Below are 72089 nucleotides of genomic sequence, written 5' to 3' on the forward strand. Positions count from 1 at the left end.
GTAACCGATGTGCTCTCCAAACCACAACACTTGCTTTTCAGAACATGTCTTTCACACATGTCTACAAAATCACCTTCACCTTCAAATACAGTTTCCTTGCGACTGACAGAGACGTAGGCAAAGTTTAAAGTTGCTATTTCCATTAAATCTCGTTAATCAGAAAAACGGTAATTTACACCTGCAGCGGAACAAAATTCCGTTCCGCCCAGCGTCTGGCTCGAACCCACGACCCTGGGATTAAGAGTCTGACGCTCTACCGACTGAGATAGCCGGCTACCTCGGTGAATACTTGCCGGGTAGCACGTCACACAGTACTCGTTTGGGTTGGGTGGTCCCATACAGAATCTCTCCATGCTGCCTAATGTTTTCCTAACGTCACACTCGTCACGTACTTCACTTTTATGTCATAATCATTTCTGAGAGGCAAAGAAATTGCATGACAACAAGCAGAGCTAGTGGCGTCAAAATTAACACACATACTTTATGTGACTCAAAAGCCGAACGAGTTACTTTCCGACGTTGTTTTAGATGTGCAAGTGTCAGTCAAAACTCGCGGTGTCGGCACTCTGCCGACCATTTCGTTAGTTAACACCGGTCTTGCTGTGTGTGTTTCAAGCTCAAGAGCATCTCCAAGCAAAAAATGGTCAACAGCAACATTCAGACGGTTTCGTACTGCTCAATTGTTACATTAAAACGGTATGTTTCTTTTTCAGAACTGGAAAAACACAAGCGTGACAGCATTCGAACCTGTAATCTTCAGATACTAAGTCCGACGCCTTATCCATTAGACCACACGGTCACTGACGATCAACATTTACATGTATACGACTCATCTCGAAACGCTCACACCCCTGAGGATTTGTGTTTTCGTTCTACACAGCCGCTGCCCCTTGCTCTTTCCCACCCATTCGTTACATTCAACCTCTGACGAGACCGACCAAATATAGACTGAGAAACAAGACCACACAATTTGTGCATTCGGAATCGAAGGCAGGCCGTCCCTCGCCGCATTTGCTACGATGGCCATTTGCTACTTCTGCAGAAGCGGCGGCGGCGGCGACGACGACGACGAAGATCGCGAGAGACTCTGAGATATGTGAGAAATACATCTATAAAATGTAATTCAGACTGCCTCGTCCCACCTTATGCTGTACCGCTTTGGCAAATGCTTTATCTGCGCCATTCGCCTTAATCACATCTGAGAGTAAATCTTAAAAAAACGCCTGTCGCTAATTGTTCGTCATCACAGGTACTGTTTGCTATACGGCCACGACGCGCAACTGATTTCCAAAATTCATCTTTCTCCTGTGAGGATGGAACTTACAACCCCTGGTTTATTAGACCAGTGCTCTACCACTGAGCTAAAGAGGCGCGGCCTAGCGGTACTCTTGGGTACTTCGTCCTTACGGTCGTCTGCACCATCAGACTTTAGCTGACAACACTTCATATTACCGGCTAATATTTGCAGCTATGGCGACAAATTACTGCTTGGCTACACATCTGACACGTAACCGATGTGCTCTCCAAACCACAACACTTGCTTTTCAGAACATGTCTTTCACACATGTCTACAAAATCACCTTCACCTTCAAATACAGTTTCCTTGCGACTGACAGAGACGTAGGCAAAGTTTAAAGTTGCTATTTCCATTAAATCTCGTTAATCAGAAAAACGGTAATTTACACCTGCAGCGGAACAAAATTCCGTTCCGCCCAGCGTCTGGCTCGAACCCACGACCCTGGGATTAAGAGTCTGACGCTCTACCGACTGAGATAGCCGGCTACCTCGGTGAATACATGCCGGGTAGCACGTCACACAGTACTCGTTTGGGTTGGGTGGTCCCATACAGAATCTCTCCATGCTGCCTAATGTTTTCCTAACGTCACACTCGTCACGTACTTCACTTTTATGTCATAATCATTTCTGAGAGGCAAAGAAATTGCATGACAACAAGCAGAGCTAGTGGCGTCAAAATTAACACACATACTTTATGTGACTCAAAAGCCGAACGAGTTACTTTCGGACGTTGTTTTAGATGTGCAAGTGTCAGTCAAAACTCGCGGTGTCGGCACTCTGCCGACCATTTCGTTAGTTAACACCGGTCTTGCTGTGTGTGTTTCAAGCTCAAGAGCATCTCCAAGCAAAAAATGGTCAACAGCAACATTCAGACGGTTTCGTACTGCTCAATTGCTACATTAAAACGGTATGTTTCTTTTTCAGAACTGGAAAAACACAAGCGTGACAGCATTCGAACCTGTAATCTTCAGATACGAAGTCCGACGCCTTATCCATTAGACCACACGGTCACTGACGATCAACATTTACATGTATACGACTCATCTCGAAACGCTCACACCCCTGAGGATTTGTGTTTTCGTTCTACACAGCCGCTGCCCCTTGCTCTTTCCCACCCATTCGTTACATTCAACCTCTGACGAGACCGACCAAATATAGACTGAGAAACAAGACCACACAATTTGTGCATTCGGAATCGAAGGCAGGCCGTCCCTCGCCGCATTTGCTACGATGGCCATTTGCTACTTCTGCAGAAGCGGCGGCGGCGGCGACGACGACGACGACGACGACGACGACGACGAAGATCGCGAGAGACTCTGAGATATATGTGAGAAATACATCTATAAAATGTAATTCAGACTGCCTCGTCCCACCTTATGCTGTACCGCTTTGGCAAATGCTTTATCTGCGCCATTCGCCTTAATCACATCTGAGAGTAAATCTTAAAAAAACGCCTGTCGCTAATTGTTCGTCATCACAGGTACTGTTTGCTATACGGCCACGACGCGCAACTGATTTCCAAAATTCATCTTTCTCCTGTGAGGATGGAACTTACAACCCCTGGTTTATTAGACCAGTGCTCTACCACTGAGCTAAAGAGGCGCGGCCTAGCGGTACTCTTGGGTACTTCGTCCTTACGGTCGTCTGCACCATCAGACTTTAGCTGACAACACTTCATATTACCGGCTAATATTTGCAGCTATGGCGACAAATTACTGCTTGGCTACACATCTGACACGTAACCGATGTGCTCTCCAAACCACAACACTTGCTTTTCAGAACATGTCTTTCACACATGTCTACAAAATCACCTTCACCTTCAAATACAGTTTCCTTGCGACTGACAGAGACGTAGGCAAAGCTTAAAGTTGCTATTTCCATTAAATCTCGTTAATCAGAAAAACGGTAATTTACACCTGCAGCGGAACAAAATTCCGTTCCGCCCAGCGTCTGGCTCGAACCCACGACCCTGGGATTAAGAGTCTGACGCTCTACCGACTGAGATAGCCGGCTACCTCGGTGAATACTTCCCGGGTAGCACGTCACACAGTACTCGTTTGGGTTGGGTGGTCCCATACAGAATCTCTCCATGCTGCCTAATGTTTTCCTAACGTCACACTCGTCACGTACTTCACTTTTATGTCATAATCATTTCTGAGAGGCAAAGAAATTGCATGACAACAAGCAGAGCTAGTGGCGTCAAAATTAACACACATACTTTATGTGACTCAAAAGCCGAACGAGTTACTTTCCGACGTTGTTTTAGATGTGCAAGTGCCAGTCAAAACTCGCGGTGTCGGCACTCTGCCGACCATTTCGTTAGTTAACACCGGTCTTGCTGTGTGTGTTTCAAGCTCAAGAGCATCTCCAAGCAAAAAATGGTCAACAGCAACATTCAGACGGTTTCGTACTGCTCAATTGCTACATTAAAACGGTATGTTTCTTTTTCAGAACTGAAAAAACACAAGCGTGACAGCATTCGAACCTGTAATCTTCAGATACGAAGTCCGACGCCTTATCCATTAGACCACACGGTCACTGACGATCAACATTTACATGTATACGACTCATCTCGAAACGCTCACACCCCTGAGGATTTGTGTTTTCGTTCTACACAGCCGCTGCCCCTTGCTCTTTCCCACCCATTCGTTACATTCAACCTCTGACGAGACCGACCAAATATAGACTGAGAAACAAGACCACACAATTTGTGCATTCGGAATCGAAGGCAGGCCGTCCCTCGCCGCATTTGCTACGATGGCCATTTGCTACTTCTGCAGAAGCGGCGGCGGCGACGACGACGACGACGACGACGACGACGAAGATCGCGAGAGACTCTGAGATATATGTGAGAAATACATCTATAAAATGTAATTCAGACTGCCTCGTCCCACCTTATGCTGTACCGCTTTGGCAAATGCTTTATCTGCGCCATTCGCCTTAATCACATCTGAGAGTAAATCTTAAAAAAACGCCTGTCGCTAATTGTTCGTCATCACAGGTACTGTTTGCTATACGGCCACGACGCGCAACTGATTTCCAAAATTCATCTTTCTCCTGTGAGGATGGAACTTACAACCCCTGGTTTATTAGACCAGTGCTCTACCACTGAGCTAAAGAGGCGCGGCCTAGCGGTACTCTTGGGTACTTCGTCCTTACGGTCGTCTGCACCATCAGACTTTAGCTGACAACACTTCATATTACCGGCTAATATTTGCAGCTATGGCGACAAATTACTGCTTGGCTACACATCTGACACGTAACCGATGTGCTCTCCAAACCACAACACTTGCTTTTCAGAACATGTCTTTCACACATGTCTACAAAATCACCTTCACCTTCAAATACAGTTTCCTTGCGACTGACAGAGACGTAGGCAAAGTTTAAAGTTGCTATTTCCATTAAATCTCGTTAATCAGAAAAACGGTAATTTACACCTACAGCGGAACAAAATTCCGTTCCGCCCAGCGTCTGGCTCGAACCCACGACCCTGGGATTAAGAGTCTGACGCTCTACCGACTGAGATAGCCGGCTACCTCGGTGAATACTTGCCGGGTAGCACGTCACACAGTACTCGTTTGGGTTGGGTGGTCCCATACAGAATCTCTCCATGCTGCCTAATGTTTTCCTAACGTCACACTCGTCACGTACTTCACTTTTATGTCATAATCATTTCTGAGAGGCAAAGAAATTGCATGACAACAAGCAGAGCTAGTGGCGTCAAAATTAACACACATACTTTATGTGACTCAAAAGCCGAACGAGTTACTTTCCGACGTTGTTTTAGATGTGCAAGTGCCAGTCAAACTCGCGGTGTCGGCACTCTGCCGACCATTTCGTTAGTTAACACCGGTCTTGCTGTGTGTGTTTCAAGCTCAAGAGCATCTCCAAGCAAAAAATGGTCAACAGCAACATTCAGACGGTTTCGTACTGCTCAATTGCTACATTAAAACGGTATGTTTCTTTTTCAGAACTGAAAAAACACAAGCGTGACAGCATTCGAACCTGTAATCTTCAGATACGAAGTCCGACGCCTTATCCATTAGACCACACGGTCACTGACGATCAACATTTACATGTATACGACTCATCTCGAAACGCTCACACCCCTGAGGATTTGTGTTTTCGTTCTACACAGCCGCTGCCCCTTGCTCTTTCCCACCCATTCGTTACATTCAACCTCTGACGAGACCGACCAAATATAGACTGAGAAACAAGACCACACAATTTGTGCATTCGGAATCGAAGGCAGGCCGTCCCTCGCCGCATTTGCTACGATGGCCATTTGCTACTTCTGCAGAAGCGGCGGCGGCGACGACGACGACGACGACGACGACGACGAAGATCGCGAGAGACTCTGAGATATGTGAGAAATACATCTATAAAATGTAATTCAGACTGCCTCGTCCCACCTTATGCTGTACCGCTTTGGCAAATGCTTTATCTGCGCCATTCGCCTTAATCACATCTGAGAGTAAATCTTAAAAAAACGCCTGTCGCTAATTGTTCGTCATCACAGGTACTGTTTGCTATACGGCCACGACGCGCAACTGATTTCCAAAATTCATCTTTCTCCTGTGAGGATGGAACTTACAACCCCTGGTTTATTAGACCAGTGCTCTACCACTGAGCTAAAGAGGCGCGGCCTAGCGGTACTCTTGGGTACTTCGTCCTTACGGTCGTCTGCACCATCAGACTTTAGCTGACAACACTTCATATTACCGGCTAATATTTGCAGCTATGGCGACAAATTACTGCTTGGCTACACATCTGACACGTAACCGATGTGCTCTCCAAACCACAACACTTGCTTTTCAGAACATGTCTTTCACACATGTCTACAAAATCACCTTCACCTTCAAATACAATTTCCTTGCGACTGACAGAGACGTAGGCAAAGTTTAAAGTTGCTATTTCCATTAAATCTCGTTAATCAGGAAAACGGTAATTTACACCTGCAGCGGAACAAAATTCCGTTCCGCCCAGCGTCTGGCTCGAACCCACAACCCTGGGATTAAGAGTCTGACGCTCTACCGACTGAGATAGCCGGCTACCTCGGTGAATACATGCCGGGTAGCACATCACACAGTACTCGTTTGGGTTGGGTGGTCCCATACAGAATCTCTCCATGCTGCCTAATGTTTTCCTAACGTCACACTCGTCACGTACTTCACTTTTATGTCATAATCATTTCTGAGAGGCAAAGAAATTGCATGACAACAAGCAGAGCTAGTGGCGTCAAAATTAACACACATACTTTATGTGACTCAAAAGCCGAACGAGTTACTTTCCGACGTTGTTTTAGATGTGCAAGTGCCAGTCAAAACTCGCGGGGTCGGCACTCTGCCGACCATTTCGTTAGTTAACACCGGTCTTGCTGTGTGTGTTTCAAGCTCAAGAGCACCTCCAAGCAAAAAATGGTCAACAGCAACATTCAGACGGTTTCGTACTGCTCAATTGCTACATTAAAACGGTATGTTTCTTTTTCAGAACTGGAAAAACACAAGCGTGACAGCATTCGGACCTGTAATCTTCAGAGCCGAAGTCCGACACCTTATCCATTAGGCCACACGGTCACTGACGACCAACATTTACATGTATACGACTCATCTCGAAACACTCACACCCCTGAGGATTTGTGATTTCGTTCTACACAGCCGCTGCCCCTTGCTCTTTCCCACCCATTCGTTACATTCAACCTCTGACGTGACCGACCAAATATAGACTGAGAAACAAGACCACACACTTTGTGCATTCGGAATCGAAGGCAGGGCGTCCCTCGCCGCATTTGCTACGATGGCCATTTGCTACTTCTGCAGAAGCGGCGGCGGCGACGACGACGACGACGACGAAGAACGCGAGAGACTCTGAGATATGTGAGAAATACATCTATAAAATGTAATTCAGACTGCCTCGTCCCACCTTATGCTGTACCGCTTTGGCAAATGCTTTATCTGCGCCATTCGCCTTAATCACATCTGAGAGTAAATCTTAAAAAAACGCCTGTCGCTAATTGTTCGTCATCACAGGTACTGTTTGCTATACGGCCACGACGCGCAACTGATTTCCAAAATTCATCTTTCTCCTGTGAGGATGGAACTTACAACCCCTGGTTTATTAGACCAGTGCTCTACCACTGAGCTAAAGAGGCGCGGCCTAGCGGTACTCTTGGGTACTTCGTCCTTACGGTCGTCTGCACCATCAGACTTTAGCTGACAACACTTCATATTACCGGCTAATATTTGCAGCTATGGCGACAAATTACTGCTTGGCTACACATCTGACACGTAACCGATGTGCTCTCCAAACCACAACACTTGCTTTTCAGAACATGTCTTTCTCACATGTCTACAAAATCACCTTCACCTTCAAATACAGTTTCCTTGCGACTGACAGAGACGTAGGCAAAGTTTAAAGTTGCTATTTCCATTAAATCTCGTTAATCAGAAAAACGGTAATTTACACCTGCAGCGGAACAAAATTCCGTTCCGCCCAGCGTCTGGCTCGAACCCACGACCCTGGGATTAAGAGTCTGACGCTCTACCGACTGAGATAGCCGGCTACCTCGGTGAATACTTGCCGGGTAGCACGTCACACAGTACTCGTTTGGGTTGGGTGGTCCCATACAGAATCTCTCCATGCTGCCTAATGTTTTCCTAACGTCACACTCGTCACGTACTTCACTTTTATGTCATAATCATTTCTGAGAGGCAAAGAAATTGCATGACAACAAGCAGAGCTAGTGGCGTCAAAATTAACACACATACTTTATGTGACTCAAAAGCCGAACGAGTTACTTTCCGACGTTGTTTTAGATGTGCAAGTGCCAGTCAAAACTCGCGGTGTCGGCACTCTGCCGACCATTTCGTTAGTTAACACCGGTCTTGCTGTGTGTGTTTCAAGCTCAAGAGCATCTCCAAGCAAAAAATGGTCAACAGCAACATTCAGACGGTTTCGTACTGCTCAATTGCTACATTAAAACGGTATGTTTCTTTTTCAGAACTGAAAAAACACAAGCGTGACAGCATTCGAACCTGTAATCTTCAGATACGAAGTCCGACGCCTTATCCATTAGACCACACGGTCACTGACGATCAACATTTACATGTATACGACTCATCTCGAAACGCTCACACCCCTGAGGATTTGTGTTTTCGTTCTACACAGCCGCTGCCCCTTGCTCTTTCCCACCCATTCGTTACATTCAACCTCTGACGTGACCGACCAAATATAGACTGAGAAACAAGACCACACACTTTGTGCATTCGGAATCGAAGGCAGGGCGTCCCTCGCCGCATTTGCTACGATGGCCATTTGCTACTTCTGCAGAAGCGGCGGCGGCGACGACGACGACGACGACGAAGAACGCGAGAGACTCTGAGATATGTGAGAAATACATCTATAAAATGTAATTCAGACTGCCTCGTCCCACCTTATGCTGTACCGCTTTGGCAAATGCTTTATCTGCGCCATTCGCCTTAATCACATCTGAGAGTAAATCTTAAAAAAACGCCTGTCGCTAATTGTTCGTCATCACAGGTACTGTTTGCTATACGGCCACGACGCGCAACTGATTTCCAAAATTCATCTTTCTCCTGTGAGGATGGAACTTACAACCCCTGGTTTATTAGACCAGTGCTCTACCACTGAGCTAAAGAGGCGCGGCCTAGCGGTACTCTTGGGTACTTCGTCCTTACGGTCGTCTGCACCATCAGACTTTAGCTGACAACACTTCATATTACCGGCTAATATTTGCAGCTATGGCGACAAATTACTGCTTGGCTACACATCTGACACGTAACCGATGTGCTCTCCAAACCACAACACTTGCTTTTCAGAACATGTCTTTCTCACATGTCTACAAAATCACCTTCACCTTCAAATACAGTTTCCTTGCGACTGACAGAGACGTAGGCAAAGTTTAAAGTTGCTATTTCCATTAAATCTCGTTAATCAGAAAAACGGTAATTTACACCTGCAGCGGAACAAAATTCCGTTCCGCCCAGCGTCTGGCTCGAACCCACGACCCTGGGATTAAGAGTCTGACGCTCTACCGACTGAGATAGCCGGCTACCTCGGTGAATACTTGCCGGGTAGCACGTCACACAGTACTCGTTTGGGTTGGGTGGTCCCATACAGAATCTCTCCATGCTGCCTAATGTTTTCCTAACGTCACACTCGTCACGTACTTCACTTTTATGTCATAATCATTTCTGAGAGGCAAAGAAATTGCATGACAACAAGCAGAGCTAGTGGCGTCAAAATTAACACACATACTTTATGTGACTCAAAAGCCGAACGAGTTACTTTCCGACGTTGTTTTAGATGTGCAAGTGCCAGTCAAAACTCGCGGTGTCGGCACTCTGCCGACCATTTCGTTAGTTAACACCGGTCTTGCTGTGTGTGTTTCAAGCTCAAGAGCATCTCCAAGCAAAAAATGGTCAACAGCAACATTCAGACGGTTTCGTACTGCTCAATTGCTACATTAAAACGGTATGTTTCTTTTTCAGAACTGGAAAAACACAAGCGTGACAGCATTCGAACCTGTAATCTTCAGATACGAAGTCCGACGCCTTATCCATTAGACCACACGGTCACTGACGATCAACATTTACATGTATACGACTCATCTCGAAACGCTCACACCCCTGAGGATTTGTGTTTTCGTTCTACACAGCCGCTGCCCCTTGCTCTTTCCCACCCATTCGTTACATTCAACCTCTGACGAGACCGACCAAATATAGACTGAGAAACAAGACCACACAATTTGTGCATTCGGAATCGAAGGCAGGCCGTCCCTCGCCGCATTTGCTACGATGGCCATTTGCTACTTCTGCAGAAGCGGCGGCGGCGACGACGACGACGACGACGACGACGAAGATCGCGAGAGACTCTGAGATATGTGAGAAATACATCTATAAAATGTAATTCAGACTGCCTCGGCCCACCTTATGCTGTACCGCTTTGGCAAATGCTTTATCTGCGCCATTCGCCTTAATCACATCTGAGAGTAAATCTTAAAAAAACGCCTGTCGCTAATTGTTCGTCATCACAGGTACTGTTTGCTATACGGCCACGACGCGCAACTGATTTCCAAAATTCATCTTTCTCCTGTGAGGATGGAACTTACAACCCCTGGTTTATTAGACCAGTGCTCTACCACTGAGCTAAAGAGGCGCGGCCTAGCGGTACTCTTGGGTACTTCGTCCTTACGGTCGTCTGCACCATCAGACTTTAGCTGACAACACTTCATATTACCGGCTAATATTTGCAGCTATGGCGACAAATTACTGCTTGGCTACACATCTGACACGTAACCGATGTGCTCTCCAAACCACAACACTTGCTTTTCAGAACATGTCTTTCTCACATGTCTACAAAATCACCTTCACCTTCAAATACAGTTTCCTTGCGACTGACAGAGACGTAGGCAAAGTTTAAAGTTGCTATTTCCATTAAATCTCGTTAATCAGAAAAACGGTAATTTACACCTGCAGCGGAACAAAATTCCGTTCCGCCCAGCGTCTGGCTCGAACCCACAACCCTGGGATTAAGAGTCTGACGCTCTACCGACTGAGATAGCCGGCTACCTCGGTGAATACATGCCGGGTAGCACATCACACAGTACTCGTTTGGGTTGGGTGGTCCCATACAGAATCTCTCCATGCTGCCTAATGTTTTCCTAACGTCACACTCGTCACGTACTTCACTTTTATGTCATAATCATTTCTGAGAGGCAAAGAAATTGCACGACAACAAGCAGAGCTAGTGGCGTCAAAATTAACACACATACTTTATGTGACTCAAAAGCCGAACGAGTTACTTTCCGACGTTGTTTTAGATGTGCAAGTGCCAGTCAAAACTCGCGGGGTCGGCACTCTGCCGACCATTTCGTTAGTTAACACCGGTCTTGCTGTGTGTGTTTCAAGCTCAAGAGCACCTCCAAGCAAAAAATGGTCAACAGCAACATTCAGACGGTTTCGTACTGCTCAATTGCTACATTAAAACGGTATGTTTCTTTTTCAGAACTGGAAAAACACAAGCGTGACAGCATTCGGACCTGTAATCTTCAGAGCCGAAGTCCGACGCCTTATCCATTAGGCCACACGGTCACTGACGACCAACATTTACATGTATACGACTCATCTCGAAACACTCACACCCCTGAGGATTTGTGATTTCGTTCTACACAGCCGCTGCCCCTTGCTCTTTCCCACCCATTCGTTACATTCAACCTCTGACGTGACCGACCAAATATAGACTGAGAAACAAGACCACACACTTTGTGCATTCGGAATCGAAGGCAGGGCGTCCCTCGCCGCATTTGCTACGATGGCCATTTGCTACTTCTGCAGAAGCGGCGGCGGCGACGACGACGACGACGACGAAGAACGCGAGAGACTCTGAGATATGTGAGAAATACATCTATAAAATGTAATTCAGACTGCCTCGTCCCACCTTATGCTGTACCGCTTTGGCAAATGCTTTATCTGCGCCATTCGCCTTAATCACATCTGAGAGTAAATCTTAAAAAAACGCCTGTCGCTAATTGTTCGTCATCACAGGTACTGTTTGCTATACGGCCACGACGCGCAACTGATTTCCAAAATTCATCTTTCTCCTGTGAGGATGGAACTTACAACCCCTGGTTTATTAGACCAGTGCTCTACCACTGAGCTAAAGAGGCGCGGCCTAGCGGTACTCTTGGGTACTTCGTCCTTACGGTCGTCTGCACCATCAGACTTTAGCTGACAACACTTCATATTACCGGCTAATATTTGCAGCTATGGCGACAAATTACTGCTTGGCTACACATCTGACACGTAACCGATGTGCTCTCCAAACCACAACACTTGCTTTTCAGAACATGTCTTTCTCACATGTCTACAAAATCACCTTCACCTTCAAATACAGTTTCCTTGCGACTGACAGAGACGTAGGCAAAGTTTAAAGTTGCTATTTCCATTAAATCTCGTTAATCAGAAAAACGGTAATTTACACCTGCAGCGGAACAAAATTCCGTTCCGCCCAGCGTCTGGCTCGAACCCACGACCCTGGGATTAAGAGTCTGACGCTCTACCGACTGAGATAGCCGGCTACCTCGGTGAATACTTGCCGGGTAGCACGTCACACAGTACTCGTTTGGGTTGGGTGGTCCCATACAGAATCTCTCCATGCTGCCTAATGTTTTCCTAACGTCACACTCGTCACGTACTTCACTTTTATGTCATAATCATTTCTGAGAGGCAAAGAAATTGCATGACAACAAGCAGAGCTAGTGGCGTCAAAATTAACACACATACTTTATGTGACTCAAAAGCCGAACGAGTTACTTTCCGACGTTGTTTTAGATGTGCAAGTGCCAGTCAAAACTCGCGGTGTCGGCACTCTGCCGACCATTTCGTTAGTTAACACCGGTCTTGCTGTGTGTGTTTCAAGCTCAAGAGCATCTCCAAGCAAAAAATGGTCAACAGCAACATTCAGACGGTTTCGTACTGCTCAATTGCTACATTAAAACGGTATGTTTCTTTTTCAGAACTGAAAAAACACAAGCGTGACAGCATTCGAACCTGTAATCTTCAGATACGAAGTCCGACGCCTTATCCATTAGACCACACGGTCACTGACGATCAACATTTACATGTATACGACTCATCTCGAAACGCTCACACCCCTGAGGATTTGTGTTTTCGTTCTACACAGCCGCTGCCCCTTGCTCTTTCCCACCCATTCGTTACATTCAACCTCTGACGTGACCGACCAAATATAGACTGAGAAACAAGACCACACACTTTGTGCATTCGGAATCGAAGGCAGGGCGTCCCTCGCCGCATTTGCTACGATGGCCATTTGCTACTTCTGCAGAAGCGGCGGCGGCGACGACGACGACGACGACGAAGAACGCGAGAGACTCTGAGATATGTGAGAAATACATCTATAAAATGTAATTCAGACTGCCTCGTCCCACCTTATGCTGTACCGCTTTGGCAAATGCTTTATCTGCGCCATTCGCCTTAATCACATCTGAGAGTAAATCTTAAAAAAACGCCTGTCGCTAATTGTTCGTCATCACAGGTACTGTTTGCTATACGGCCACGACGCGCAACTGATTTCCAAAATTCATCTTTCTCCTGTGAGGATGGAACTTACAACCCCTGGTTTATTAGACCAGTGCTCTACCACTGAGCTAAAGAGGCGCGGCCTAGCGGTACTCTTGGGTACTTCGTCCTTACGGTCGTCTGCACCATCAGACTTTAGCTGACAACACTTCATATTACCGGCTAATATTTGCAGCTATGGCGACAAATTACTGCTTGGCTACACATCTGACACGTAACCGATGTGCTCTCCAAACCACAACACTTGCTTTTCAGAACATGTCTTTCTCACATGTCTACAAAATCACCTTCACCTTCAAATACAGTTTCCTTGCGACTGACAGAGACGTAGGCAAAGTTTAAAGTTGCTATTTCCATTAAATCTCGTTAATCAGAAAAACGGTAATTTACACCTGCAGCGGAACAAAATTCCGTTCCGCCCAGCGTCTGGCTCGAACCCACGACCCTGGGATTAAGAGTCTGACGCTCTACCGACTGAGATAGCCGGCTACCTCGGTGAATACTTGCCGGGTAGCACGTCACACAGTACTCGTTTGGGTTGGGTGGTCCCATACAGAATCTCTCCATGCTGCCTAATGTTTTCCTAACGTCACACTCGTCACGTACTTCACTTTTATGTCATAATCATTTCTGAGAGGCAAAGAAATTGCATGACAACAAGCAGAGCTAGTGGCGTCAAAATTAACACACATACTTTATGTGACTCAAAAGCCGAACGAGTTACTTTCCGACGTTGTTTTAGATGTGCAAGTGCCAGTCAAAACTCGCGGTGTCGGCACTCTGCCGACCATTTCGTTAGTTAACACCGGTCTTGCTGTGTGTGTTTCAAGCTCAAGAGCATCTCCAAGCAAAAAATGGTCAACAGCAACATTCAGACGGTTTCGTACTGCTCAATTGCTACATTAAAACGGTATGTTTCTTTTTCAGAACTGAAAAAACACAAGCGTGACAGCATTCGAACCTGTAATCTTCAGATACGAAGTCCGACGCCTTATCCATTAGACCACACGGTCACTGACGATCAAAATTTACATGTATACGACTCATCTCGAAACGCTCACACCCCTGAGGATTTGTGTTTTCGTTCTACACAGCCGCTGCCCCTTGCTCTTTCCCACCCATTCGTTACATTCAACCTCTGACGAGACCGACCAAATATAGACTGAGAAACAAGACCACACAATTTGTGCATTCGGAATCGAAGGCAGGCCGTCCCTCGCCGCATTTGCTACGATGGCCATTTGCTACTTCTGCAGAAGCGGCGGCGGCGACGACGACGACGACGACGACGAAGATCGCGAGAGACTCTGAGATATGTGAGAAATACATCTATAAAATGTAATTCAGACTGCCTCGTCCCACCTTATGCTGTACCGCTTTGGCAAATGCTTTATCTGCGCCATTCGCCTTAATCACATCTGAGAGTAAATCTTAAAAAAACGCCTGTCGCTAATTGTTCGTCATCACAGGTACTGTTTGCTATACGGCCACGACGCGCAACTGATTTCCAAAATTCATCTTTCTCCTGTGAGGATGGAACTTACAACCCCTGGTTTATTAGACCAGTGCTCTACCACTGAGCTAAAGAGGCGCGGCCTAGCGGTACTCTTGGGTACTTCGTCCTTACGGTCGTCTGCACCATCAGACTTTAGCTGACAACACTTCATATTACCGGCTAATATTTGCAGCTATGGCGACAAATTACTGCTTGGCTACACATCTGACACGTAACCGATGTGCTCTCCAAACCACAACACTTGCTTTTCAGAACATGTCTTTCACACATGTCTACAAAATCACCTTCACCTTCAAATACAGTTTCCTTGCGACTGACAGAGACGTAGGCAAAGTTTAAAGTTGCTATTTCCATTAAATCTCGTTAATCAGAAAAACGGTAATTTACACCAGCAGCGGAACAAAATTCCGTTCCGCCCAGCGTCTGGCTCGAACCCACAACCCTGGGATTAAGAGTCTGACGCTCTACCGACTGAGATAGCCGGCTACCTCGGTGAATACTTGCCGGGTAGCACGTCACACAGTACTCGTTTGGGTTGGGTGGTCCCATACAGAATCTCTCCATGCTGCCTAATGTTTTCCCAACGTCACACTCGTCACGTACTTCACTTTTATGTCATAATCATTTCTGAGAGGCAAAGAAATTGCATGACAACAAGCAGAGCTAGTGGCGTCAAAATTAACACACATACTTTATGTGACTCAAAAGCCGAACGAGTTACTTTCCGACGTTGTTTTAGATGTGCAAGTGCCAGTCAAAACTCGCGGTGTCGGCACTCTGCCGACCATTTCGTTAGTTAACACCGGTCTTGCTGTGTGTGTTTCAAGCTCAAGAGCATCTCCAAGCAAAAAATGGTCAACAGCAACATTCAGACGGTTTCGTACTGCTCAATTGCTACATTAAAACGGTATGTTTCTTTTTCAGAACTGGAAAAACACAAGCGTGACAGCATTCGAACCTGTAATCTTCAGATACGAAGTCCGACGCCTTATCCATTAGACCACACGGTCACTGACAATCAACATTTACATGTATACGACTCATCTCGAAACGCTCACACCCCTGAGGATTTGTGTTTTCGTTCTACACAGCCGCTGCCCCTTGCTCTTTCCCACCCATTCGTTACATTCAACCTCTGACGAGACCGACCAAATATAGACTGAGAAACAAGACCACACAATTTGTGCATTCGGAATCGAAGGCAGGCCGTCCCTCGCCGCATTTGCTACGATGGCCATTTGCTACTTCTGCAGAAGCGGCGGCGGCGACGACGACGACGACGACGACCGCGAGAGACTCTGAGATATGTGAGAAATACATCTATAAAATGTAATTCAGACTGCCTCGTCCCACCTTATGCTGTACCGCTTTGGCAAATGCTTTATCTGCGCCATTCGCCTCAATCACATCTGAGAGTAAATCTTAAAAAAACGCCTGTCGCTAATTGTTCGTCATCACAGGTACTGTTTGCTATACGGCCACGACGCGCAACTGATTTCCAAAATTCATCTTTCTCCTGTGAGGATGGAACTTACAACCCCTGGTTTATTAGACCAGTGCTCTACCACTAAGCTAAAGAGGCGCGGCCTAGCGGTACTCTTGGGTACTTCGTCCTTACGGTCGTCTGCACCATCAGACTTTAGCTGACAACACTTCATATTACCGGCTAATATTTGCAGCTATGGCGACAAATTACTGCTTGGCTACACATCTGACACGTAACCGATGTGCTCTCCAAACCACAACACTTGCTTTTCAGAACATGTCTTTCACACATGTCTACAAAATCACCTTCACCTTCAAATACAGTTTCCTTGCGACTGACAGAGACGTAGGCAAAGTTTAAAGTTGCTATTTCCATTAAATCTCGTTAATCAGAAAAACGGTAATTTACACCTGCAGCGGAACAAAATTCCGTTCCGCCCAGCGTCTGGCTCGACCCCACAACCCTGGGATTAAGAGTCTGACGCTCTACCGACTGAGATAGCCGGCTACCTCGGTGAATACTTGCCGGGTAGCACGTCACACAGTACTCGTTTGGGTTGGGTGGTCCCATACAGAATCTCTCCATGCTGCCTAATGTTTTCCTAACGTCACACTCGTCACGTACTTCACTTTTATGTCATAATCATTTCTGAGAGGCAAAGAAATTGCATGACAACAAGCAGAGCTAGTGGCGTCAAAATTAACACACATACTTTATGTGACTCAAAAGCCGAACGAGTTACTTTCCGACGTTGTTTTAGATGTGCAAGTGCCAGTCAAAACTCGCGGTGTCGGCACTCTGCCGACCATTTCGTTAGTTAACACCGGTCTTGCTGTGTGTGTTTCAAGCTCAAGAGCATCTCCAAGCAAAAAATGGTCAACAGCAACATTCAGACGGTTTCGTACTGCTCAATTGCTACATTAAAACGGTATGTTTCTTTTTCAGAACTGGAAAAACACAAGCGTGACAGCATTCGAACCTGTAATCTTCAGATACGAAGTCCGACGCCTTATCCATTAGACCACACGGTCACTGACGATCAACATTTACATGTATACGACTCATCTCGAAACGCTCACACCCCTGAGGATTTGTGTTTTCGTTCTACACAGCCGCTGCCCCTTGCTCTTTCCCACCCATTCGTTACATTCAACCTCTGACGAGACCGACCAAATATAGACTGAGAAACAAGACCACACAATTTGTGCATTCGGAATCGAAGGCAGGCCGTCCCTCGCCGCATTTGCTACGATGGCCATTTGCTACTTCTGCAGAAGCGGCGGCGGCGACGACGACGACGACGACGACGACGACGACGACGACGACGACGACCGCGAGAGACTCTGAGATATGTGAGAAATACATCTATAAAATGTAATTCAGACTGCCTCGTCCCACCTTATGCTGTACCGCTTTGGCAAATGCTTTATCTGCGCCATTCGCCTTAATCACATCTGAGAGTAAATCTTAAAAAAACGCCTGTCGCTAATTGTTCGTCATCACAGGTACTGTTTGCTATACGGCCACGACGCGCAACTGATTTCCAAAATTCATCTTTCTCCTGTGAGGATGGAACTTACAACCCCTGGTTTATTAGACCAGTGCTCTACCACTAAGCTAAAGAGGCGCGGCCTAGCGGTACTCTTGGGTACTTCGTCCTTACGGTCGTCTGCACCATCAGACTTTAGCTGACAACACTTCATATTACCGGCTAATATTTGCAGCTATGGCGACAAATTACTGCTTGGCTACACATCTGACACGTAACCGATGTGCTCTCCAAACCACAACACTTGCTTTTCAGAACATGTCTTTCACACATGTCTACAAAATCACCTTCACCTTCAAATACAGTTTCCTTGCGACTGACAGAGACGTAGGCAAAGTTTAAAGTTGCTATTTCCATTAAATCTCGTTAATCAGAAAAACGGTAATTTACACCTGCAGCGGAACAAAATTCCGTTCCGCCCAGCGTCTGGCTCGAACCCACAACCCTGGGATTAAGAGTCTGACGCTCTACCGACTGAGATAGCCGGCTACCTCGGTGAATACTTGCCGGGTAGCACGTCACACAGTACTCGTTTGGGTTGGGTGGTCCCATACAGAATCTCTCCATGCTGCCTAATGTTTTCCTAACGTCACACTCGTCACGTACTTCACTTTTATGTCATAATCATTTCTGAGAGGCAAAGAAATTGCATGACAACAAGCAGAGCTAGTGGCGTCAAAATTAACACACATACTTTATGTGACTCAAAAGCCGAACGAGTTACTTTCCGACGTTGTTTTAGATGTGCAAGTGCCAGTCAAAACTCGCGGTGTCGGCACTCTGCCGACCATTTCGTTAGTTAACACCGGTCTTGCTGTGTGTGTTTCAAGCTCAAGAGCATCTCCAAGCAAAAAATGGTCAACAGCAACATTCAGACGGTTTCGTACTGCTCAATTGCTACATTAAAACGGTATGTTCCTTTTTCAGAACTGGAAAAACACAAGCGTGACAGCATTCGAACCTGTAATCTTCAGAGCCGAAGTCCGACGCCTTATCCATTAGGCCACACGGTCACTGACGACCAACATTTACATGTATACGACTCATCTCGAAACGCTCACACCCCTGAGGATTTGTGTTTTCGTTCTACACAGCCGCTGCCCCTTGCTCTTTCCCACTTATTCGTTACATTCAACCTCTGACGAGACCGACCAAATATAGACTGAGAAACAAGACCACACACTTTGTGCATTCGGAATCGAAGGCAGGGCGTCCCTCGCCGCATTTGCTACGATGGCCATTTGCTACTTCTGCAGAAGCGGCGGCGGCGACGACGACGACGACGACGACGACGACGACCGCGAGAGACTCTGAGATATGTGAGAAATACATCTATAAAATGTAATTCAGACTGCCTCGTCCCACCTTATGCTGTACCGCTTTGGCAAATGCTTTATCTGCGCCATTCGCCTTAATCACATCTGAGAGTAAATCTTAAAAAAACGCCTGTCGCTAATTGTTCGTCATCACAGGTACTGTTTGCTATACGGCCACGACGCGCAACTGATTTCCAAAATTCATCTTTCTCCTGTGAGGATGGAACTTACAACCCCTGGTTTATTAGACCAGTGCTCTACCACTGAGCTAAAGAGGCGCGGCCTAGCGGTACTCTTGGGTACTTCGTCCTTACGGTCGTCTGCACCATCAGACTTTAGCTGACAACACTTCATATTACCGGCTAATATTTGCAGCTATGGCGACAAATTACTGCTTGGCTACACATCTGACACGTAACCGATGTGCTCTCCAAACCACAACACTTGCTTTTCAGAACATGTCTTTCACACATGTCTACAAAATCACCTTCACCTTCAAATACAGTTTCCTTGCGACTGACAGAGACGTAGGCAAAGTTTAAAGTTGCTATTTCCATTAAATCTCGTTAATCAGAAAAACGGTAATTTACACCTGCAGCGGAACAAAATTCCGTTCCGCCCAGCGTCTGGCTCGAACCCACAACCCTGGGATTAAGAGTCTGACGCTCTACCGACTGAGATAGCCGGCTACCTCGGTGAATACTTGCCGGGTAGCACGTCACACAGTACTCGTTTGGGTTGGGTGGTCCCATACAGAATCTCTCCATGCTGCCTAATGTTTTCCTAACGTCACACTCGTCATGTACTTCACTTTTATGTCATAATCATTTCTGAGAGGCAAAGAAATTGCATGACAACAAGCAGAGCTAGTGGCGTCAAAATTAACACACATACTTTATGTGACTCAAAAGCCGAACGAGTTACTTTCCGACGTTGTTTTAGATGTGCAAGTGCCAGTCAAAACTCGCGGTGTCGGCACTCTGCCGACCATTTCGTTAGTTAACACCGGTCTTGCTGTGTGTGTTTCAAGCTCAAGAGCATCTCCAAGCAAAAAATGGTCAACAGCAACATTCAGACGGTTTCGTACTGCTCAATTGCTACATTAAAACGGTATGTTTCTTTTTCAGAACTGGAAAAACACAAGCGTGACAGCATTCGGACCTGTAATCTTCAAAGCCGAAGTCCGACGCCTTATCCATTAGGCCACACGGTCACTGACGCCCAACATTTACATGTATACGACTCATCTCGAAACGCTCACACCCCTGAGGATTTGTGTTTTCGTTCTACACAGCCGCTGCCCCTTGCTCTTTCCCACCCATTCGTTACATTCAACCTCTGACGTGACCGACCAAATATAGACTGAGAAACAAGACCACACACTTTGTGCATTCGGAATCGAAGGCAGGGCGTCCCTCGCCGCATTTGCTACGATGGCCATTTGCTACTTCTGCAGAAGCGGCGGCGGCGACGACGACGACGACGACGACGAAGATCGCGAGAGACTCTGAGATATGTGAGAAATACATCTATAAAATGTAATTCAGACTGCCTCGTCCCACCTTATGCTGTACCGCTTTGGCAAATGCTTTATCTGCGCCATTCGCCTTAATCACATCTGAGAGTAAATCTTAAAAAAACGCCTGTCGCTAATTGTTCGTCATCACAGGTACTGTTTGCTATACGGCCACGACGCGCAACTGATTTCCAAAATTCATCTTTCTCCTGTGAGGATGGAACTTACAACCCCTGGTTTATTAGACCAGTGCTCTACCACTGAGCTAAAGAGGCGCGGCCTAGCGGTACTCTTGGGTACTTCGTCCTTACGGTCGTCTGCACCATCAGACTTTAGCTGACAACACTTCATATTACCGGCTAATATTTGCAGCTATGGCGACAAATTACTGCTTGGCTACACATCTGACACGTAACCGATGTGCTCTCCAAACCACAACACTTGCTTTTCAGAACATGTCTTTCACACATGTCTACAAAATCACCTTCACCTTCAAATACAGTTTCCTTGCGACTGACAGAGACGTAGGCAAAGTTTAAAGTTGCTATTTCCATTAAATCTCGTTAATCAGAAAAACGGTAATTTACACCTGCAGCGGAACAAAATTCCGTTCCGCCCAGCGTCTGGCTCGAACCCACGACCCTGGGATTAAGAGTCTGACGCTCTACCGACTGAGATAGCCGGCTACCTCGGTGAATACTTGCCGGGTAGCACGTCACACAGTACTCGTTTGGGTTGGGTGGTCCCATACAGAATCTCTCCATGCTGCCTAATGTTTTCCTAACGTCACACTCGTCACGTACTTCACTTTTATGTCATAATCATTTCTGAGAGGCAAAGAAATTGCATGACAACAAGCAGAGCTAGTGGCGTCAAAATTAACACACATACTTTATGTGACTCAAAAGCCGAACGAGTTACTTTCCGACGTTGTTTTAGATGTGCAAGTGCCAGTCAAAACTCGCGGTGTCGGCACTCTGCCGACCATTTCGTTAGTTAACACCGGTCTTGCTGTGTGTGTTTCAAGCTCAAGAGCATCTCCAAGCAAAAAATGGTCAACAGCAACATTCAGACGGTTTCGTACTGCTCAATTGCTACATTAAAACGGTATGTTTCTTTTTCAGAACTGGAAAAACACAAGCGTGACAGCATTCGAACCTGTAATCTTCAGAGCCGAAGTCCGACGCCTTATCCATTAGGCCACACGGTCACTGACGACCAACATTTACATGTATACGACTCATCTCGAAACGCTCACACCCCTGAGGATTTGTGTTTTCGTTCTACACAGCCGCTGCCCCTTGCTCTTTCCCACTTATTCGTTACATTCAACCTCTGACGAGACCGACCAAATATAGACTGAGAAACAAGACCACACACTTTGTGCATTCGGAATCGAAGGCAGGGCGTCCCTCGCCGCATTTGCTACGATGGCCATTTGCTACTTCTGCAGAAGCGGCGGCGGCGACGACGACGACGACGACGACGACGACCGCGAGAGACTCTGAGATATGTGAGAAATACATCTATAAAATGTAATTCAGACTGCCTCGTCCCACCTTATGCTGTACCGCTTTGGCAAATGCTTTATCTGCGCCATTCGCCTTAATCACATCTGAGAGTAAATCTTAAAAAAACGCCTGTCGCTAATTGTTCGTCATCACAGGTACTGTTTGCTATACGGCCACGACGCGCAACTGATTTCCAAAATTCATCTTTCTCCTGTGAGGATGGAACTTACAACCCCTGGTTTATTAGACCAGTGCTCTACCACTGAGCTAAAGAGGCGCGGCCTAGCGGTACTCTTGGGTACTTCGTCCTTACGGTCGTCTGCACCATCAGACTTTAGCTGACAACACTTCATATTACCGGCTAATATTTGCAGCTATGGCGACAAATTACTGCTTGGCTACACATCTGACACGTAACCGATGTGCTCTCCAAACCACAACACTTGCTTTTCAGAACATGTCTTTCACACATGTCTACAAAATCACCTTCACCTTCAAATACAGTTTCCTTGCGACTGACAGAGACGTAGGCAAAGTTTAAAGTTGCTATTTCCATTAAATCTCGTTAATCAGAAAAACGGTAATTTACACCTGCAGCGGAACAAAATTCCGTTCCGCCCAGCGTCTGGCTCGAACCCACAACCCTGGGATTAAGAGTCTGACGCTCTACCGACTGAGATAGCCGGCTACCTCGGTGAATACTTGCCGGGTAGCACGTCACACAGTACTCGTTTGGGTTGGGTGGTCCCATACAGAATCTCTCCATGCTGCCTAATGTTTTCCTAACGTCACACTCGTCATGTACTTCACTTTTATGTCATAATCATTTCTGAGAGGCAAAGAAATTGCATGACAACAAGCAGAGCTAGTGGCGTCAAAATTAACACACATACTTTATGTGACTCAAAAGCCGAACGAGTTACTTTCCGACGTTGTTTTAGATGTGCAAGTGCCAGTCAAAACTCGCGGTGTCGGCACTCTGCCGACCATTTCGTTAGTTAACACCGGTCTTGCTGTGTGTGTTTCAAGCTCAAGAGCATCTCCAAGCAAAAAATGGTCAACAGCAACATTCAGACGGTTTCGTACTGCTCAATTGCTACATTAAAACGGTATGTTTCTTTTTCAGAACTGGAAAAACACAAGCGTGACAGCATTCGGACCTGTAATCTTCAAAGCCGAAGTCCGACGCCTTATCCATTAGGCCACACGGTCACTGACGACCAACATTTACATGTATACGACTCATCTCGAAACGCTCACACCCCTGAGGATTTGTGTTTTCGTTCTACACAGCCGCTGCCCCTTGCTCTTTCCCACCCATTCGTTACATTCAACCTCTGACGTGACCGACCAAATATAGACTGAGAAACAAGACCACACACTTTGTGCATTCGGAATCGAAGGCAGGGCGTCCCTCGCCGCATTTGCTATGATGGCCATTTGCTACTTCTGCAGAAGCGGCGGCGGCGACGACGACGACGACGACGACGACGACGACGAAGATCGCGAGAGACTCTGAGATATGTGAGAAATACATCTATAAAATGTAATTCAGACTGCCTCGTCCCACCTTATGCTGTACCGCTTTGGCAAATGCTTTATCTGCGCCATTCGCCTTAATCACATCTGAGAGTAAATCTTAAAAAAACGCCTGTCGCTAATTGTTCGTCATCACAGGTACTGTTTGCTATACGGCCACGACGCGCAACTGATTTCCAAAATTCATCTTTCTCCTGTGAGGATGGAACTTACAACCCCTGGTTTATTAGACCAGTGCTCTACCACTGAGCTAAAGAGGCGCGGCCTAGCGGTACTCTTGGGTACTTCGTCCTTACGGTCGTCTGCACCATCAGACTTTAGCTGACAACACTTCATATTACCGGCTAATATTTGCAGCTATGGCGACAAATTACTGCTTGGCTACACATCTGACACGTAACCGATGTGCTCTCCAAACCACAACACTTGCTTTTCAGAACATGTCTTTCACACATGTCTACAAAATCACCTTCACCTTCAAATACAGTTTCCTTGCGACTGACAGAGACGTAGGCAAAGTTTAAAGTTGCTATTTCCATTAAATCTCGTTAATCAGAAAAACGGTAATTTACACCTGCAGCGGAACAAAATTCCGTTCCGCCCAGCGTCTGGCTCGAACCCACAACCCTGGGATTAAGAGTCTGACACTCTACCGACTGAGATAGCCGGCTACCTCGGTGAATACTTGCCGGGTAGCACGTCACACAGTACTCGTTTGGGTTGGGTGGTCCCATACAGAATCTCTCCATGCTGCCTAATGTTTTCCTAACGTCACACTCGTCACGTACTTCACTTTTATGTCATAATCATTTCTGAGAGGCAAAGAAATTGCATGACAACAAGCAGAGCTAGTGGCGTCAAAATTAACACACATACTTTATGTGACTCAAAAGCCGAACGAGTTACTTTCCGACGTTGTTTTAGATGTGCAAGTGCCAGTCAAAACTCGCGGTGTCGGCACTCTGCCGACCATTTCGTTAGTTAACACCGGTCTTGCTGTGTGTGTTTCAAGCTCAAGAGCATCTCCAAGCAAAAAATGGTCAACAGCAACATTCAGACGGTTTCGTACTGCTCAATTGCTACATTAAAACGGTATGTTTCTTTTTCAGAACTGGAAAAACACAAGCGTGACAGCATTCGGACCTGTAATCTTCAGATACGAAGTCCGACGCCTTATCCATTAGGCCACACGGTCACTGACGCCCAACATTTACATGTATACGACTCATCTCGAAACGCTCACACCCCTGAGGATTTGTGTTTTCGTTCTACACAGCCGCTGCCCCTTGCTCTTTCCCACCCATTCGTTACATTCAACCTCTGACGTGACCGACCAAATATAGACTGAGAAACAAGACCACACACTTTGTGCATTCGGAATCGAAGGCAGGGCGTCCCTCGCCGCATTTGCTACGATGGCCATTTGCTACTTCTGCAGAAGCGGCGGCGGCGACGACGACGACGACGACGACGACGACGACGAAGATCGCGAGAGACTCTGAGATATGTGAGAAATACATCTATAAAATGTAATTCAGACTGCCTCGTCCCACCTTATGCTGTACCGCTTTGGCAAATGCTTTATCTGCGCCATTCGCCTTAATCACATCTGAGAGTAAATCTTAAAAAAACGCCTGTCGCTAATTGTTCGTCATCACAGGTACTGTTTGCTATACGGCCACGACGCGCAACTGATTTCCAAAATTCATCTTTCTCCTGTGAGGATGGAACTTACAACCCCTGGTTTATTAGACCAGTGCTCTACCACTGAGCTAAAGAGGCGCGGCCTAGCGGTACTCTTGGGTACTTCGTCCTTACGGTCGTCTGCACCATCAGACTTTAGCTGACAACACTTCATATTACCGGCTAATATTTGCAGCTATGGCGACAAATTACTGCTTGGCTACACATCTGACACGTAACCGATGTGCTCTCCAAACCACAACACTTGCTTTTCAGAACATGTCTTTCACACATGTCTACAAAATCACCTTCACCTTCAAATACAGTTTCCTTGCGACTGACAGAGACGTAGGCAAAGTTTAAAGTTGCTATTTCCATTAAATCTCGTTAATCAGAAAAACGGTAATTTACACCTGCAGCGGAACAAAATTCCGTTCCGCCCAGCGTCTGGCTCGAACCCACAACCCTGGGATTAAGAGTCTGACACTCTACCGACTGAGATAGCCGGCTACCTCGGTGAATACTTGCCGGGTAGCACGTCACACAGTACTCGTTTGGGTTGGGTGGTCCCATACAGAATCTCTCCATGCTGCCTAATGTTTTCCTAACGTCACACTCGTCACGTACTTCACTTTTATGTCATAATCATTTCTGAGAGGCAAAGAAATTGCATGACAACAAGCAGAGCTAGTGGCGTCAAAATTAACACACATACTTTATGTGACTCAAAAGCCGAACGAGTTACTTTCCGACGTTGTTTTAGATGTGCAAGTGCCAGTCAAAACTCGCGGTGTCGGCACTCTGCCGACCATTTCGTTAGTTAACACCGGTCTTGCTGTGTGTGTTTCAAGCTCAAGAGCATCTCCAAGCAAAAAATGGTCAACAGCAACATTCAGACGGTTTCGTACTGCTCAATTGCTACATTAAAACGGTATGTTTCTTTTTCAGAACTGGAAAAACACAAGCGTGACAGCATTCGGACCTGTAATCTTCAGATACGAAGTCCGACGCCTTATCCATTAGGCCACACGGTCACTGACGCCCAACATTTACATGTATACGACTCATCTCGAAACGCTCACACCCCTGAGGATTTGTGTTTTCGTTCTACACAGCCGCTGCCCCTTGCTCTTTCCCACCCATTCGTTACATTCAACCTCTGACGTGACCGACCAAATATAGACTGAGAAACAAGACCACACACTTTGTGCATTCGGAATCGAAGGCAGGGCGTCCCTCGCCGCATTTGCTACGATGGCCATTTGCTACTTCTGCAGAAGCGGCGGCGGCGACGACGACGACGACGAAGATCGCGAGAGACTCTGAGATATGTGAGAAATACATCTATAAAATGTAATTCAGACTGCCTCGTCCCACCTTATGCTGTACCGCTTTGGCAAATGCTTTATCTGCGCCATTCGCCTTAATCACATCTGAGAGTAAATCTTAAAAAAACGCCTGTCGCTAATTGTTCGTCATCACAGGTACTGTTTGCTATACGGCCACGACGCGCAACTGATTTCCAAAATTCATCTTTCTCCTGTGAGGATGGAACTTACAACCCCTGGTTTATTAGACCAGTGCTCTACCACTGAGCTAAAGAGGCGCGGCCTAGCGGTACTCTTGGGTACTTCGTCCTTACGGTCGTCTGCACCATCAGACTTTAGCTGACAACACTTCATATTACCGGCTAATATTTGCAGCTATGGCGACAAATTACTGCTTGGCTACACATCTGACACGTAACCGATGTGCTCTCCAAACCACAACACTTGCTTTTCAGAACATGTCTTTCACACATGTCTACAAAATCACCTTCACCTTCAAATACAGTTTCCTTGCGACTGACAGAGACGTAGGCAAAGTTTAAAGTTGCTATTTCCATTAAATCTCGTTAATCAGAAAAACGGTAATTTACACCTGCAGCGGAACAAAATTCCGTTCCGCCCAGCGTCTGGCTCGAACCCACGACCCTGGGATTAAGAGTCTGACGCTCTACCGACTGAGATAGCCGGCTACCTCGGTGAATACTTGCCGGGTAGCACGTCACACAGTACTCGTTTGGGTTGGGTGGTCCCATACAGAATCTCTCCATGCTGCCTAATGTTTTCCTAATGTCACACTCGTCACGTACTTTACTTTTATGTCATAATCATTTCTGAGAGGCAAAGAAATTGCATGACAACAAGCAGAGCTAGTGGCGTCAAAATTAACACACATACTTTATGTGACTCAAAAGCCGAACGAGTTACTTTCCGACGTTGTTTTAGATGTGCAAGTGCCAGTCAAAACTCGCGGTGTCGGCACTCTGCCGACCATTTCGTTAGTTAACACCGGTCTTGCTGTGTGTGTTTCAAGCTCAAGAGCATCTCCAAGCAAAAAATGGTCAACAGCAACATTCAGACGGTTTCGTACTGCTCAATTGCTACATTAAAACGGTATGTTTCTTTTTCAGAACTGGAAAAACACAAGCGTGACAGCATTCGAACCTGTAATCTTCAGAGCCGAAGTCCGACGCCTTATCCATTAGGCCACACGGTCACTGACGACCAACATTTACATGTATACGACTCATCTCGAAACGCTCACACCCCTGAGGATTTGTGTTTTCGTTCTACACAGCCGCTGCCCCTTGCTCTTTCCCACTTATTCGTTACATTCAACCTCTGACGAGACCGACCAAATATAGACTGAGAAACAAGACCACACACTTTGTGCATTCGGAATCGAAGGCAGGGCGTCCCTCGCCGCATTTGCTACGATGGCCATTTGCTACTTCTGCAGAAGCGGCGGCGGCGACGACGACGACGACGACGACGACGACCGCGAGAGACTCTGAGATATGTGAGAAATACATCTATAAAATGTAATTCAGACTGCCTCGTCCCACCTTATGCTGTACCGCTTTGGCAAATGCTTTATCTGCGCCATTCGCCTTAATCACATCTGAGAGTAAATCTTAAAAAAACGCCTGTCGCTAATTGTTCGTCATCACAGGTACTGTTTGCTATACGGCCACGACGCGCAACTGATTTCCAAAATTCATCTTTCTCCTGTGAGGATGGAACTTACAACCCCTGGTTTATTAGACCAGTGCTCTACCACTGAGCTAAAGAGGCGCGGCCTAGCGGTACTCTTGGGTACTTCGTCCTTACGGTCGTCTGCACCATCAGACTTTAGCTGACAACACTTCATATTACCGGCTAATATTTGCAGCTATGGCGACAAATTACTGCTTGGCTACACATCTGACACGTAACCGATGTGCTCTCCAAACCACAACACTTGCTTTTCAGAACATGTCTTTCACACATGTCTACAAAATCACCTTCACCTTCAAATACAGTTTCCTTGCGACTGACAGAGACGTAGGCAAAGTTTAAAGTTGCTATTTCCATTAAATCTCGTTAATCAGAAAAACGGTAATTTACACCTGCAGCGGAACAAAATTCCGTTCCGCCCAGCGTCTGGCTCGAACCCACAACCCTGGGATTAAGAGTCTGACGCTCTACCGACTGAGATAGCCGGCTACCTCGGTGAGTACTTGCCGGGTAGCACGTCACACAGTACTCGTTTGGGTTGGGTGGTCCCATACAGAATCTCTCCATGCTGCCTAATGTTTTCCTAACGTCACACTCGTCATGTACTTCACTTTTATGTCATAATCATTTCTGAGAGGCAAAGAAATTGCATGACAACAAGCAGAGCTAGTGGCGTCAAAATTAACACACATACTTTATGTGACTCAAAAGCCGAACGAGTTACTTTCCGACGTTGTTTTAGATGTGCAAGTGCCAGTCAAAACTCGCGGTGTCGGCACTCTGCCGACCATTTCGTTAGTTAACACCGGTCTTGCTGTGTGTGTTTCAAGCTCAAGAGCATCTCCAAGCAAAAAATGGTCAACAGCAACATTCAGACGGTTTCGTACTGCTCAATTGCTACATTAAAACGGTATGTTTCTTTTTCAGAACTGGAAAAACACAAGCGTGACAGCATTCGGACCTGTAATCTTCAAAGCCGAAGTCCGACGCCTTATCCATTAGGCCACACGGTCACTGACGACCAACGTTTACATGTATACGACTCATCTCGAAACGCTCACACCCCTGAGGATTTGTGTTTTCGTTCTACACAGCCGCTGCCCCTTGCTCTTTCCCACCCATTCGTTACATTCAACCTCTGACGTGACCGACCAAATATAGACTGAGAAACAAGACCACACACTTTGTGCATTCGGAATCGAAGGCAGGGCGTCCCTCGCCGCATTTGCTATGATGGCCATTTGCTACTTCTGCAGAAGCGGCGGCGGCGACGACGACGACGACGACGACGACGACGACGACGACGACGACGACGACGACGACGACGACGACGACGAAGATCGCGAGAGACTCTGAGATATGTGAGAAATACATCTATAAAATGTAATTCAGACTGCCTCGTCCCACCTTATGCTGTACCGCTTTGGCAAATGCTTTATCTGCGCCATTCGCCTTAATCACATCTGAGAGTAAATCTTAAAAAAACGCCTGTCGCTAATTGTTCGTCATCACAGGTACTGTTTGCTATACGGCCACGACGCGCAACTGATTTCCAAAATTCATCTTTCTCCTGTGAGGATGGAACTTACAACCCCTGGTTTATTAGACCAGTGCTCTACCACTGAGCTAAAGAGGCGCGGCCTAGCGGTACTCTTGGGTACTTCGTCCTTACGGTCGTCTGCACCATCAGACTTTAGCTGACAACACTTCATATTACCGGCTAATATTTGCAGCTATGGCGACAAATTACTGCTTGGCTACACATCTGACACGTAACCGATGTGCTCTCCAAACCACAACACTTGCTTTTCAGAACATGTCTTTCACACATGTCTACAAAATCACCTTCACCTTCAAATACAGTTTCCTTGCGACTGACAGAGACGTAGGCAAAGTTTAAAGTTGCTATTTCCATTAAATCTCGTTAATCAGAAAAACGGTAATTTACACCTGCAGCGGAACAAAATTCCGTTCCGCCCAGCGTCTGGCTCGAACCCACGACCCTGGGATTAAGAGTCTGACGCTCTACCGACTGAGATAGCCGGCTACCTCGGTGAATACTTGCCGGGTAGCACGTCACACAGTACTCGTTTGGGTTGGGTGGTCCCATACAGAATCTCTCCATGCTGCCTAATGTTTTCCTAATGTCACACTCGTCACGTACTTTACTTTTATGTCATAATCATTTCTGAGAGGCAAAGAAATTGCATGACAACAAGCAGAGCTAGTGGCGTCAAAATTAACACACATACTTTATGTGACTCAAAAGCCGAACGAGTTACTTTCCGACGTTGTTTTAGATGTGCAAGTGCCAGTCAAAACTCGCGGTGTCGGCACTCTGCCGACCATTTCGTTAGTTAACACCGGTCTTGCTGTGTGTGTTTCAAGCTCAAGAGCATCTCCAAGCAAAAAATGGTCAACAGCAACATTCAGACGGTTTCGTACTGCTCAATTGCTACATTAAAACGGTATGTTTCTTTTTCAGAACTGGAAAAACACAAGCGTGACAGCATTCGGACCTGTAATCTTCAGATACGAAGTCCGACGCCTTATCCATTAGGCCACACGGTCACTGACGCCCAACATTTACATGTATACGACTCATCTCGAAACGCTCACACCCCTGAGGATTTGTGTTTTCGTTCTACACAGCCGCTGCCCCTTGCTCTTTCCCACCCATTCGTTACATTCAACCTCTGACGTGACCGACCAAATATAGACTGAGAAACAAGACCACACACTTTGTGCATTCGGAATCGAAGGCAGGGCGTCCCTCGCCGCATTTGCTACGATGGCCATTTGCTACTTCTGCAGAAGCGGCGGCGGCGACGACGACGACGACGACGACGACGACGACGAAGATCGCGAGAGACTCTGAGATATGTGAGAAATACATCTATAAAATGTAATTCAGACTGCCTCGTCCCACCTTATGCTGTACCGCTTTGGCAAATGCTTTATCTGCGCCATTCGCCTTAATCACATCTGAGAGTAAATCTTAAAAAAACGCCTGTCGCTAATTGTTCGTCATCACAGGTACTGTTTGCTATACGGCCACGACGCGCAACTGATTTCCAAAATTCATCTTTCTCCTGTGAGGATGGAACTTACAACCCCTGGTTTATTAGACCAGTGCTCTACCACTGAGCTAAAGAGGCGCGGCCTAGCGGTACTCTTGGGTACTTCGTCCTTACGGTCGTCTGCACCATCAGACTTTAGCTGACAACACTTCATATTACCGGCTAATATTTGCAGCTATGGCGACAAATTACTGCTTGGCTACACATCTGACACGTAACCGATGTGCTCTCCAAACCACAACACTTGCTTTTCAGAACATGTCTTTCACACATGTCTACAAAATCACCTTCACCTTCAAATACAGTTTCCTTGCGACTGACAGAGACGTAGGCAAAGTTTAAAGTTGCTATTTCCATTAAATCTCGTTAATCAGAAAAACGGTAATTTACACCTGCAGCGGAACAAAATTCCGTTCCGCCCAGCGTCTGGCTCGAACCCACAACCCTGGGATTAAGAGTCTGACACTCTACCGACTGAGATAGCCGGCTACCTCGGTGAATACTTGCCGGGTAGCACGTCACACAGTACTCGTTTGGGTTGGGTGGTCCCATACAGAATCTCTCCATGCTGCCTAATGTTTTCCTAACGTCACACTCGTCACGTACTTCACTTTTATGTCATAATCATTTCTGAGAGGCAAAGAAATTGCATGACAACAAGCAGAGCTAGTGGCGTCAAAATTAACACACATACTTTATGTGACTCAAAAGCCGAACGAGTTACTTTCCGACGTTGTTTTAGATGTGCAAGTGCCAGTCAAAACTCGCGGTGTCGGCACTCTGCCGACCATTTCGTTAGTTAACACCGGTCTTGCTGTGTGTGTTTCAAGCTCAAGAGCATCTCCAAGCAAAAAATGGTCAACAGCAACATTCAGACGGTTTCGTACTGCTCAATTGCTACATTAAAACGGTATGTTTCTTTTTCAGAACTGGAAAAACACAAGCGTGACAGCATTCGGACCTGTAATCTTCAGATACGAAGTCCGACGCCTTATCCATTAGGCCACACGGTCACTGACGCCCAACATTTACATGTATACGACTCATCTCGAAACGCTCACACCCCTGAGGATTTGTGTTTTCGTTCTACACAGCCGCTGCCCCTTGCTCTTTCCCACCCATTCGTTACATTCAACCTCTGACGTGACCGACCAAATATAGACTGAGAAACAAGACCACACACTTTGTGCATTCGGAATCGAAGGCAGGGCGTCCCTCGCCGCATTTGCTACGATGGCCATTTGCTACTTCTGCAGAAGCGGCGGCGGCGACGACGACGACGACGACGACGAAGATCGCGAGAGACTCTGAGATATGTGAGAAATACATCTATAAAATGTAATTCAGACTGCCTCGTCCCACCTTATGCTGTACCGCTTTGGCAAATGCTTTATCTGCGCCATTCGCCTTAATCACATCTGAGAGTAAATCTTAAAAAAACGCCTGTCGCTAATTGTTCGTCATCACAGGTACTGTTTGCTATACGGCCACGACGCGCAACTGATTTCCAAAATTCATCTTTCTCCTGTGAGGATGGAACTTACAACCCCTGGTTTATTAGACCAGTGCTCTACCACTGAGCTAAAGAGGCGCGGCCTAGCGGTACTCTTGGGTACTTCGTCCTTACGGTCGTCTGCACCATCAGACTTTAGCTGACAACACTTCATATTACCGGCTAATATTTGCAGCTATGGCGACAAATTACTGCTTGGCTACACATCTGACACGTAACCGATGTGCTCTCCAAACCACAACACTTGCTTTTCAGAACATGTCTTTCACACATGTCTACAAAATCACCTTCACCTTCAAATACAGTTTCCTTGCGACTGACAGAGACGTAGGCAAAGTTTAAAGTTGCTATTTCCATTAAATCTCGTTAATCAGAAAAACGGTAATTTACACCTGCAGCGGAACAAAATTCCGTTCCGCCCAGCGTCTGGCTCGAACCCACGACCCTGGGATTAAGAGTCTGACGCTCTACCGACTGAGATAGCCGGCTACCTCGGTGAATACTTGCCGGGTAGCACGTCACACAGTACTCGTTTGGGTTGGGTGGTCCCATACAGAATCTCTCCATGCTGCCTAATGTTTTCCTAATGTCACACTCGTCACGTACTTTACTTTTATGTCATAATCATTTCTGAGAGGCAAAGAAATTGCATGACAACAAGCAGAGCTAGTGGCGTCAAAATTAACACACATACTTTATGTGACTCAAAAGCCGAACGAGTTACTTTCCGACGTTGTTTTAGATGTGCAAGTGCCAGTCAAAACTCGCGGTGTCGGCACTCTGCCGACCATTTCGTTAGTTAACACCGGTCTTGCTGTGTGTGTTTCAAGCTCAAGAGCATCTCCAAGCAAAAAATGGTCAACAGCAACATTCAGACGGTTTCGTACTGCTCAATTGCTACATTAAAACGGTATGTTTCTTTTTCAGAACTGGAAAAACACAAGCGTGACAGCATTCGAACCTGTAATCTTCAGAGCCGAAGTCCGACGCCTTATCCATTAGGCCACACGGTCACTGACGACCAACATTTACATGTATACGACTCATCTCGAAACGCTCACACCCCTGAGGATTTGTGTTTTCGTTCTACACAGCCGCTGCCCCTTGCTCTTTCCCACTTATTCGTTACATTCAACCTCTGACGAGACCGACCAAATATAGACTGAGAAACAAGACCACACACTTTGTGCATTCGGAATCGAAGGCAGGGCGTCCCTCGCCGCATTTGCTACGATGGCCATTTGCTACTTCTGCAGAAGCGGCGGCGGCGACGACGACGACGACGACGACGACGACCGCGAGAGACTCTGAGATATGTGAGAAATACATCTATAAAATGTAATTCAGACTGCCTCGTCCCACCTTATGCTGTACCGCTTTGGCAAATGCTTTATCTGCGCCATTCGCCTTAATCACATCTGAGAGTAAATCTTAAAAAAACGCCTGTCGCTAATTGTTCGTCATCACAGGTACTGTTTGCTATACGGCCACGACGCGCAACTGATTTCCAAAATTCATCTTTCTCCTGTGAGGATGGAACTTACAACCCCTGGTTTATTAGACCAGTGCTCTACCACTGAGCTAAAGAGGCGCGGCCTAGCGGTACTCTTGGGTACTTCGTCCTTACGGTCGTCTGCACCATCAGACTTTAGCTGACAACACTTCATATTACCGGCTAATATTTGCAGCTATGGCGACAAATTACTGCTTGGCTACACATCTGACACGTAACCGATGTGCTCTCCAAACCACAACACTTGCTTTTCAGAACATGTCTTTCACACATGTCTACAAAATCACCTTCACCTTCAAATACAGTTTCCTTGCGACTGACAGAGACGTAGGCAAAGTTTAAAGTTGCTATTTCCATTAAATCTCGTTAATCAGAAAAACGGTAATTTACACCTGCAGCGGAACAAAATTCCGTTCCGCCCAGCGTCTGGCTCGAACCCACAACCCTGGGATTAAGAGTCTGACGCTCTACCGACTGAGATAGCCGGCTACCTCGGTGAGTACTTGCCGGGTAGCACGTCACACAGTACTCGTTTGGGTTGGGTGGTCCCATACAGAATCTCTCCATGCTGCCTAATGTTTTCCTAACGTCACACTCGTCATGTACTTCACTTTTATGTCATAATCATTTCTGAGAGGCAAAGAAATTGCATGACAACAAGCAGAGCTAGTGGCGTCAAAATTAACACACATACTTTATGTGACTCAAAAGCCGAACGAGTTACTTTCCGACGTTGTTTTAGATGTGCAAGTGCCAGTCAAAACTCGCGGTGTCGGCACTCTGCCGACCATTTCGTTAGTTAACACCGGTCTTGCTGTGTGTGTTTCAAGCTCAAGAGCATCTCCAAGCAAAAAATGGTCAACAGCAACATTCAGACGGTTTCGTACTGCTCAATTGCTACATTAAAACGGTATGTTTCTTTTTCAGAACTGGAAAAACACAAGCGTGACAGCATTCGGACCTGTAATCTTCAAAGCCGAAGTCCGACGCCTTATCCATTAGGCCACACGGTCACTGACGACCAACGTTTACATGTATACGACTCATCTCGAAACGCTCACACCCCTGAGGATTTGTGTTTTCGTTCTACACAGCCGCTGCCCCTTGCTCTTTCCCACCCATTCGTTACATTCAACCTCTGACGTGACCGACCAAATATAGACTGAGAAACAAGACCACACACTTTGTGCATTCGGAATCGAAGGCAGGGCGTCCCTCGCCGCATTTGCTATGATGGCCATTTGCTACTTCTGCAGAAGCGGCGGCGGCGACGACGACGACGACGACGACGACGACGACGACGACGACGACGAAGATCGCGAGAGACTCTGAGATATGTGAGAAATACATCTATAAAATGTAATTCAGACTGCCTCGTCCCACCTTATGCTGTACCGCTTTGGCAAATGCTTTATCTGCGCCATTCGCCTTAATCACATCTGAGAGTAAATCTTAAAAAAACGCCTGTCGCTAATTGTTCGTCATCACAGGTACTGTTTGCTATACGGCCACGACGCGCAACTGATTTCCAAAATTCATCTTTCTCCTGTGAGGATGGAACTTACAACCCCTGGTTTATTAGACCAGTGCTCTACCACTGAGCTAAAGAGGCGCGGCCTAGCGGTACTCTTGGGTACTTCGTCCTTACGGTCGTCTGCACCATCAGACTTTAGCTGACAACACTTCATATTACCGGCTAATATTTGCAGCTATGGCGACAAATTACTGCTTGGCTACACATCTGACACGTAACCGATGTGCTCTCCAAACCACAACACTTGCTTTTCAGAACATGTCTTTCACACATGTCTACAAAATCACCTTCACCTTCAAATACAGTTTCCTTGCGACTGACAGAGACGTAGGCAAAGTTTAAAGTTGCTATTTCCATTAAATCTCGTTAATCAGAAAAACGGTAATTTACACCTGCAGCGGAACAAAATTCCGTTCCGCCCAGCGTCTGGCTCGAACCCACGACCCTGGGATTAAGAGTCTGACGCTCTACCGACTGAGATAGCCGGCTACCTCGGTGAATACTTGCCGGGTAGCACGTCACACAGTACTCGTTTGGGTTGGGTGGTCCCATACAGAATCTCTCCATGCTGCCTAATGTTTTCCTAATGTCACACTCGTCACGTACTTTACTTTTATGTCATAATCATTTCTGAGAGGCAAAGAAATTGCATGACAACAAGCAGAGCTAGTGGCGTCAAAATTAACACACATACTTTATGTGACTCAAAAGCCGAACGAGTTACTTTCCGACGTTGTTTTAGATGTGCAAGTGCCAGTCAAAACTCGCGGTGTCGGCACTCTGCCGACCATTTCGTTAGTTAACACCGGTCTTGCTGTGTGTGTTTCAAGCTCAAGAGCATCTCCAAGCAAAAAATGGTCAACAGCAACATTCAGACGGTTTCGTACTGCTCAATTGCTACATTAAAACGGTATGTTTCTTTTTCAGAACTGGAAAAACACAAGCGTGACAGCATTCGAACCTGTAATCTTCAGAGCCGAAGTCCGACGCCTTATCCATTAGGCCACACGGTCACTGACGACCAACATTTACATGTATACGACTCATCTCGAAACGCTCACACCCCTGAGGATTTGTGTTTTCGTTCTACACAGCCGCTGCCCCTTGCTCTTTCCCACTTATTCGTTACATTCAACCTCTGACGAGACCGACCAAATATAGACTGAGAAACAAGACCACACACTTTGTGCATTCGGAATCGAAGGCAGGGCGTCCCTCGCCGCATTTGCTACGATGGCCATTTGCTACTTCTGCAGAAGCGGCGGCGGCGACGACGACGACGACGACGACGACGACCGCGAGAGACTCTGAGATATGTGAGAAATACATCTATAAAATGTAATTCAGACTGCCTCGTCCCACCTTATGCTGTACCGCTTTGGCAAATGCTTTATCTGCGCCATTCGCCTTAATCACATCTGAGAGTAAATCTTAAAAAAACGCCTGTCGCTAATTGTTCGTCATCACAGGTACTGTTTGCTATACGGCCACGACGCGCAACTGATTTCCAAAATTCATCTTTCTCCTGTGAGGATGGAACTTACAACCCCTGGTTTATTAGACCAGTGCTCTACCACTGAGCTAAAGAGGCGCGGCCTAGCGGTACTCTTGGGTACTTCGTCCTTACGGTCGTCTGCACCATCAGACTTTAGCTGACAACACTTCATATTACCGGCTAATATTTGCAGCTATGGCGACAAATTACTGCTTGGCTACACATCTGACACGTAACCGATGTGCTCTCCAAACCACAACACTTGCTTTTCAGAACATGTCTTTCACACATGTCTACAAAATCACCTTCACCTTCAAATACAGTTTCCTTGCGACTGACAGAGACGTAGGCAAAGTTTAAAGTTGCTATTTCCATTAAATCTCGTTAATCAGAAAAACGGTAATTTACACCTGCAGCGGAACAAAATTCCGTTCCGCCCAGCGTCTGGCTCGAACCCACAACCCTGGGATTAAGAGTCTGACGCTCTACCGACTGAGATAGCCGGCTACCTCGGTGAATACTTGCCGGGTAGCACGTCACACAGTACTCGTTTGGGTTGGGTGGTCCCATACAGAATCTCTCCATGCTGCCTAATGTTTTCCTAACGTCACACTCGTCATGTACTTCACTTTTATGTCATAATCATTTCTGAGAGGCAAAGAAATTGCATGACAACAAGCAGAGCTAGTGGCGTCAAAATTAACACACATACTTTATGTGACTCAAAAGCCGAACGAGTTACTTTCCGACGTTGTTTTAGATGTGCAAGTGCCAGTCAAAACTCGCGGTGTCGGCACTCTGCCGACCATTTCGTTAGTTAACACCGGTCTTGCTGTGTGTGTTTCAAGCTCAAGAGCATCTCCAAGCAAAAAATGGTCAACAGCAACATTCAGACGGTTTCGTACTGCTCAATTGCTACATTAAAACGGTATGTTTCTTTTTCAGAACTGGAAAAACACAAGCGTGACAGCATTCGGACCTGTAATCTTCAAAGCCGAAGTCCGACGCCTTATCCATTAGGCCACACGGTCACTGACGACCAACATTTACATGTATACGACTCATCTCGAAACGCTCACACCCCTGAGGATTTGTGTTTTCGTTCTACACAGCCGCTGCCCCTTGCTCTTTCCCACCCATTCGTTACATTCAACCTCTGACGTGACCGACCAAATATAGACTGAGAAACAAGACCACACACTTTGTGCATTCGGAATCGAAGGCAGGGCGTCCCTCGCCGCATTTGCTATGATGGCCATTTGCTACTTCTGCAGAAGCGGCGGCGACGACGACGACGACGACGACGACGACGACGACGACGACGACGAAGATCGCGAGAGACTCTGAGATATGTGAGAAATACATCTATAAAATGTAATTCAGACTGCCTCGTCCCACCTTATGCTGTACCGCTTTGGCAAATGCTTTATCTGCGCCATTCGCCTTAATCACATCTGAGAGTAAATCTTAAAAAAACGCCTGTCGCTAATTGTTCGTCATCACAGGTACTGTTTGCTATACGGCCACGACGCGCAACTGATTTCCAAAATTCATCTTTCTCCTGTGAGGATGGAACTTACAACCCCTGGTTTATTAGACCAGTGCTCTACCACTTTTTTTTTTTTTTTTTTTTTTTTTTTTTTTAGGGCCTCCTTCCTCCCCTTCAGCCCCGCCTTGCGCTCGCCATAAATCGCCTTCGTCGGCGTCGGCTTCATCTGCCATGATTTCTGAAGTACTTATTCTTCTGAACTATTCCGATTTCCAAACCAAAGATACTTCTAAACCTATTGCATAGTCCCGCAATGGTGACAAAGTAGAATATATATATATATATATTTTTTTTTTTTTTAATAGAAAATGAAAAAGGAACTCTGGTCCGCTAGAAAAACAGAAGAAAATAAAATAGTCCTTGTCGTAACACTGTTCAGTATACGTCACTGTGACATTTGAAGAAGAAAAGAGAAAAAACAAAGCAATGTAGAATGAAGGAAAGAAAAAAATACTTCTTTCATCGAAGAACGACTTCTAAAAAATTCGCATATCGTTTCCTGTAATGTCTCGTCTGTGAAAGTATGTGAAACTGTAATGCCAGGTAAAGACAGAACGCCGCCTCACTCTTGGGTTCTTGCGTCTGTAAATAATGAACATAATGACCCTTCAACCAATTGACAGAGTTCCGTTTGGTGTTCGGGTACGGCACTGAATCCGGATACAGGAAATCTTCAGGTTTAATACAAAGCTGGGAAGTCCTCATAATCGTAGCCAGTTTTCGGCGAATGCATGGCCAAACTGCTTGGACAGTGGTGCACAGAAAACGATGTTCATCAGTATCAGGCAAGTTGCACGTTAGGCACAAAGGTGAGTCAGCCAAATGTAGAGCATGAAGTCGTGAATTGGTACTTATTTTACGGTTCACGACCCTGTACCAAGAGGCTTTCACTGACGTTGGTAAATCACGGCTATGTATGTTTTTCCATATCACTGGCCAGCGATGATTGGGGTATTTGTGTTCGATGTTGTTCCTGTTCTTGGTTGCCAGTAGTTTATTATAAACTAACTTCACCACGGAAAGCTCATTTTCTGGGAGAGTTGACCGTACGTAACTGAACTCAATGAAAAAGCTCTTAAAGTGAGTCAGCGCAGGCGGAATATGTTGAACAGAGACAGGAGGCTGCAGGCAGGCCGGCGCTATTTCGGTTAACAAGTGAGCCGTTAGACTGTTCGGTAACGACCTCCACCGTTTGTAGGTGGTGCATACGTACAAAGCTCGTGACTTGGAACGAACATCTGTTAAATTTAAGCCTCCATCGGTCGTGGAGAGAGTGAGCGTATCGTACTTGACTTTAAAAATGTGTCCACGTGTGACAAAATGGCCTAGAGCGGACATCATACGCTTCGCTGTCTCCTGTGGCATGGGCAGTACTTGTGCAACGTAGTTAATCTTTGAGGTGAGGTAGACATTAGCGAAGGTGACTTTCTGCAGTTCATCAAGGCTTCTTAGGTAGTGGGTCTGCATGCAAGCACGCATACTTGCCAGGAGATTCCTATAGTTCACCGCAATTGTGTGCTGTATGTTGCTCCTGTACTCAATACCAAGGCATTTCATTTTAGAAATTAGTTGCAACTGACCGTGATGGTGCAGCGAGATGCCGCGTCCTATGTTCATAATGCCAGATTTCCTGGCATTCAACTTCGCACCCGCAACAAGTTCGTAGTTTTTGACGATCTGAAGGGCTTCCTCGACTTCACCTTCGTCCATGACCAAAAATCCGACGTCATCCGCATATGCAGTACAAACAATCTTAATGCCGTGGATGGTTAATCCTTGTAGACGCTGTGTCAAGGTGACAAGCAAAGGCTCAATGGCAATGGCAAACAAGGCCATCGACATAGGGCATCCCTGTCGCACTGAATTAGTAATATTAATTGATGCGCTCAGCTGGCCATTCACCATGAGTCGAGTTACTCCTTTACGAAGGAGCTCATGTATAAGATTGATAAAACGTAGTGGAAATCCCATGGCATGCATCGTCCGGATGAGAAACTGATGGTTTACTCTGTCGAATGCCTTTGAAAAGTCAAGGGAAACTAGCGCACACCGTATCTCACACGCATCTGCAATGGCTATAACGTCCCTGTATTGAGACAAATTTTGGAAGATCGTCCTACCGACACCTACACTGGTCTGGTACTGACCAATGACAGTATTCATCAACATTTTCAATCTATTAGAAATAATACGTGCTAAAATTTTGTAGTCACTGTTCAGTAAAGTAAGCGGCCGAAAATCGTCAACAGAACTGCACATTGGGCGTTTAGGGATTAAAACCACGATGCCTTCCACGAGAGCCTGAGGAACATTAAAATCTGGCCGTAAAATTTCATTAAACATACTCAACAACTTGGGCTTTAATTTGTCGCAGAAAGTAAGATAAAATTCGGCAGTGAGACCGTCGGGTCCCGGCGATTTATTTTTCGGACTTCGTGATAGCGCAGAATCCAATTCGTCTTCATCAATTTCTCGCATGAGAGTTTCGACTTCAGCAGCACCCAAAGTCCTTTGCAAGTTATTGAGTAATTCATCGTGAGTTCCATCGTCGGTATGTGTCGTTGTCAGGAGACCTGCCAAGTGATTGTGAAGTGCGTTCCGTATGTCTTGTTGCCGCGTGAGCGCAACGCCTTCACTCAACTGAAGACGAGTTATTAATCTCCGCCGCCCCCTCTTATTTTCACGAATGACGTGAAACATGGATGTTATTTCGTCGTCTATCACATTCTGGGGCCTGGACCTTATTTGAAAGCCTTCTGCCTGCTGCCGCTGAAGTTTTAATAATTTTGCCTTAATTTTTTTAATCTGCATAAAATTTTCAGGTACAGTCACATCGGACTGGTAAAGCTCCCTGAGACAAGTAAAATAAAACTCAGACGTTTGCCGTTGCCACCAGGATTTGTCCCGAGCGTAGCGTTTAAACATTTTTGATAAAGTTGGTTTGGCATGTGTTATCCACCATTCAGTAACGGAGGCATACTGTGCAACCCGTCGTTCACATGCCTCCCATGTTTCGTTAAAGACACGGTGACAGTCAACATCGTTAAGGAGAGCATTGTTAAGTTTCCAGAAACCTCTGCCGCGAAATGTGCCTTGCTTGACCATGTTAACAGTACAAATATATGCGGCATGATCGGAAAAAATTGTGGGCCAAACTTCGGATTGGAGGACTTGAGTCTTCATACACGCCGATACATAGATTCTGTCTAGCCGGCTTGCAGAGTGGTTCGTGACATGAGTGAACCCATGTGCCGCTCCGTGCGTATGCTCCCATGTGTCAATGAGGTTCATTTCTTGGACGATACGTTCTAGTTCTCCAGATTTGTTAAAATTAGGCGTCTGGTCTTTTGGACTTAAGACACAATTGAAGTCACCCGCAAAAATTATACGATCGTAGGTTCCCCTAAAAAGTGGGACTATGGCGCTTGTGAAGAACTCAGCCCTAGCACGCCTATTGCTACTGCCGGACGGGGCGTAAACATTGATTATGCGTGTCCGATGGAAAGTGACAGCGATCCCTCTATGATCAGGCAGTTTTTCTACGTCGGTCGCTACAATCCCTTCTTTTAACAGAATCGCCGTCCCTAAATTCGCACCGCTCCCGGAATTGGAGAGAGTAGTATAACCAGTTATTCGGTCAAGTTCAATCGCAGCGACTTCTTGAAGTAACAGAATATCGATATCCGCTGCGTATACAAAATCTTGTAAATTACGGAGCCGCCAGTACGACTGTATCTTATTGATGTTTAACGTGGCAATTTTATAGGCTTGGGGCTCGTTCATGGGAGAAGGCACATACTATTAATTAAACAGTCTTAGAAGGATGGCTAACGAAATTGAGGCCAAGCGCGTCAGTCGGAGTTCCTGTAGTTCCCGGTACGGTTGGTGTATGCTGCTCTGTGGGGGGTGCCGAAGATTCCGTCTCAATGGTCCGCATGACAGCCGCATCATTGCTCGCATCCAATACTTCCATTTCCCGTGCCCAATTCCCAGTGAGAGTGGCCTCTGACAAAAGCGATCCTGCGTTTCCTTGAGCGTGGGTATCCGGCAAAACGACTCTACTCGAGGTATCACTATCTTCCACCCGTCGTGGATTCACAGGGGGAGACACTACATGATCAATGTCCATTCGACCAGACGCAGGGAGACCAACTTCAGAGGGTTCAGAAGTGTTCTGACACATTTGGCTGCTTATTCGTTTCGCTTTGTCGCGGAGCTGTGGGGCGAGCTGATTGGCTCCTTGATGTGCAAGTCTCCGCTTCTTTTTGGAAGGCTTCCTGTTAGGGTTCGCAGTATCATCAACATCCGAAGTGGACTGTTGACTCTGGGGTTGATCCGCCGGGAACACAGCGTCTGCTTCATCCTCAGTACCAGTGGCATCAACCACTGGGGAGTCATCCGTCGTTACCTCCATCTCTGAGTGTGGTAGCGGCGGTGCCGCGTCAGCACTCGGTTCTTTGACGTTATCGGCCAAAACATCGTTCAAACGAGGGGCATCTACAGGCGGGGTCGCGGGTGGAAGACCAGAAGCCGCGACAGCGTATGTCAGTGGCAGTGCCGTCGTCACAGGGGGGCTAGCGGCTTCACCGACAGGTATCTGCGTCACCCGTCTTTGTATACATTCAGAGCGCACGTGGCCGGGCGCACCACAGCCGGCACACGTTTTTGGCTGCCCATCATATATGACAATTCCGCGATGTCCACCTACGTAAATATATGAAGGTATGTGCTTCTGTATATCGATCTTAACCTGCCTGACGCCGTTAAGCACCGGAAATTTGTGGGCTTTAGACCAACGCTCCGCAAAATTGTTAATGACCCTCCCGTAAGGTGTCAATGCAGAATTTATTTGCGCGGCTGTTATTTCAAACGGGAGTTCGAAAATACGTGCCGTCCGGATGCCCAGTCCAGCATGCGTAATGCTGACGTCACTGACGGTACCATCGCTATGTTTAAACTTCAGTACACCTCCACTGGACTCTACAATTCTATCACACAGTTCAGAGGACGTTAATTTCACATAAACAACACTAGTCACGATAGAGAAATTTATCCCCACAATGTCATCAAAAGTAATCTTAGCTGTTTCCTCTAACCATGCTTCAACTTCAAACGAATTTGGTTTCGAAAAGTTCCTATCAAAGGTAAACTTCAAGGTATCTTTCCTGTTAGTCGGATTCATAATTCCATATCAGATCCTACAGAACGGAACGAATACTAATAAGCAGACGCTGTAAGCACGCGACTCACCGCCTGACGTAAACACTTCCTGCCGCAGCGCGCTGGCCCTGGAGGTCCGCTCACCACCGCTGCCGCAGGCAGACTTTACCACTGAGCTAAAGAGGCGCGGCCTAGCGGTACTCTTGGGTACTTCGTCCTTACGGTCGTCTGCACCATCAGACTTTAGCTGACAACACTTCATATTACCGGCTAATATTTGCAGCTATGGCGACAAATTACTGCTTGGCTACACATCTGACACGTAACCGATGTGCTCTCCAAACCACAACACTTGCTTTTCAGAACATGTCTTTCACACATGTCTACAAAATCACCTTCACCTTCAAATACAGTTTCCTTGCGACTGACAGAGACGTAGGCAAAGTTTAAAGTTGCTATTTCCATTAAATCTCGTTAATCAGAAAAACGGTAATTTACACCTGCAGCGGAACAAAATTCCGTTCCGCCCAGCGTCTGGCTCGAACCCACAACCCTGGGATTAAGAGTCTGACACTCTACCGACTGAGATAGCCGGCTACCTCGGTGAATACTTGCCGGGTAGCACGTCACACAGTACTCGTTTGGGTTGGGTGGTCCCATACAGAATCTCTCCATGCTGCCTAATGTTTTCCTAACGTCACACTCGTCACGTACTTCACTTTTATGTCATAATCATTTCTGAGAGGCAAAGAAATTGCATGACAACAAGCAGAGCTAGTGGCGTCAAAATTAACACACATACTTTATGTGACTCAAAAGCCGAACGAGTTACTTTCCGACGTTGTTTTAGATGTGCAAGTGCCAGTCAAAACTCGCGGTGTCGGCACTCTGCCGACCATTTCGTTAGTTAACACCGGTCTTGCTGTGTGTGTTTCAAGCTCAAGAGCATCTCCAAGCAAAAAATGGTCAACAGCAACATTCAGACGGTTTCGTACTGCTCAATTGCTACATTAAAACGGTATGTTTCTTTTTCAGAACTGGAAAAACACAAGCGTGACAGCATTCGGACCTGTAATCTTCAGATACGAAGTCCGACGCCTTATCCATTAGGCCACACGGTCACTGACGCCCAACATTTACATGTATACGACTCATCTCGAAACGCTCACACCCCTGAGGATTTGTGTTTTCGTTCTACACAGCCGCTGCCCCTTGCTCTTTCCCACCCATTCGTTACATTCAACCTCTGACGTGACCGACCAAATATAGACTGAGAAACAAGACCACACACTTTGTGCATTCGGAATCGAAGGCAGGGCGTCCCTCGCCGCATTTGCTATGATGGCCATTTGCTACTTCTGCAGAAGCGGCGGCGGCGACGACGACGACGACGACGACGACGACGACGACGAAGATCGCGAGAGACTCTGAGATATGTGAGAAATACATCTATAAAATGTAATTCAGACTGCCTCGTCCCACCTTATGCTGTACCGCTTTGGCAAATGCTTTATCTGCGCCATTCGCCTTAATCACATCTGAGAGTAAATCTTAAAAAAACGCCTGTCGCTAATTGTTCGTCATCACAGGTACTGTTTGCTATACGGCCACGACGCGCAACTGATTTCCAAAATTCATCTTTCTCCTGTGAGGATGGAACTTACAACCCCTGGTTTATTAGACCAGTGCTCTACCACTGAGCTAAAGAGGCGCGGCCTAGCGGTACTCTTGGGTACTTCGTCCTTACGGTCGTCTGCACCATCAGACTTTAGCTGACAAACACTTCATATTACCGGCTAATATTTGCAGCTATGGCGACAAATTACTGCTTGGCTACACATCTGACACGTAACCGATGTGCTCTCCAAACCACAACACTTGCTTTTCAGAACATGTCTTTCACACATGTCTACAAAATCACCTTCACCTTCAAATACAGTTTCCTTGCGACTGACAGAGACGTAGGCAAAGCTTAAAGTTGCTATTTCCATTAAATCTCGTTAATCAGAAAAACGGTAATTTACACCTGCAGCGGAACAAAATTCCGTTCCGCCCAGCGTCTGGCTCGAACCCACGACCCTGGGATTACGAGTCTGACGCTCTACCGACTGAGATAGCCGGCTACCTCGGTGAATACTTGCCGGGTAGCACGTCACACAGTACTCGTTTGGGTTGGGTGGTCCCATACAGAATCTCTCCATGCTGCCTAATGTTTTCCTAACGTCACACTCGTCACGTACTTCACTTTTATGTCATAATCATTTCTGAGAGGCAAAGAAATTGCATGACAACAAGCAGAGCTAGTGGCGTCAAAATTAACACACATACTTTATGTGACTCAAAAGCCGAACGAGTTACTTTCCGAAGTTGTTTTAGATGTGCAAGTGCCAGTCAAAACTCGCGGTGTCGGCACTCTGCCGACCATTTCGTTAGTTAACACCGGTCTTGCTGTGTGTGTTTCAAGCTCAAGAGCATCTCCAAGCAAAAAATGGTCAACAGCAACATTCAGACGGTTTCGTACTGCTCAATTGCTACATTAAAACGGTATGTTTCTTTTTCAGAACTGGAAAAACACAAGCGTGACAGCATTCGAACCTGTAATCTTCAGATACGAAGTCCGACGCCTTATCCATTAGACCACACGGTCACTGACGATCAACATTTACATGTATACGACTCATCTCGAAACGCTCACACCCCTGAGGATTTGTGTTTTCGTTCTACACAGCCGCTGCCCCTTGCTCTTTCCCACCCATTCGTTACATTCAACCTCTGACAAGACCGACCAAATATAGACTGAGAAACAAGACCACACAATTTGTGCATTCGGAATCGAAGGCAGGCCGTCCCTCGCCGCATTTGCTACGATGGCCATTTGCTACTTCTGCAGAAGCGGCGGCGGCGGCGACGACGAAGATCGCGAGAGACTCTGAGATATGTGAGAAATACATCTATAAAATGTAATTCAGACTGCCTCGTCCCACCTTATGCTGTACCGCTTTGGCAAATGCTTTATCTGCGCCATTCGCCTTAATCACATCTGAGAGTAAATCTTAAAAAAACGCCTGTCGCTAATTGTTCGTCATCACAGGTACTGTTTGCTATACGGCCACGACGCGCAACTGATTTCCAAAATTCATCTTTCTCCTGTGAGGATGGAACTTACAACCCCTGGTTTATTAGACCAGTGCTCTACCACTGAGCTAAAGAGGCGCGGCCTAGCGGTACTCTTGGGTACTTCGTCCTTACGGTCGTCTGCACCATCAGACTTTAGCTGACAACACTTCATATTACCGGCTAATATTTGCAGCTATGGCGACAAATTACTGCTTGGCTACACATCTGACACGTAACCGATGTGCTCTCCAAACCACAACACTTGCTTTTCAGAACATGTCTTTCACACATGTCTACAAAATCACCTTCACCTTCAAATACAGTTTCCTTGCGACTGACAGAGACGTAGGCAAAGTTTAAAGTTGCTATTTCCATTAAATCTCGTTAATCAGAAAAACGGTAATTTACACCTGCAGCGGAACAAAATTCCGTTCCGCCCAGCGTCTGGCTCGAACCCACGACCCTGGGATTAAGAGTCTGACGCTCTACCGACTGAGATAGCCGGCTACCTCGGTGAATACTTGCCGGGTAGCACGTCACACAGTACTCGTTTGGGTTGGGTGGTCCCATACAGAATCTCTCCATGCTGCCTAATGTTTTCCTAACGTCACACTCGTCACGTACTTCACTTTTATGTCATAATCATTTCTGAGAGGCAAAGAAATTGCATGACAACAAGCAGAGCTAGTGGCGTCAAAATTAACACACATACTTTATGTGACTCAAAAGCCGAACGAGTTACTTTCCGACGTTGTTTTAGATGTGCAAGTGCCAGTCAAAACTCGCGGTGTCGGCACTCTGCCGACCATTTCGTTAGTTAACACCGGTCTTGCTGTGTGTGTTTCAAGCTCAAGAGCATCTCCAAGCAAAAAATGGTCAACAGCAACATTCAGACGGTTTCGTACTGCTCAATTGCTACATTAAAACGGTATGTTTCTTTTTCAGAACTGGAAAAACACAAGCGTGACAGCATTCGAACCTGTAATCTTCAGATACGAAGTCCGACGCCTTATCCATTAGACCACACGGTCACTGACGATCAACATTTACATGTATACGACTCATCTCGAAACGCTCACACCCCTGAGGATTTGTGTTTTCGTTCTACACAGCCGCTGCCCCTTGCTCTTTCCCACCCATTCGTTACATTCAACCTCTGACGTGACCGACCAAATATAGACTGAGAAACAAGACCACACACTTTGTGCATTCGGAATCGAAGGCAGGGCGTCCCTCGCCGCATTTGCTACGATGGCCATTTGCTACTTCTGCAGAAGCGGCGGCGGCGACGACGACGACGACGACGAAGATCGCGAGAGACTCTGAGATATGTGAGAAATACATCTATAAAATGTAATTCAGACTGCCTCGTCCCACCTTATGCTGTACCGCTTTGGCAAATGCTTTATCTGCGCCATTCGCCTTAATCACATCTGAGAGTAAATCTTAAAAAAACGCCTGTCGCTAATTGTTCGTCATCACAGGTACTGTTTGCTATACGGCCACGACGCGCAACTGATTTCCAAAATTCATCTTTCTCCTGTGAGGATGGAACTTACAACCCCTGGTTTATTAGACCAGTGCTCTACCACTGAGCTAAAGAGGCGCGGCCTAGCGGTACTCTTGGGTACTTCGTCCTTACGGTCGTCTGCACCATCAGACTTTAGCTGACAACACTTCATATTACCGGCTAATATTTGCAGCTATGGCGACAAATTACTGCTTGGCTACACATCTGACACGTAACCGATGTGCTCTCCAAACCACAACACTTGCTTTTCAGAACATGTCTTTCACACATGTCTACAAAATCACCTTCACCTTCAAATACAGTTTCCTTGCGACTGACAGAGACGTAGGCAAAGCTTAAAGTTGCTATTTCCATTAAATCTCGTTAATCAGAAAAACGGTAATTTACACCTGCAGCGGAACAAAATTCCGTTCCGCCCAGCGTCTGGCTCGAACCCACGACCCTGGGATTAAGAGTCTGACGCTCTACCGACTGAGATAGCCGGCTACCTCGGTGAATACTTGCTGGGTAGCACGTCACACAGTACTCGTTTGGGTTGGGTGGTCCCATACAGAATCTCTCCATGCTGCCTAATGTTTTCCTAACGTCACACTCGTCACGTACTTCACTTTTATGTCATAATCATTTCTGAGAGGCAAAGAAATTGCATGACAACAAGCAGAGCTAGTGGCGTCAAAATTAACACACATACTTTATGTGACTCAAAAGCCGAACGAGTTACTTTCCGACGTTGTTTTAGATGTGCAAGTGCCAGTCAAAACTCGCGGTGTCGGCACTCTGCCGACCATTTCGTTAGTTAACACCGGTCTTGCTGTGTGTGTTTCAAGCTCAAGAGCATCTCCAAGCAAAAAATGGTCAACAGCAACATTCAGACGGTTTCGTACTGCTCAATTGCTACATTAAAACGGTATGTTTCTTTTTCAGAACTGGAAAAACACAAGCGTGACAGCATTCGAACCTGTAATCTTCAGATACTAATTCCGACGCCTTATCCATTAGACCACACGGTCACTGACGATCAACATTTACATGTATACGACTCATCTCGAAACGCTCACACCCCTGAGGATTTGTGTTTTCGTTCTACACAGCCGCTGCCCCTTGCTCTTTCCCACCCATTCGTTACATTCAACCTCTGACGAGACCGACCAAATATAGACTGAGAAACAAGACCACACAATTTGTGCATTCGGAATCGAAGGCAGGCCGTCCCTCGCCGCATTTGCTACGATGGCCATTTGCTACTTCTGCAGAAGCGGCGGCGGCGACGACGACGACGACGACGACGACGACGACGACGACGACGATCGCGAGAGACTCTGAGATATGTGAGAAATACATCTATAAAATGTAATTCAGACTGCCTCGTCCCACCTTATGCTGTACCGCTTTGGCAAATGCTTTATCTGCGCCATTCGCCTTAATCACATCTGAGAGTAAATCTTAAAAAAACGCCTGTCGCTAATTGTTCGTCATCACAGGTACTGTTTGCTATACGGCCACGACGCGCAACTGATTTCCAAAATTCATCTTTCTCCTGTGAGGATGGAACTTACAACCCCTGGTTTATTAGACCAGTGCTCTACCACTGAGCTAAAGAGGCGCGGCCTAGCCTTACTCTTGGGTACTTCGTCCTTACGGTCGTCTGCACCATCAGACTTTAGCTGACAACACTTCATATTACCGGCTAATATTTGCAGCTATGGCGACAAATTACTGCTTGGCTACACATCTGACACGTAACCGATGTGCTCTCCAAACCACAACACTTGCTTTTCAGAACATGTCTTTCACACATGTCTACAAAATCACCTTCACCTTCAAATACAGTTTCCTTGCGACTGACAGAGACGTAGGCAAAGCTTAAAGTTGCTATTTCCATTAAATCTCGTTAATCAGAAAAACGGTAATTTACACCTGCAGCGGAACAAAATTCCGTTCCGCCCAGCGTCTGGCTCGAACCCACGACCCTGGGATTAAGAGTCTGACGCTCTACCGACTGAGATAGCCGGCTACCTCGGTGAATACTTCCCGGGTAGCACGTCACACAGTACTCGTTTGGGTTGGGTGGTCCCATACAGAATCTCTCCATGCTGCCTAATGTTTTCCTAACGTCACACTCGTCACGTACTTCACTTTTATGTCATAATCATTTCTGAGAGGCAAAGAAATTGCATGACAACAAGCAGAGCTAGTGGCGTCAAAATTAACACACATACTTTATGTGACTCAAAAGCCGAACGAGTTACTTTCCGAAGTTGTTTTAGATGTGCAAGTGCCAGTCAAAACTCGCGGTGTCGGCACTCTGCCGACCATTTCGTTAGTTAACACCGGTCTTGCTGTGTGTGTTTCAAGCTCAAGAGCATCTCCAAGCAAAAAATGGTCAACAGCAACATTCAGACGGTTTCGTACTGCTCAATTGCTACATTAAAACGGTATGTTTCTTTTTCAGAACTGTAAAAACACAAGCGTGACAGCATTCGAACCTGTAATCTTCAGATACGAAGTCCGACGCCTTATCCATTAGACCACACGGTCACTGACGATCAACATTTACATGTATACGACTCATCTCGAAACGCTCACACCCCTGAGGATTTGTGTTTTCGTTCTACACAGCCGCTGCCCCTTGCTCTTTCCCACCCATTCGTTACATTCAACCTCTGACGAGACCGACCAAATATAGACTGAGAAACAAGACCACACAATTTGTGCATTCGGAATCGAAGGCAGGCCGTCCCTCGCCGCATTTGCTACGATGGCCATTTGCTACTTCTGCAGAAGCGGCGGCGGCGACGACGACGACGACGACGACGACGACGACGACGACGACGATCGCGAGAGACTCTGAGATATGTGAGAAATACATCTATAAAATGTAATTCAGACTGCCTCGTCCCACCTTATGCTGTACCGCTTTGGCAAATGCTTTATCTGCGCCATTCGCCTTAATCACATCTGAGAGTAAATCTTAAAAAAACGCCTGTCGCTAATTGTTCGTCATCACAGGTACTGTTTGCTATACGGCCACGACGCGCAACTGATTTCCAAAATTCATCTTTCTCCTGTGAGGATGGAACTTACAACCCCTGGTTTATTAGACCAGTGCTCTACCACTGAGCTAAAGAGGCGCGGCCTAGCCTTACTCTTGGGTACTTCGTCCTTACGGTCGTCTGCACCATCAGACTTTAGCTGACAACACTTCATATTACCGGCTAATATTTGCAGCTATGGCGACAAATTACTGCTTGGCTACACATCTGACACGTAACCGATGTGCTCTCCAAACCACAACACTTGCTTTTCAGAACATGTCTTTCACACATGTCTACAAAATCACCTTCACCTTCAAATACAGTTTCCTTGCGACTGACAGAGACGTAGGCAAAGCTTAAAGTTGCTATTTCCATTAAATCTCGTTAATCAGAAAAACGGTAATTTACACCTGCAGCGGAACAAAATTCCGTTCCGCCCAGCGTCTGGCTCGAACCCACGACCCTGGGATTAAGAGTCTGACGCTCTACCGACTGAGATAGCCGGCTACCTCGGTGAATACTTCCCGGGTAGCACGTCACACAGTACTCGTTTGGGTTGGGTGGTCCCATACAGAATCTCTCCATGCTGCCTAATGTTTTCCTAACGTCACACTCGTCACGTACTTCACTTTTATGTCATAATCATTTCTGAGAGGCAAAGAAATTGCATGACAACAAGCAGAGCTAGTGGCGTCAAAATTAACACACATACTTTATGTGACTCAAAAGCCGAACGAGTTACTTTCCGAAGTTGTTTTAGATGTGCAAGTGCCAGTCAAAACTCGCGGTGTCGGCACTCTGCCGACCATTTCGTTAGTTAACACCGGTCTTGCTGTGTGTGTTTCAAGCTCAAGAGCATCTCCAAGCAAAAAATGGTCAACAGCAACATTCAGACGGTTTCGTACTGCTCAATTGCTACATTAAAACGGTATGTTTCTTTTTCAGAACTGTAAAAACACAAGCGTGACAGCATTCGAACCTGTAATCTTCAGATACGAAGTCCGACGCCTTATCCATTAGACCACACGGTCACTGACGATCAACATTTACATGTATACGACTCATCTCGAAACGCTCACACCCCTGAGGATTTGTGTTTTCGTTCTACACAGCCGCTGCCCCTTGCTCTTTCCCACCCATTCGTTACATTCAACCTCTGACAAGACCGACCAAATATAGACTGAGAAACAAGACCACACAATTTGTGCATTCGGAATCGAAGGCAGGCCGTCCCTCGCCGCATTTGCTACGATGGCCATTTGCTACTTCTGCAGAAGCGGCGGCGGCGGCGACGACGACGACGACGACGACGACCGCGAGAGACTCTGAGATATGTGAGAAATACATCTATAAAATGTAATTCAGACTGCCTCGTCCCACCTTATGCTGTACCGCTTTGGCAAATGCTTTATCTGCGCCATTCGCCTTAATCACATCTGAGAGTAAATCTTAAAAAAACGCCTGTCGCTAATTGTTCGTCATCACAGGTACTGTTTGCTATACGGCCACGACGCGCAACTGATTTCCAAAATTCATCTTTCTCCTGTGAGGATGGAACTTACAACCCCTGGTTTATTAGACCAGTGCTCTACCACTGAGCTAAAGAGGCGCGGCCTAGCGGTACTCTTGGGTACTTCGTCCTTACGGTCGTCTGCACCATCAGACTTTAGCTGACAACACTTCATATTACCGGCTAATATTTGCAGCTATGGCGACAAATTACTGCTTGGCTACACATCTGACACGTAACCGATGTGCTCTCCAAACCACAACACTTGCTTTTCAGGACATGTCTTTCACACATGTCTACAAAATCACCTTCACCTTCAAATACAGTTTCCTTGCGACTGACAGAGACGTAGGCAAAGTTTAAAGTTGCTATTTCCATTAAATCTCGTTAATCAGAAAAACGGTAATTTACACCTGCAGCGGAACAAAATTCCGTTCCGCCCAGCGTCTGGCTCGAACCCACGACCCTGGGATTAAGAGTCTGACGCTCTACCGACTGAGATAGCCGGCTACCTCGGTGAATACTTGCCGGGTAGCACGTCACACAGTACTCGTTTGGGTTGGGTGGTCCCATACAGAATCTCTCCATGCTGCCTAATGTTTTCCTAACGTCACACTCGTCACGTACTTCACTTTTATGTCATAATCATTTCTGAGAGGCAAAGAAATTGCATGACAACAAGCAGAGCTAGTGGCGTCAAAATTAACACACATACTTTATGTGACTCAAAAGCCGAACGAGTTACTTTCCGACGTTGTTTTAGATGTGCAAGTGCCAGTCAAAACTCGCGGTGTCGGCACTCTGCCGACCATTTCGTTAGTTAACACCGGTCTTGCTGTGTGTGTTTCAAGCTCAAGAGCATCTCCAAGCAAAAAATGGTCAACAGCAACATTCAGACGGTTTCGTACTGCTCAATTGCTACATTAAAACGGTATGTTTCTTTTTCAGAACTGGAAAAACACAAGCGTGACAGCATTCGAACCTGTAATCTTCAGATACGAAGTCCGACGCCTTATCCATTAGACCACACGGTCACTGACGATCAACATTTACATGTATACGACTCATCTCGAAACGCTCACACCCCTGAGGATTTGTGTTTTCGTTCTACGCAGCCGCTGCCCCTTGCTCTTTCCCACCCATTCGTTACATTCAACCTCTGACGTGACCGACCAAATATAGACTGAGAAACAAGACCACACACTTTGTGCATTCGGAATCGAAGGCAGGGCGTCCCTCGCCGCATTTGCTACGATGGCCATTTGCTACTTCTGCAGAAGCGGCGGCGGCGACGACGACGACGACGACGACGACGACGACGACGAAGATCGCGAGAGACTCTGAGATATGTGAGAAATACATCTATAAAATGTAATTCAGACTGCCTCGTCCCACCTTATGCTGTACCGCTTTGGCAAATGCTTTATCTGCGCCATTCGCCTTAATCACATCTGAGAGTAAATCTTAAAAAAACGCCTGTCGCTAATTGTTCGTCATCACAGGTACTGTTTGCTATACGGCCACGACGCGCAACTGATTTCCAAAATTCATCTTTCTCCTGTGAGGATGGAACTTACAACCCCTGGTTTATTAGACCAGTGCTCTACCACTGAGCTAAAGAGGCGCGGCCTAGCGGTACTCTTGGGTACTTCGTCCTTACGGTCGTCTGCACCATCAGACTTTAGCTGACAACACTTCATATTACCGGCTAATATTTGCAGCTATGGCGACAAATTACTGCTTGGCTACACATCTGACACGTAACCGAAGTGCTCTCCAAACCACAACACTTGCTTTTCAGAACATGTCTTTCACACATGTCTACAAAATCACCTTCACCTTCAAATACAGTTTCCTTGCGACTGACAGAGACGTAGGCAAAGTTTAAAGTTGCTATTTCCATTAAATCTCGTTAATCAGAAAAACGGTAATTTACACCTGCAGCGGAACAAAATTCCGTTCCGCCCAGCGTCTGGCTCGAACCCACGACCCTGGGATTAAGAGTCCGACGCTCTACCGAATGAGATAGCCGGCTACCTCGGTGAATACTTGCCGGGTAGCACGTCACACAGTACTCGTTTGGGTTGGGTGGTCCCATACAGAATCTCTCCATGCTGCCTAATGTTTTCCTAACGTCACACTCGTCACGTACTTCACTTTTATGTCATAATCATTTCTGAGAGGCAAAGAAATTGCATGACAACAAGCAGAGCTAGTGGCGTCAAAATTAACACACATACTTTATGTGACTCAAAAGCCGAACGAGTTACTTTCCGACGTTGTTTTAGATGTGCAAGTGCCAGTCAAAACTCGCGGTGTCGGCACTCTGCCGACCATTTCGTTAGTTAACACCGGTCTTGCTGTGTGTGTTTCAAGCTCAAGAGCATCTCCAAGCAAAAAATGGTCAACAGCAACATTCAGACGGTTTCGTACTGCTCAATTGCTACATTAAAACGGTATGTTTCTTTTTCAGAACTGGAAAAACACAAGCGTGACAGCATTCGAACCTGTAATCTTCAGATACGAAGTCCGACGCCTTATCCATTAGACCACACGGTCACTGACGATCAACATTTACATGTATACGACTCATCTCGAAACGCTCACACCCCTGAGGATTTGTGTTTTCGTTCTACACAGCCGCTGCCCCTTGCTCTTTCCCACCCATTCGTTACATTCAATTTCTGACGAGACCGACCAAATATAGACGGAGAAACAAGACCACACAATTTGTGCATTCGGAATCGAAGGCAGGCCGTCCCTCGCCGCATTTGCTACGATGGCCATTTGCTACTTCTGCAGAAGCGGCGGCGGCGGCGGCGGCGGCGACGACGACGACGACGACGACGACGACGAAGATCGCGAGAGACTCTGAGATATGTGAGAAATACATCTATAAAATGTAATTCAGACTGCCTCGTCCCACCTTATGCTGTACCGCTTTGGCAAATGCTTTATCTGCGCCATTCGCCTTAATCACATCTGAGAGTAAATCTTAAAAAAACGCCTGTCGCTAATTGTTCGTCATCACAGGTACTGTTTGCTATACGGCCACGACGCGCAACTGATTTCCAAAATTCATCTTTCTTCTGTGAGGATGGAACTTACAACCCCTGATTTATTAGACCAGTGCTCTACCACTGAGCTAAAGAGGCGCGGCCTAGCGGTACTCTTGGGTACTTCGTCCTTACGGTCGTCTGCACCATCAGACTTTAGCTGACAACACTTCATATTACCGGCTAATATTTGCAGCTATGGCGACAAATTACTGCTTGGCTACACATCTGACACGTAACCGATGTGCTCTCCAAACCACAACACTTGCTTTTCAGAACATGTCTTTCACACATGTCTACAAAATCACCTTCACCTTCAAATACAGTTTCCTTGCGACTGACAGAGACGTAGGCAAAGTTTAAAGTTGCTATTTCCATTAAATCTCGTTAATCAGAAAAACGGTAATTTACACCTGCAGCGGAACAAAATTCCGTTCCGCCCAGCGTCTGGCTCGAACCCACGACCCTGGGATTAAGAGTCTGACGCTCTACCGACTGAGATAGCCGGCTACCTCGGTGAATACTTGCCGGGTAGCACGTCACACAGTACTCGTTTGGGTTGGGTGGTCCCATACAGAATCTCTCCATGCTGCCTTTTTTTTTTTTCTAACGTCACACTCGTCACGTACTTCACTTTTATGTCATAATCATTTCTGAGAGGCAAAGAAATTGCATGACAACAAGCAGAGCTAGTGGCGTCAAAATTAACACACATACTTTATGTGACTCAAAAGCCGAACGAGTTACTTTCCGACGTTGTTTTAGATGTGCAAGTGCCAGTCAAAACTCGCGGTGTCGGCACTCTGCCGACCATTTCGTTAGTTAACACCGGTCTTGCTGTGTGTGTTTCAAGCTCAAGAGCATCTCCAAGCAAAAAATGGTCAACAGCAACATTCAGACGGTTTCGTACTGCTCAATTGCTACATTAAAGCGGTATGTTTCTTTTTCAGAACTGGAAAAACACAAGCGTGACAGCATTCGAACCTGTAATCTTCAGATACGAAGTCCGACGCCTTATCCATTAGACCACACGGTCACTGACGATCAACATTTACATGTATACGACTCATCTCGAAACGCTCACACCCCTGAGGATTTGTGTTTTCGTTCTACACAGCCGCTGCCCCTTGCTCTTTCCCACCCATTCGTTACATTCAACCTCTGACAAGACCGACCAAATATAGACTGAGAAACAAGACCACACAATTTGTGCATTCGGAATCGAAGGCAGGCCGTCCCTCGCCGCATTTGCTACGATGGCCATTTGCTACTTCTGCAGAAGCGGCGGCGACGACGACGACGACGACGACGACGACGACGACGACGAAGATCGCGAGAGACTCTGAGATATGTGAGAAATACATCTATAAAATGTAATTCAGACTGCCTCGTCCCACCTTATGCTGTACCGCTTTGGCAAATGCTTTATCTGCGCCATTCGCCTTAATCACATCTGAGAGTAAATCTTAAAAAAACGCCTGTCGCTAATTGTTCGTCATCACAGGTACTGTTTGCTATACGGCCACGACGCGCAACTGATTTCCAAAATTCATCTTTCTCCTGTGAGGATGGAACTTACAACCCCTGGTTTATTAGACCAGTGCTCTACCACTGAGCTAAAGAGGCGCGGCCTAGCGGTACTCTTGGGTACTTCGTCCTTACGGTCGTCTGCACCATCAGACTTTAGCTGACAACACTTCATATTACCGGCTAATATTTGCAGCTATGGCGACAAATTACTGCTTGGCTACACATCTGACACGTAACCGATGTGCTCTCCAAACCACAACACTTGCTTTTCAGAACATGTCTTTCACACATGTCTACAAAATCACCTTCACCTTCAAATACAGTTTCCTTGCGACTGACAGAGACGTAGGCAAAGTTTAAAGTTGCTATTTCCATTAAATCTCGTTAATCAGAAAAACGGTAATTTACACCTGCAGCGGAACAAAATTCCGTTCCGCCCAGCGTCTGGCTCGAACCCACGACCCTGGGATTAAGAGTCTGACGCTCTACCGACTGAGATAGCCGGGTACCTCGGTGAATACTTGCCGGGTAGCACGTCACACAGTACTCGTTTGGGTTGGGTGGTCCCATACAGAATCTCTCCATGCTGCCTAATGTTTTCCTAACGTCACACTCGTCACGTACTTCACTTTTATGTCATAATCATTTCTGAGAGGCAAAGAAATTGCATGACAACAAGCAGAGCTAGTGGCGTCAAAATTAACACACATACTTTATGTGACTCAAAAGCCGAACGAGTTACTTTCCGACGTTGTTTTAGATGTGCAAGTGCCAGTCAAAACTCGCGGTGTCGGCACTCTGCCGACCATTTCGTTAGTTAACACCGGTCTTGCTGTGTGTGTTTCAAGCTCAAGAGCATCTCCAAGCAAAAAATGGTCAACAGCAACATTCAGACGGTTTCGTACTGCTCAATTGCTACATTAAAACGGTATGTTTCTTTTTCAGAACTGGAAAAACACCAGCGTGACAGCATTCGAACCTGTAATCTTCAGATACGAAGTCCGACGCCTTATCCATTAGACCACACGGTCACTGACGATCAACATTTACATGTATACGACTCATCTCGAAACGCTCACACCCCTGAGGATTTGTGTTTTCGTTCTACACAGCCGCTGCCCCTTGCTCTTTCCCACCCATTCGTTACATTCAACCTCTGACAAGACCGACCAAATATAGACTGAGAAACAAGACCACACAATTTGTGCATTCGGAATCGAAGGCAGGCCGTCCCTCGCCGCATTTGCTACGATGGCCATTTGCTACTTCTGCAGAAGCGGCGGCGGCGGCGGCGGCGGCGGCGACGACGACGACGAAGATCGCGAGAGACTCTGAGATATGTGAGAAATACATCTATAAAATGTAATTCAGACTGCCTCGTCCCACCTTATGCTGTACCGCTTTGGCAAATGCTTTATCTGCGCCATTCGCCTTAATCACATCTGAGAGTAAATCTTAAAAAAACGCCTGTCGCTAATTGTTCGTCATCACAGGTACTGTTTGCTATACGGTCACGACGCGCAACTGATTTCCAAAATTCATCTTTCTCCTGTGAGGATGGAACTTACGACCCCTGGTTTATTAGACCAGTGCTCTACCACTGAGCTAAAGAGGCGCGGCCTAGCGGTACTCTTGGGTACTTCGTCCTTACGGTCGTCTGCATCATCAGACTTTAGCTGACAACAATTCATATTATCGGCTAATATTTGCAGCTATGGCGACAAATTACTGCTTGGCTACACATCTGACACGTAACCGATGTGCTCTCCAAACCACAACACTTGCTTTTCAGAACATGTCTTTTACACATGTCTACAAAATCACCTTCACCTTCAAATACAGTTTCCTTGCGACTGACAGAGACGTAGGCAAAGTTTAAAGTTGCTATTTCCATTAAATCTCGTTAATCAGAAAAACGGTAATTTACACCTGCAGCGGAACAAAATTCCGTTTCGCCCAGCGTCTGGCTCGAACCCACGACCCTGGGATTAAGTGTCTGACGCTCTACCGACTGAGATAGCCGGCTACCTCGGTGAATATTTGCCGGGTAGCACGTCACACAGTACTCGTTTGGGTTGGGTGGTCCCATACAGCATCTCTCCATGCTGCCTAATGTTTTCCTAACGTCACACTCGTCACGCACTTCACTTTTAAGTCATAATCATTTCTGAGAGGCAAAGAAATTGCATGACAACAAGCAGAGCTAGTGGCGTCAAAATTAACACACATACTTTATGTGACTCAAAAGCCGAACGAGTTACTTTCCGACGTTGTTTTAGATGTGCAAGTGCCAGTCAAAACTCGCGGTGTCGGCACTCTGCCGACCATTTCGTTAGTTAACACCGGTCTTGCTGTGTGTGTTTCAAGCTCAAGAGCATCTCCAAGCAAAAAATGGTCAACAGCAACATTCAGACGGTTTCGTACTGCTCAATTGCTACATTAAAACGGTATGTTTCTTTTTCAGAACTGGAAAAACACAAGCGTGACAGCATTCGAACCTGTAATCTTCAGAGCCGAAGTCCGACGCCTTATCCATTAGGCCACACGGTCACTGACGACCAACATTTACATGTATACGACTCATCTCGAAACGCTCACACCCCTGAGGATTTGTGTTTTCGTTCTACACAGCCGCTGCCCCTTGCTCTTTCCCACCCATTCGTTACATTCAACCTCTGACGTGACCGACCAAATATAGACTGAGAAACAAGACCACACACATTGTGCATTCGGAATCGAAGGCAGGCCGTCCCTCGCCGCATTTGCTACGATGGCCATTTGCTACTTCTGCAGAAGCGGCGGCGGCGACGACGACGACGACGACGACGACGACGACGAAGATCGCGAGAGGCTCTGAGATATGTGAGAAATACATCTATAAAATGTAATTCAGACTGCCTCGTCCCACCTTATGCTGTACCGCTTTGGCAAATGCTTTATCTGCGCCATTCGCCTTAATCACATCTGAGAGTAAATCTTAAAAAAACGCCTGTCGCTAATTGTTCGTCATCACAGGTACTGTTTGCTATACGGCCACGACGCGCAACTGATTTCCAAAATTCATCTTTCTCCTGTGAGGATGGAACTTACGACCCCTGGTTTATTAGACCAGTGCTCTACCACTGAGCTAACGAGGCGCGGCCTAGCGGTACTCTTGGGTACTTCGTCCTTACGGTCGTCTGCATCATCAGACTTTAGCTGACAACAATTCATATTATCGGCTAATATTTGCAGCTATGGCGACAAATTACTGCTTGGCTACACATCTGACACGTAACCGATGTGCTCTCCAAACCACAACACTTGCTTTTCAGAACATGTCTTTTACACATGTCTACAAAATCACCTTCACCTTCAAATACAGTTTCCTTGCGACTGACAGAGACGTAGGCAAAGTTTAAAGTTGCTATTTCCATTAAATCTCGTTAATCAGAAAAACGGTAATTTACACCTGCAGCGGAACAAAATTCCGTTTCGCCCAGCGTCTGGCTCGAACCCACGACCCTGGGATTAAGTGTCTGACGCTCTACCGACTGAGATAGCCGGCTACCTCGGTGAATATTTGCCGGGTAGCACGTCACACAGTACTCGTTTGGGTTGGGTGGTCCCATACAGCATCTCTCCATGCTGCCTAATGTTTTCCTAACGTCACACTCGTCACGCACTTCACTTTTATGTCATAATCATTTCTGAGAGGCAAAGAAATTGCATGACAACAAGCAGAGCTAGTGGCGTCAAAATTAACACACATACTTTATGTGACTCAAAAGCCGAACGAGTTACTTTCCGACGTTGTTTTAGATGTGCAAGTGCCAGTCAAAACTCGCGGTGTCGGCACTCTGCCGACCATTTCGTTAGTTAACACCGGTCTTGCTGTGTGTGTTTCAAGCTCAAGAGCATCTCCAAGCAAAAAATGGTCAACAGCAACATTCAGACGGTTTCGTACTGCTCAATTGCTACATTAAAACGGTATGTTTCTTTTTCAGAACTGGAAAAACACAAGCGTGACAGCATTCGAACCTGTAATCTTCAGAGCCGAAGTCCGACGCCTTATCCATTAGGCCACACGGTCACTGACGACCAACATTTACATGTATACGACTCATCTCGAAACGCTCACACCCCTGAGGATTTGTGTTTTCGTTCTACACAGCCGCTGCCCCTTGCTCTTTCCCACCCATTCGTTACATTCAACCTCTGACGTGACCGACCAAATATAGACTGAGAAACAAGACCACACACTTTGTGCATTCGGAATCGAAGGCAGGGCGTCCCTCGCCGCATTTGCTACGATGGCCATTTGCTACTTCTGCAGAAGCGGCGGCGGCGACGACGACGACGACGACGACGACGAAGATCGCGAGAGACTCTGAGATATGTGAGAAATACATCTATAAAATGTAATTCAGACTGCCTCGTCCCACCTTATGCTGTACCGCTTTGGCAAATGCTTTATCTGCGCCATTCGCCTTAATCACATCTGAGAGTAAATCTTAAAAAAACGCCTGTCGCTAATTGTTCGTCATCACAGGTACTGTTTGCTATACGGCCACGACGCGCAACTGATTTCCAAAATTCATCTTTCTCCTGTGAGGATGGAACTTACGACCCCTGGTTTATTAGACCAGTGCTCTACCACTGAGCTAAAGAGGCGCGGCCTAGCGGTACTCTTGGGTACTTCGTCCTTACGGTCGTCTGCATCATCAGACTTTAGCTGACAACAATTCATATTATCGGCTAATATTTGCAGCTATGGCGACAAATTACTGCTTGGCTACACATCTGACACGTAACCGATGTGCTCTCCAAACCACAACACTTGCTTTTCAGAACATGTCTTTTACACATGTCTACAAAATCACCTTCACCTTCAAATACAGTTTCCTTGCGACTGACAGAGACGTAGGCAAAGTTTAAAGTTGCTATTTCCATTAAATCTCGTTAATCAGAAAAACGGTAATTTACACCTGCAGCGGAACAAAATTCCGTTTCGCCCAGCGTCTGGCTCGAACCCACGACCCTGGGATTAAGTGTCTGACGCTCTACCGACTGAGATAGCCGGCTACCTCGGTGAATATTTGCCGGGTAGCACGTCACACAGTACTCGTTTGGGTTGGGTGGTCCCATACAGCATCTCTCCATGCTGCCTAATGTTTTCCTAACGTCACACTCGTCACGCACTTCACTTTTATGTCATAATCATTTCTGAGAGGCAAAGAAATTGCATGACAACAAGCAGAGCTAGTGGCGTCAAAATTAACACACATACTTTATGTGACTCAAAAGCCGAACGAGTTACTTTCCGACGTTGTTTTAGATGTGCAAGTGCCAGTCAAAACTCGCGGTGTCGGCACTCTGCCGACCATTTCGTTAGTTACCACCGGTCTTGCTGTGTGTGTTTCAAGCTCAAGAGCATCTCCAAGCAAAAAATGGTCAACAGCAACATTCAGACGGTTTCGTACTGCTCAATTGCTACATTAAAACGGTATGTTTCTTTTTCAGAACTGGAAAAACACAAGCGTGACAGCATTCGAACCTGTAATCTTCAGAGCCGAAGTCCGACGCCTTATCCATTAGGCCACACGGTCACTGACGACCAACATTTACATGTATACGACTCATCTCGAAACGCTCACACCCCTGAGGATTTGTGTTTTCGTTCTACACAGCCGCTGCCCCTTGCTCTTTCCCACCCATTCGTTACATTCAACCTCTGACAAGACCGACCAAATATAGACTGAGAAACAAGACCACACAATTTGTGCATTCGGAATCGAAGGCAGGCCGTCCCTCGCCGCATTTGCTACGATGGCCATTTGCTACTTCTGCAGAAGCGGCGGCGGCGACGACGACGACGACGACGACGACGACGAAGATCGCGAGAGACTCTGAGATATGTGAGAAATACATCTATAAAATGTAATTCAGACTGCCTCGTCCCACCTTATGCTGTACCGCTTTGGCAAATGCTTTATCTGCGCCATTCGCCTTAATCACATCTGAGAGTAAATCTTAAAAAAACGCCTGTCGCTAATTGTTCGTCATCACAGGTACTGTTTGCTATACGGCCACGACGCGCAACTGATTTCCAAAATTCATCTTTCTCCTGTGAGGATGGAACTTACGACCCCTGGTTTATTAGACCAGTGCTCTACCACTGAGCTAAAGAGGCGCGGCCTAGCGGTACTCTTGGGTACTTCGTCCTTACGGTCGTCTGCATCATCAGACTTTAGCTGACAACAATTCATATTATCGGCTAATATTTGCAGCTATGGCGACAAATTACTGCTTGGCTACACATCTGACACGTAACCGATGTGCTCTCCAAACCACAACACTTGCTTTTCAGAACATGTCTTTTACACATGTCTACAAAATCACCTTCACCTTCAAATATAGTTTCCTTGCGACTGACAGAGACGTAGGCAAAGTTTAAAGTTGCTATTTCCATTAAATCTCGTTAATCAGAAAAACGGTAATTTACACCTGCAGCGGAACAAAATTCCGTTTCGCCCAGCGTCTGGCTCGAACCCACGACCCTGGGATTAAGTGTCTGACGCTCTACCGACTGAGATAGCCGGCTACCTCGGTGAATATTTGCCGGGTAGCACGTCACACAGTACTCGTTTGGGTTGGGTGGTCCCATACAGCATCTCTCCATGCTGCCTAATGTTTTCCTAACGTCACACTCGTCACGCACTTCACTTTTATGTCATAATCATTTCTGAGAGGCAAAGAAATTGCATGACAACAAGCAGAGCTAGTGGCGTCAAAATTAACACACATACTTTATGTGACTCAAAAGCCGAACGAGTTACTTTCCGACGTTGTTTTAGATGTGCAAGTGCCAGTCAAAACTCGCGGTGTCGGCACTCTGCCGACCATTTCGTTAGTTAACACCGGTCTTGCTGTGTGTGTTTCAAGCTCAAGAGCATCTCCAAGCAAAAAATGGTCAACAGCAACATTCAGACGGTTTCGTACTGCTCAATTGCTACATTAAAACGGTATGTTTCTTTTTCAGAACTGGAAAAACACAAGCGTGACAGCATTCGAACCTGTAATCTTCAGAGCCGAAGTCCGATGCCTTATCCATTAGGCCACAAGGTCACTGACGACCAACATTTACATGTATACGACTCATCTCGAAACGCTCACACCCCTGAGGATTTGTGTTTTGGTTCTAAACAGCCGCTGCCCCTTGCTCTTTCCCACCAGTTCGTTACATTCAACCTCTGACGTGACCGACCAAATATAGACTGAGAAACAAGACCACACACTTTGTGCATTCGGAATCGAAGGCAGGGCGTCCCTCGCCGCATTTGCTACGATGGCCATTTGCTACTTCTGCAGAAGCGGCGGCGGCGACGACGACGACGACGACGACGACGACGACGACGACGACGAAGATCGCGAGAGACTCTGAGATATGTGAGAAATACATCTATAAAATGTAATTCAGACTGCCTCGTCCCACCTTATGCTGTACCGCTTTGGCAAATGCTTTATCTGCGCCATTCGCCTTAATCACATCTGAGAGTAAATCTTAAAAAAACGCCTGTCGCTAATTGTTCGTCATCACAGGTACTGTTTGCTATACGGCCACGACGCGCAACTGATTTCCAAAATTCATCTTTCTCCTGTGAGGATGGAACTTACGACCCCTGGTTTATTAGACCAGTGCTCTACCACTGAGCTAAAGAGGCGCGGCCTAGCGGTACTCTTGGGTACTTCGTCCTTACGGTCGTCTGCATCATCAGACTTTAGCTGACAACAATTCATATTATCGGCTAATATTTGCAGCTATGGCGACAAATTACTGCTTGGCTACACATCTGACACGTAACCGATGTGCTCTCCAAACCACAACACTTGCTTTTCAGAACATGTCTTTTACACATGTCTACAAAATCACCTTCACCTTCAAATACAGTTTCCTTGCGACTGACAGAGACGTAGGCAAAGTTTAAAGTTGCTATTTCCATTAAATCTCGTTAATCAGAAAAACGGTAATTTACACCTGCAGCGGAACAAAATTCCGTTTCGCCCAGCGTCTGGCTCGAACCCACGACCCTGGGATTAAGTGTCTGACGCTCTACCGACTGAGATAGCCGGCTACCTCGGTGAATATTTGCCGGGTAGCACGTCACACAGTACTCGTTTGGGTTGGGTGGTCCCATACAGCATCTCTCCATGCTGCCTAATGTTTTCCTAACGTCACACTCGTCACGCACTTCACTTTTATGTCATAATCATTTCTGAGAGGCAAAGAAATTGCATGACAACAAGCAGAGCTAGTGGCGTCAAAATTAACACACATACTTTATGTGACTCAAAAGCCGAACGAGTTACTTTCCGACGTTGTTTTAGATGTGCAAGTGCCAGTCAAAACTCGCGGTGTCGGCACTCTGCCGACCATTTCGTTAGTTAACACCGGTCTTGCTGTGTGTGTTTCAAGCTCAAGAGCATCTCCAAGCAAAAAATGGTCAACAGCAACATTCAGACGGTTTCGTACTGCTCAATTGCTACATTAAAACGGTATGTTTCTTTTTCAGAACTGGAAAAACACAAGCGTGACAGCATTCGAACCTGTAATCTTCAGAGCCGAAGTCCGACGCCTTATCCATTAGGCCACACGGTCACTGACGACCAACATTTACATGTATACGACTCATCTCGAAACGCTCACACCCCTGAGGATTTGTGTTTTCGTTCTACACAGCCGCTGCCCCTTGCTCTTTCCCACCCATTCGTTACATTCAACCTCTGACGTGACCGACCAAATATAGACTGAGAAACAAGACCACACACTTTGTGCATTCGGAATCGAAGGCAGGCCGTCCCTCGCCGCATTTGCTACGATGGCCATTTGCTACTTCTGCAGAAGCGGCGGCGGCGACGACGACGACGACGACGACGACGACGAAGATCGCGAGAGGCTCTGAGATATGTGAGAAATACATCTATAAAATGTAATTCAGACTGCCTCGTCCCACCTTATGCTGTACCGCTTTGGCAAATGCTTTATCTGCGCCATTCGCCTTAATCACATCTGAGAGTAAATCTTAAAAAAACGCCTGTCGCTAATTGTTCGTCATCACAGGTACTGTTTGCTATACGGCCACGACGCGCAACTGATTTCCAAAATTCATCTTTCTCCTGTGAGGATGGAACTTACGACCCCTGGTTTATTAGACCAGTGCTCTACCACTGAGCTAAAGAGGCGCGGCCTAGCGGTACTCTTGGGTACTTCGTCCTTACGGTCGTCTGCATCATCAGACTTTAGCTGACAACAATTCATATTATCGGCTAATATTTGCAGCTATGGCGACAAATTACTGCTTGGCTACACATCTGACACGTAACCGATGTGCTCTCCAAACCACAACACTTGCTTTTCAGAACATGTCTTTTACACATGTCTACAAAATCACCTTCACCTTCAAATACAGTTTCCTTGCGACTGACAGAGACGTAGGCAAAGTTTAAAGTTGCTATTTCCATTAAATCTCGTTAATCAGAAAAACGGTAATTTACACCTGCAGCGGAACAAAATTCCGTTTCGCCCAGCGTCTGGCTCGAACCCACGACCCTGGGATTAAGTGTCTGACGCTCTACCGACTGAGATAGCCGGCTACCTCGGTGAATATTTGCCGGGTAGCACGTCACACAGTACTCGTTTGGGTTGGGTGGTCCCATACAGCATCTCTCCATGCTGCCTAATGTTTTCCTAACGTCACACTCGTCACGCACTTCACTTTTATGTCATAATCATTTCTGAGAGGCAAAGAAATTGCATGACAACAAGCAGAGCTAGTGGCGTCAAAATTAACACACATACTTTATGTGACTCAAAAGCCGAACGAGTTACTTTCCGACGTTGTTTTAGATGTGCAAGTGCCAGTCAAAACTCGCGGTGTCGGCACTCTGCCGACCATTTCGTTAGTTAACACCGGTCTTGCTGTGTGTGTTTCAAGCTCAAGAGCATCTCCAAGCAAAAAATGGTCAACAGCAACATTCAGACGGTTTCGTACTGCTCAATTGCTACATTAAAACGGTATGTTTCTTTTTCAGAACTGGAAAAACACAAGCGTGACAGCATTCGAACCTGTAATCTTCAGAGCCGAAGTCCGACGCCTTATCCATTAGGCCACACGGTCACTGACGACCAACATTTACATGTATACGACTCATCTCGAAACGCTCACACCCCTGAGGATTTGTATTTTCGTTCTACACAGCCGCTGCCCCTTGCTCTTTCCCACCCATTCGTTACATTCAACCTCTGACGTGACCGACCAAATATAGACTGAGAAACAAGACCACACACTTTGTGCATTCGGAATCGAAGGCAGGCCGTCCCTCGCCGCATTTGCTACGATGGCCATTTGCTACTTCTGCCAAATATAGACTGAGAAACAAGACCACACACTTTGTGCATTCGGAATCGAAGGCAGGCCGTCCCTCGCCGCATTTGCTACGATGGCCATTTGCTACTTCTGCAGAAGCGGCGGCGGCGACGACGACGACGACGACGACGACGACGAAGATCGCGAGAGACTCTGAGATATGTGAGAAATACATCTATAAAATGTAATTCAGACTGCCTCGTCCCACCTTATGCTGTACCGCTTTGGCAAATGCTTTATCTGCGCCATTCGCCTTAATCACATCTGAGAGTAAATCTTAAAAAAACGCCTGTCGCTAATTGTTCGTCATCACAGGTACTGTTTGCTATACGGCCACGACGCGCAACTGATTTCCAAAATTCATCTTTCTCCTGTGAGGATGGAACTTACGACCCCTGGTTTATTAGACCAGTGCTCTACCACTGAGCTAAACAGGCGCGGCCTAGCGGTACTCTAGGGTACTTCGTCCTTACGGTCGTCTGCATCATCAGACTTTAGCTGACAACAATTCATATTATCGGCTAATATTTGCAGCTATGGCGACAAATTACTGCTTGGCTACACATCTGACACGTAACCGATGTGCTCTCCAAACCACAACACTTGCTTTTCAGAACATGTCTTTTACACATGTCTACAAAATCACCTTCACCTTCAAATACAGTTTCCTTGCGACTGACAGAGACGTAGGCAAAGTTTAAAGTTGCTGTTTCCATTAAATCTCGTTAATCAGAAAAACGGTAATTTACACCTGCAGCGGAACAAAATTCCGTTTCGCCCAGCGTCTGGCTCGAACCCACGACCCTGGGATTAAGTGTCTGACGCTCTACCGACTGAGATAGCCGGCTACCTCGGTGAATATTTGCCGGGTAGCACGTCACACAGTACTCGTTTGGGTTGGGTGGTCCCATACAGCATCTCTCCATGCTGCCTAATGTTTTCCTAACGTCACACTCGTCACGCACTTCACTTTTATGTCATAATCATTTCTGAGAGGCAAAGAAATTGCATGACAACAAGCAGAGCTAGTGGCGTCAAAATTAACACACATACTTTATGTGACTCAAAAGCCGAACGAGTTACTTTCCGACGTTGTTTTAGATGTGCAAGTGCCAGTCAAAACTCGCGGTGTCGGCACTCTGCCGACCATTTCGTTAGTTAACACCGGTCTTGCTGTGTGTGTTTCAAGCTCAAGAGCATCTCCAAGCAAAAAATGGTCAACAGCAACATTCAGACGGTTTCGTACTGCTCAATTGCTACATTAAAACGGTATGTTTCTTTTTCAGAACTGGAAAAACACAAGCGTGACAGCATTCGAACCTGTAATCTTCAGAGCCGAAGTCCGACGCCTTATCCATTAGGCCACAAGGTCACTGACGACCAACATTTACATGTATACGACTCATCTCGAAACGCTCACACCCCTGAGGATTTGTGTTTTCGTTCTACACAGCCGCTGCCCCTTGCTCTTTCCCACCCATTCGTTACATTCAACCTCTGACGTGACCGACCAAATATAGACTGAGAAACAAGACCACACACTTTGTGCATTCGGAATCGAAGGCAGGGCGTCCCTCGCCGCATTTGCTACGATGGCCATTTGCTACTTCTGCAGAAGCGGCGGCGGCGACGACGACGACGACGACGAAGAAGATCGCGAGAGGCTCTGAGATATGTGAGAAATACATCTATAAAACGTAATTCAGACTGCCTCGTCCCACCTTATGCTGTACCGCTTTGGCAAATGCTTTATCTGCGCCATTCGCCTTAATCACATCTGAGAGTAAATCTTAAAAAAACGCCTGTCGCTAATTGTTCGTCATCACAGGTACTGTTTGCTATACGGCCACGACGCGCAACTGATTTCCAAAATTCATCTTTCTCCTGTGAGGATGGAACTTACGACCCCTGGTTTATTAGACCAGTGCTCTACCACTGAGCTAAAGAGGCGCGGCCTAGCGGTACTCTTGGGTACTTCGTCCTTACGGTCGTCTGCATCATCAGACTTTAGCTGACAACAATTCATATTATCGGCTAATATTTGCAGCTATGGCGACAAATTACTGCTTGGCTACACATCTGACACGTAACCGATGTGCTCTCCAAACCACAACACTTGCTTTTCAGAACATGTCTTTTACACATGTCTACAAAATCACCTTCACCTTCAAATACAGTTTCCTTGCGACTGACAGAGACGTAGGCAAAGTTTAAAGTTGCTATTTCCATTAAATCTCGTTAATCAGAAAAACGGTAATTTACACCTGCAGCGGAACAAAATTCCGTTTCGCCCAGCGTCTGGCTCGAACCCACGACCCTGGGATTAAGTGTCTGACGCTCTACCGACTGAGATAGCCGGCTACCTCGGTGAATATTTGCCGGGTAGCACGTCACACAGTACTCGTTTGGGTTGGGTGGTCCCATACAGCATCTCTCCATGCTGCCTAATGTTTTCCTAACGTCACACTCGTCACGCACTTCACTTTTATGTCATAATCATTTCTGAGAGGCAAAGAAATTGCATGACAACAAGCAGAGCTAGTGGCGTCAAAATTAACACACATACTTTATGTGACTCAAAAGCCGAACGAGTTACTTTCCGACGTTGTTTTAGATGTGCAAGTGCCAGTCAAAACTCGCGGTGTCGGCACTCTGCCGACCATTTCGTTAGTTAACACCGGTCTTGCTGTGTGTGTTTCAAGCTCAAGAGCATCTCCAAGCAAAAAATGGTCAACAGCAACATTCAGACGGTTTCGTACTGCTCAATTGCTACATTAAAACGGTATGTTTCTTTTTCAGAACTGGAAAAACACAAGCGTGACAGCATTCGAACCTGTAATCTTCAGAGCCGAAGTCCGACGCCTTATCCATTAGGCCACACGGTCACTGACGACCAACATTTACATGTATACGACTCATCTCGAAACGCTCACACCCCTGAGGATTTGTGTTTTCGTTCTACACAGCCGCTGCCCCTTGCTCTTTCCCACCCATTCGTTACATTCAACCTCTGACGTGACCGACCAAATATAGACTGAGAAACAAGACCACACACTTTGTGCATTCGGAATCGAAGGCAGGGCGTCCCTCGCCGCATTTGCTACGATGGCCATTTGCTACTTCTGCAGAAGCGGCGGCGGCGACGACGACGACGACGACGACGACGAAGAAGATCGCGAGAGGCTCTGAGATATGTGAGAAATACATCTATAAAATGTAATTCAGACTGCCTCGTCCCACCTTATGCTGTACCGCTTTGGCAAATGCTTTATCTGCGCCATTCGCCTTAATCACATCTGAGAGTAAATCTTAAAAAAACGCCTGTCGCTAATTGTTCGTCATCACAGGTACTGTTTGCTATACGGCCACGACGCGCAACTGATTTCCAAAATTCATCTTTCTCCTGTGAGGATGGAACTTACGACCCCTGGTTTATTAGACCAGTGCTCTACCACTGAGCTAAAGAGGCGCGGCCTAGCGGTACTCTT

Source organism: Schistocerca gregaria, unplaced genomic scaffold, assembly GCF_023897955.1.
Source record: "Schistocerca gregaria isolate iqSchGreg1 unplaced genomic scaffold, iqSchGreg1.2 ptg000470l, whole genome shotgun sequence".
NCBI lineage: Eukaryota > Metazoa > Arthropoda > Insecta > Orthoptera > Acrididae > Schistocerca > Schistocerca gregaria.